Source organism: Rutidosis leptorrhynchoides, chromosome 1 (assembly GCF_046630445.1).
Source record: "Rutidosis leptorrhynchoides isolate AG116_Rl617_1_P2 chromosome 1, CSIRO_AGI_Rlap_v1, whole genome shotgun sequence".
NCBI lineage: Eukaryota > Viridiplantae > Streptophyta > Magnoliopsida > Asterales > Asteraceae > Rutidosis > Rutidosis leptorrhynchoides.
The window spans coordinates 459,421,320-459,493,408 of NC_092333.1; the positions used below are offsets into that span (position 1 = coordinate 459,421,320).

Here is a 72,089-nt window from a genome sequence, read left to right on the forward strand (position 1 = left end):
ATTCATTTTATGTAGTTTAAATGAAATCTTATATATCTATTAATCATACTTTTACTCTTTCATATATATATATATATATATATATATATATATATATATATATATATATTCTATTGTTTGCTATAATTAAAGGTTTGTTGTGGGTCTTACCAGGGTTGCAGCAAAAGTTGTAGCAGCATCAGTTAACTGCAGGTTGTTAGAATGATGTTTGGTGGTTCAATGGGTCGTTTGTAGCAGAAGTCAGAATTAGCAGCAGCAATCAAATGATGAAAGTGGTTTGAGGTATTTTGATAGTGGTGAAAGGAGGTGGTGATGGCCTATGTGGTGACGGTTTAAAGGTGCTGGTATTTTGGGTTTTTGTATAGCTGTAGCAAACATAAATAGGCTATGAGTAGCAGCAGAAAATATGAGAGAAATGATCGAGTGAAGCAGTGGTTTAGAGATGGTGTACGTGTAAGGTTTTGATTGAAAATGATAGTGGTGGTTCTCCGTGGTGATTTAGGTGGTGAAAAGTGGCTAGAATTCTCGGTGGCTGATTGTTGAAAATGAAGCTGATATGTTTAATTTTGAATGTGTGGATATATATATGTATATATGTATGTAATATATATATCTACATATGGTTATGTATGTATATATATGTAAAGAGAGTTTACATTCGGTAGATGAGAGAAGAAGGAAGAAATTGATGTTTTGACAATCATAATAGAATTCAAAAGCATAAAAACAAAATGGGTTATTTGGATGTCGATAGAAAAGAAAGAAAGGAATGCAAGTGGGGGTGGTGGGTTTGTTTGTTATATCATGTATATGTATATCTAATGTATCTATAGAAAATGATATCATGAAATAAATTAAGATATAAAGGTTCGGTGGATGATAACATACAAACACAGAGTAGCTCACTAATACTAATTATCAAACACAGTATAAATCTTGATCTCAATCTTTTAACATACAATGATTGAATAATATTATTAATATTTAAATCCATTGCCTCTATGATTGTAAGAAAGGTGTTTGTAACAATCTCCTACTCTTTTCATTATTTTTATAATTTTCATAATTATTATTATTAATTAATTAAACACACTAGTAATATTAACATTGATTAATTACAATTAAAAATACTGATTTGTATTAATAGGAATACAAATTTTATTGATGATATTAATAATAGATTGTATTATTTTCTAATAATAATAACCATAATGATATTAATAATACTAATATTGATTAATATAATAATAATAATCATGAAAGTAATAATAATATTACTATATCAACTATATTCTACATATTTAATTCAAATGATTAAATTATATTTTATCAATTCAAATTATTATATACTTATATTTATAGTTATATATATATATATATATATATATATATATATATACACACACACACACATTTTTATTTACAGTTAATTGTTCGTGAATCATCGAGAACAGTCGAAGGTCAAATGAATTTATTAAACACATTTCAAAGTTTTTAAGATTTCAACATTGCAGACTCTGCTTATCGTATCAGAAACATATAAAGATTAAGTTTAAATTTGGTCGGAAATTTCCGGTCGTCACAGCATGCTGAAAAAGCTCAAGAATTTTGATACTGAAAAACGGATTGAGCAAACCATGAAGGAGACTCTGAAAAAATCACAAGGACTAAACTTATATATAAAGAATCCAGATGATCCTGTTTCTGATGAAATCATTAACAAATACCCTGCTCCTTACTTGTTCCAAATCATTGTGAATGAATTTCTTCATCACATTTTGATTGCAGAATTATAAGATATTATAGTATCTTTCATTATAAATATCCTCGATATTTCTAAAGATATTTTCATAACTATTCTTATCTGAAATCATTTATCTCTTCGCGATATCAGTGTTACATCAGAAAGGAAACTGTTTTAGCTTCTAAATTCTGAAAAATTCAAATTTAAAATATGAATGTTTTTGAAGTAGTGTTGGGAACTGAAGCATGAGTTAGTATAATATAATGACACTTGATCAACGTGATTATATTACAGTAAGTCATGCTGAGTTTCTAATGGAACGTGATGATTCACAGACCCTACTGTTATCATGTGCCGTGTTACACGACTCTTACATTCTACTAAATCTCTAAACAAAATCAAGAATATATTTTCTTGATAATTCTATCTTTTCCAGTGACTTCTGATAATATGTAAAATGTTTCGGAAATATGAATTGAAGTATAAAAGATGAGAGTTGTGGAAATAATGGGACGAAAGAAGTTCATTTATAGTGAAATATCTGACAGAGTAATCAAAACAGGTTATTGCATTTAATCAAAGAAGATTCTAATTACCTTAATTACCGGAGGATCAAATCTTATTACGAAGATTTTCTCTAAATCCCGTAAATTCCGAAAATTAACTGTGACTACGCCACCTATTAAGACAAACCTGCATTTACTCATTTCACTCTTTTATGATAGCTTTACTCGTACATTTCACAAAATCAAATTATTTTATCTATATTGCTCACTGATGATAAAACTCAAATTTCTAACTCGTATGCGTCATGAAAACATACTTATTGTCAGCCATGATGATCCCACTCAAATTTCGGGACAAAATTTCTTAACGGGTAGGTACTGTGACGACCCGGGAATTTCTGACTAAATTTAAACTTAATCTTTATACGATTTCGATACGATAAGAAAAGTATGTAATGTTGAGTCTAGAAAATTTTGAAATGATGTTCATATATTCAATTGACCTTCGACTACTCTCAACGATTCACGAACAATTAATTGTAAATAGATATGTGTGTATGTATATATAAATAATAATTCAAAATATAATTTGAAGCATTACATGTTGTTGTTATTAAAAAAAATTAATAAATTAAAAATAAGATATTATAATAATTATATTTTAAAATATATCTCTATATATAAATAAAGTATATTAAAAATAAATATTAAATGATTATAATACTCGTTTGATGTTTCGATGGATATTAAGCAAGTTAAATTCAAACTTATGTAATTTTAAAATAAACAGTGATCCGGAAATGAGTTATATAAATTATAGGGTTATTAAATATATATTTACGAGCTATTTGTTAAATTTAAACAATTAGTATTTTTGCTTGGGATTTTTCTGAAGACTTTTGTCCACCACTGATTATTCAACGGAGCACGATATAGCACCCCGCTAAAACTGTCGGCAATTAGAATAAAACATAGACATATAATTATTGTAGTATCACACGTTTTTACTACTGTTTTATATTATAATCATTACTTTATTTGTATTATTACCAACTTTTATGATCAAAAGCTTGCACCCTACTGCACCAACTTGCAACAAATTTTTTTTTGAGATTTTAGTGTATCCATTTTCTTAATTATATTACATTACATGACATCTAATTGATCTCTTTATATGTAATTTAACATACAATGAACCAACACTTTAGTCTTCTTTTCTTTTTCTCTATTGCCTTTCTTCTTTCGTGATAGAAAGCAACAGACCCCAACTACTATTGTTGTTATTAAACTATTTCTAATTGCTCCCTATCTTATTTTGCAAATCAAACAATAATAGTAACTCAGTGTATGCGTGATTCAATTTTCATATTGCTCAAATTATATTTGTGAGTTGGTAGGGACTGTGTTCCAACAAATTTCCTATACTTTATGAGAGAGACGTTTTTCTTAATTAAATAATGAATACTTTTAACAAGTGAGAGTAATTCATTTGATATAAACTGTTTTTGATTTCAATCAAATCTAAATAAATATAGACATACTCACAGCCTAATGTATGAAATCTATCATATTCACCACTTCATTGATCAACCCCATTACAACCGGGGAAACTCAACCTGAAATCACCAATCTTTCTTTTATTCCCATTTCTTGATCACCACAATACCAAACCACTTTAAGGTTGCTGCTACTTAATTGATTCGGTATGATAGAACACCGCCACTTAACATCCACGAACCACCATCCCCACCACTAAAACCACACCCTTCAACTTTCGGCTGCTGCTATATTCTTTTAATTCGAGCAACCCTTCTTGTGTTATTTGCTACGGTTAGAGAACAATCAATGAACCTCCTTCAAACACTTCTTTCTACTATTGCCTTTCGACATCTAAACCCATGAAAAACCAGTCTTTACATGTTCACCATTACAAACTGAGACTATAGTCGAGTTAGCTACTACTTTGTTTTCGTATACTTTTGTTCTGATCTCCATCACCACCTGTGTCTCACTACCACTACAAACCATCTCTTCTCTCCTCTACTACTCGACTTCCCTTCCCAACCAACCCATCATCGAACCATCATAAGTCTGTGTTCACTTCTTTTTACTGCTGCAGCCTGCAGTTTCTATTTTCTGTTTACAGCCGATACAATAAACCACCTTCAACTCTATTTTGTTGGACAACCATCACCATGATCACCACCAAATCACCACCATCGGACAACCAAAGCAACCACTACAAACTATTCTTATTCGGTTGAAATTCTCAAAATTTACAAACCGCCTTCATTCTTTTTTTCTGATTGAAACCACCATCGTGAACCACCCAAATAGCCACCCTAAACTGCACAATACTCGATCACTCCTTGTTGTTGCTGCTATTTGAAGATTAACAATACCAACTCATCATGAGCAGATGCTATCTTTGCTTCCTGTCCTAAAAACCAAAACTCAGTTGCAGTATTACATAAACTACTATCAACACAAACCTGATAGACTTGTAACTGTTACCTGAATTGTTGTTATATGAGATCAATTAACACCATTCGAACACTGCTAACTCTCATCATTTTTTTTATTCCCATCATCAAACCCACCAAAAATATCTTCAATTACTACTCTTGATCGAAAAAATAAGAATACAGAAAATTAGAGGGATTAAAGAAATTCAGGGAATTTCAATGAATTGATTTCTTACCTGATCAATTGGTGAACCGATTACTTAATCGATTAAAGAAGGATGGTGATTAACGATGAGGAAGAAGGCCGATGATGAAGTTGAGCGGGGATGATGACAATCGATTGACCGCTATGCATCGATGATTGCCGTTTGATTAATCTGTGGATGATGATGATGATGATGATGATGATTGTTGATCAATGATTAGGGATGATACTTTTTCCCTCTGCATTTTTTGTTTGTTTGTTACCTCGATCTATTTTTGGGGAGCCGCCATTCGTATACATATGAGGTATAAAGATAATAATAATAATAATAATTATTATTATTATTATTATTATTATTATTATTATTATTATTATTATTATTATTATTATTATTATTATTATTATTTTTATTATTATTATTAGTATTAGTATTATAATTATAATTAAATATTATTAGTATTATTATTACTAATAATATCATTATTAGTATTATCATTATTAGTATTATCCTTATTATTAATATGATTATCGTTATTAGTATTATTATTTTAAAAATTATTATCATAAGTATTAGTATTATTATTAGTAAAATCATTATTTTTATAGTTATTATTATTAGTATTCGTTATTATTAAAATTATCATTTTCAGTAAAGTTATTATTATTATTATTATTATTATTATTATTATTATTATTATTATTATTATTATTATTATTATTATTATTATTATTATTATTATTATTATTATTATTATTTTACTATTAATTTTATGAATATTACTATTATCATTAAATTTAGGAATACTATAATTATTATTTTCATTATTTTAAACATTAATATTATTATTTAAACATTATTATTATTATTATTATCATTTTTATTATTACTATTACCATTTTATTATTATTATTATTATTATTATTATTATTATTATTATTATTATTATTATTATTATTATTATTATTATTATTATTATTATTATTATTATTATTATTATTATTATTATTATTATAACTATATTATTATTATCAACATTACTATAAGTATTATTATCATTATTACCATAAAAATTAGTTATATAAAAATATATTTAACAACACTAAATTAAAATTTTAATATTAAATATTTATTAAGTTATTAACGAAACATATAATTTATTAAGATAACATTTAAATCACTAATAATAAATAAATCTGTTCGATTAAAATTATACGTGTTAATATTTATACTTGATATAGGTTCGTGAATCCGAGGCCAACCCTGTACTTGTTCAGTTCCGTCGTATGCATATTTTTACTACAAAATATCGTATTGTGAGTTTCATTTGCTCCCTTTTTAAATGCTTTTGCAATATATATTTTGGGACTGAGAATACATGTGCTGCTTTTATAAATGTTTTACGAAATAGACACAAGTAATCGAAACTACATTCTATGGTTGGATTATCGAATCGAATATGCCCCTTTTTAGTCTGGTAATCTAAGAATTAGGGAACAGACACCCTAATTGATGCGAATCCTAAAGATAGATCTATGGGCACTAACAAGCCCCAGTCAGAGAATTTGAACTGCTTTAGTACTTCGATTTTATCATGTCCGAAGGGAGTCCCGGAATGATGGGGATATTCTATATGCATCTTGTTAAGGTCGATTACCAGGTGTTCAATCCATATGAATGATTTTTGTCTCTATGTATGGGACGTATATTTATGAAATGAAAATGAAAATCTTGTGGTATATTAAAAATATGGAATTGATGGATTATGATAAACTAATGAACTCACCAACCTTTTGGTTGACACTTTTAATCATGTTTATTCTCAGGTATGAGTGAAATCTTCTGCTGTGCATTTGCTCATTTTAGATATATTACTTGGAGTCATTCATGACATATTTCAAAAGACGTTGCATTCGAGTCGTTGAGTTCAACAAGATTATTATTAAGTCATTGATAGTTGGTAAAATATGAAATGGTATGCATGCCTGTTAACTTTCGATGTAATGAAAGTTTGTCTTTTAAAAACGAATGCAATGTTTGTAAAAATGTATCATATAGAGGTCAAGTACCTCGCGATGTAACCAAATGTAATGTATTCATCTAGATAGATTAGGACGGGTCGTTAAACGTTATCCAACCGAATACGCGAAATAAAAAAAAATTATTCAGTAGGGGTGCGCGGTGCGCAGGCCCGTAGGTGCGCGGCGCACACAAGCCATTTCAGGTTCCATTTTCATTTAAAGATCTCCTACTTCCAGTCACTTTTAGACTAAACGCTTTTCACAACATATTATAATATGTAAAACTAACACGTTTCAATAATAAAACAAGTTTTACAACACCGGGCCCACATCGACCGTTGTATGACTTTCGTACAAAATACAAGTTTTCGACTACATGATTTTAAGTTCCAAACAAAAGTACGAGCATGATGTTTGGGGATAAACTACCCAATCCTAAGTCAAAACCAAAAGTAATCCAAGCAAGCATCAAAAGGGGAAATCATCAAATCCCGAGCATACCCTTGCCACGTTCGCCTTCGAACCTAAAAATGTAAACGACGAGAGGGTAAGCTAATGCTTAGTGAATGCAATACTTATACGCATACTACATAATTCAATCACTTGCATACACCTACACGAACAACGCACTATCATTAGGAAACCACAATAAACGTATAAACGTACGTACAACAAGTCAACACCATTAGCATAGAGATCTCAACAATAATACGTGCCAACAAAAAAATACGTACAATGCTAGTGAAAATTACACACCCCAACATACACAATGTCGACATTCGACTCGATGGTGGCTGACGAAGAGCGGTAGGTCAAATACGTTAACCACTCACCACCCATCGCAATGCGTACGTGGCCGACGAAGAGCGGTAGGTCAAATACGCTAACATCGGAACCACTCTTCTTCAAGACAAGCGTCTCAAAACCCTTCGCCATGTCAAACAACTCGTCAAAAGTTTTCACCAAGTTCCTACTAATCTTTTCTTGGTAACGATCATTCAAAGTTCGGTAAAAGTCTTCCTTCAACATGTGGTCATTCCCGACATACTCCAGGAAAAATTAGGTCTTCGATAAGAAAATGGATTTGAGAGTGTTTAAATCCATTGACCCTTGCCTCAAAGCACGCAACTCGTCCTTAAGCTTAGAAACATCGGCCGAAGTTCGGTATTCCTTGAAAAATTCCGCTTTGAACTCGTCCCATGTGAACTCCATACATTGTTCCTCACCATAGAGTAGAATTTTTGCATCCCTCTACAACTTGGCGTCACCCCTTAGCATACTACTACCATATCTCATCTTCTTATCGAGAGGGCACTCACTAGTACGAAAGGCCTCCACCATATCGGAGATCCATCGAGCACTCTTGAGTGGGTCTCGTTCGCCCTCAAAAGTCGGAGGTTGAGCATCCTTGAAGTTTTTGTAGTAGAAGTCTCGCCTTCCCATATTATCTTCGTGAAGGACAATCTTAACTTGTTCCTTAACTAGACCGACTACTTCCTTGTTAATCGAATCTAGGAACATCTTCCTAACATCCTCTAGAAAGGCCGCATGTTGCCTTTGTATAATGGCCTCAACCTTGGCCGTGAACTCGGAGTCATCGCCTTGATCTTCATTATCATGTCCGTTCCTCGTCTTCATTCTAAGAAATGAACTCGGTTAGGAACGCAACTCAAGTAAATTATATACACCACCATGATCAATATTCACAATCATATAAATATGCCAACGGTCGTACATCCCATCTAGTCCAATACTTGTTGTACATCACTTGCATGACTTGGCTTGCAACCGTAATAATGGTCGCGAAGCATTATTACGCTCACACGCCATGCCGAGCTCATGAATACAACAACCATCTCGCTAGATATTCAACACAAAATAACATAATTAGTAACAACATAATCAATTCATAGCTAGTTCACATATACTCTAAGGCACTAACTAAAACCCGAACTGACCCGTAATCCTACAAGTCCTGCAACAAATAAGCACACACAAAAAGTCTAAGTCTAGGCGCCTATCTCAACTCACCTAAATCCCTTAGACCATGCTCTGATACCACTTGTAACGACCCAACCCGTTATCCAACCGAATACGCGAAATAAATTTTTTTTTATTCAGTAAGGGTGCGCGGCGCGCACAAGCCATTTCAGGTTCTGTCCGAATTTTCCCATTTTCGTTTAAAGATCTCCCACTTCCCGACACTTTTAGACTAAATGCTTTTCACAACATATTATAATATGTAAAACTAACACGTTTCAATAATAAAACAAGTTTTACGACACCGGGCCCACATCGGCCGTTTTACGACTTTCGTACAAAATACAAGTTTTCGACTACATGAGTTTAAGTTCCAAACAAAACTACGAGCATGATGTTTGGGGATAAACTACCCAACCCTAAGTCGAAACCAAAAGTAATCCAAGCAAGCATCAAAAGGGGAAATCATCTAATCCCGAGCATACCCTTGCCACGTCCGCCTCTGAACCTAAAAATGTAAACAACGAGAGGGTAGCTAATGCTTAGTGAATGCAATACTTATACGTATACATACATAATACACCTACACAAACAACGCAATATCATTAGCAAACTGCAATAAACGTATAAACGTATGTACAACAAGTCAACACCATTAGCATAGAGATCTCAACAATAATACGTGCCAACAACAAAATACGTACAATGCTAGTGAAAATTACACACCCCAACATACACAATGTGGACATTCGACTCAATGGTGGCCGACGAAGAGCGGTAGGTCAAATACATTAACCACTCACCACCCATCGCAACGCGTACGTGGCCGACGAAGAGCGGTAGGTCAAATACGTTAACCACTCACCACTACGCACCACGAGGCCGACAAAAAGTGCAACTGAAATGTTAACACTTACCTCAATCATAAGGATGGCCGACGAAAAGCGTAACCGCTTACCATCCTACGATAAGTGGCCAACGAAGGGCAGATCCCTAAACGGATAACACTCACCACTTAGACCAACACACATATGTGGCCGACGAAGAGCGATAGATCAAACATTAATCACTCGCCACATAACCAAACAAACACATGTGACCGACGAAGAGTGATAGGTCAAGCATTAATCACTCGTCACATAACCAAACGCACACATGTAGCCGACGAAGAGTGATAGGTCAACCATTAATCACTCGCTGCATAACCAAACACACACATGTGACCAACGAAGAGCGATAGGTCAAACATTAATCACTCGTCACATGCCACACCTCCAATCGTGGTCGATAAAGAGTTATTCCTTCCGGATATCACTCACTACATATCGCAACCAAATATAGCCAACGAAGAGCTATCCATACGGATATCACTCACTATATTTTCCAACCCAATTGTGCTCCCCGAAAAGTAAATCCTAACGGATGTCACTTACCACGCCACACACAAGCAACCAAATTATATACATAAACGTATAAATATTCCACTCACCTCGATTACTTAAAAAGCAATCCCGTTTGAGCTCCTAATCGTCCAAAAGCAAATCACCTAAGTAATTCACAAACAAATAAGCTAAACACTCAAGCTTATGCCCAAAACACCATAAGTGCAATTTCGACCCATTAGCACTTACTCCCACTTTGACTAAGTCAAATCTCACTCGAAACCCCCATAATCACAATCGACTAGTGATTATGTTCCAAAAACTCATTTTACTCAAGGTTTCATCATCAAAACATATTACTTGCATCAATTTACACAAAACCCATTTTGACCTAATCTCAAGTCAAAACACCCCTTTTGCAAGCTTACACAATTAATCACTTATAACCTAAGTTAACTAGTAATATTAACACCCGAACATGATTATCAACTAATCAATTTCATCATCCAACCTAAAACCCACCAACAATGGTTATCAACAACATTTACTAGCTCAATCACCCAATAATCAACTAGTGGGTTTACTCAAGAACAACCAAATCAAAACCCCAATTATGAACACTAATCAAACTATGAAAACTCGGAGTTAGAACTTACCAATACTAACACAACTTGCTAGGAGCGAGATGAACAACTTTAACACTCGAGCTTTTGATCGATTCAAGCTCCTTCTTCCCCAAATCTCTAAATCTCTCTCTAGAAATCTCTCTCTCTAGATGGAATGGTAGTGTTAGTGGATGTGAAATATGATCCAAAATTGGAACTGTGACGACCTGAAAATTTCCGACCAAATTTAAACTTAATCTTTATATGGTTTCGACACGATAAGTAAAGTCTGTAATGTTGAGTCTCAAAAATTTTGAACTATTTTGTATATTCAATTGACCTTCGACCATTCCCGATGATTCACGAACAACTAATTTGTGAATAGATATATATAATTTTATTTGAAATATTATTTGAAATAATATATGATTTAATTGTGGGAAATAAATATATAAAATAATATCAGTATATTTGATATTATTAATTTAATATATAATATATAGATATGCATATAATTAAATATATGTATATAAATATATATGCATATTATAAAATGAAATATTATATATTGTAATTATTACAATCAATGTTGAAAAATAATAATATATAATAATAATTATTTAAAGAGTATAAATATATATAAATAAAGTATATATAATATATATTTTGTGATTTTGAAGTTATTTAATAAACGACAGTAACACTCAATTGTCATTCAATAGATAGTAAACGAGTTAAAAAGGAACGTATGTGATTTTCAAATAAATGGTGATCCGATAATGAGTTCTATAAATTTTAGGCTTACTAAAAATGTATTTAGGAGTTAATTGTTAAATTTGAACACTTTTCATATTTTACCTGGAATCGAGCGTGGACAGTGAGGTAATTTTTATTTAGTAATTAATAATCAAATTTTATACCATAATGACTAAAATAAATAAATATAATTATTGTAAAAATTTAAGAATTTTTCGAAGACTTTTAATCATCACTAATTTATCAACTGACCACGAAATAATATCCTAATAAAACTGTCAGCATATATTAACAAATCATGATTTCTGTTTAGTTTGGTGAAACACGTTTTAGTTTATTTTATTATATTATAATTATTATTATATTATTAATATTATTATTATATTATATATTTATGTTTTCAAATGATTTAACGTACACCCGTGAATTGAAAAGGAACATGACATTTGTTGAATGGAGATTACTATTTATTTCACTGTATAAATGATTGAACCTGTGAGTACTGCGCGTTCCCTTTCTCTTTCTATCTAATCTATCTAAATGATCTCTATATTATATATCATATACCTATCCTATATATATATATATTCATATAGAGATTTATATAGACATTAGGATATACTAAACCCACTTCTAATACAACCATCTTCCACTATCTACATGTCACCAAGCACTATAGTGAGCCAACCAAAATCATTGTCGGTTACAACCATAACACCACACACACAACCGTCGGTCACATGTCGCCACCATCGAACTTACACCATAATCACCATCGATGGTTATGGACACTCGGGAATCATCATCACCACTTTCTAACCACCACTCTCTCTCATCTATCTATCTCTCTCTCTCCTATGCTAGTCCAATAAACACCACCATTTTTTTGAAACCTTCCATCAAACAAAACCCATCGTGTTCATCTTTGTTACTGCGATACCCATTTTCTATTTCAAGCTATTGTTTCGATTAAAACCAAACCCACTTGGGTTTTCTACCGATCGTTTTTCTAGAAAACGACCTAAACCAAGAACCCTATTACGGCTACTGCTATGCGTGTTCTACTTCTTCTGCGATAACTTTCTGTTTTCAGGATCAACTCACATAAATTCCCCCCATCTTGAAGCCCCCATTACATAACCACAACAATCACCAAACCATTATCATGGTTTACTGTTACTACCACCAATATTTTCTATTTTTATTTTTCTCTTATTTGGAACCCAACCTCACCATCTTCATCGCTCTTAAACTACCACAAACCATTATACTTATGACTGTATTGTTGCTGCTATTTGTTCCTTGTTTCTGTTCGACAGGCCACAAACCCGACCCAAATATCAACTAAATTACAGCTTCACCTGCTGCTACTATACTGTGCGGCTATTTTGTTCATGTTTTCATCGTAAACCATCACTAAAAACCACACCTACAAACATCAATCAATTGATGAGTATGTCTTCTGTTTATGCTCCTACTGTAACTAATAAACGATGATGATAATTATAAGTTAAAGATGAGGATTATGAATTTGTGATTATGATTTTATGTGAATCACGATGATGAAGGAAAGATGATGAGTGCTCGACGATAATGATGAGATGCAAACATAGTTGCACGCCTAATTCTTTTTTATTGTTTCTGTCCTCAATCGAATTACTGAACCCCACCACCAATATTACATCTTGCAATTTAAATTAATCTCAGTTGGGCTTATTCTTTGGTTTATTTAATTGGGCTTCAAAAAGAAAATCCAACCGGTAATTTGTTCGTGGACTAGCTGTTGTTGCTGCTCGATTTTTTTTACAGTAACTATAAAAAATAATCATGATAATACGAGAAGATGATAATATCATGATGATGTTAAAGCTGAATGATGAAATAAACGTGAAATGAATGTAGATGATGATAATTAAGAATAAAAAAAAAGATAATGATTATGATAATAATTTGAATAATAATGTTTAGGATCACGATAACATGGTTAAGAAAATGATGATGATAATTAAAATGATATATGATAATAATGATGGTGACGATGAATATGATAGTGAGATGATGATAAGAATGATGATGATGGATATTAGGATTATGGTGATGATGGAAGAATGATGATGATGATCATGGAGTGATAATTGTATGATGATGATGATGATGTTATGATAGAAATGATGATCATGACATGAAAATGACGATGTAGAGATGATAACATAATAATGGTATAAATTCTTATTTATTATTATTATTATTATTATTATTATTATTATTATTATTATTATTATTATTATTATTATTATTATTATTATTATTATTATTATTATTATTATTATTATTATTATTATTATTATTACTTTTCATATTAACAATACTATTATAATAAATAAATAAAATCTATAAAAGAATATAATTATTTCAAAAACCATAATATTACAATATAAAATATATATAAACTTAGTTAATTAATATATTATATGTTAATATATATACACTTGTTATAGGTTCGTGAATCCGAGGCCAATCCTGCATTGTTGAGTTGTTCAATGCCGTCATATGTATTTTTACTACAAAATACAGTATTGTGAGTTTCATTTGCCTTTTTACCCTTTATATTTTTAGGCCGAGAATACATGCGAATTTTTATAAATGTTTTACAAAATAGACACAAGTAATCGAAACTACATTATATGGTTGAATGATCGAAGCCGAATATGCCCCTTTTGCTTGGTAGCCTAAGAATTAGTAAACCGATCTACTAATTGACGCGAATCCTAAAGATAGATCTATTGGGCCTAACAAACCCCATCCAAAGTACCGGATGCTTTAGTACTTCGATGTTGTTTTATCATGTCTGATGGATGTCCCGGAATGATAGGGGATATTCTTATATGCATCTTGTTAATGTCGGTTACCAGGTATTCAATCCATATGAATGATTTTTGTCTCTATGCATGGGACGTATATTTATGAGAAATGGAAATGAAAATCTTGTGGTCTATTAAAATGATGATATTGATCGATTATGATAAACTAATGAACTCACCAACCTTTTGGTTGACACTTTAAAGCATGTTTATTCACAGGTATTAAAGAAATCTTCCGCTGTGCATTTGCTCATTTTAGAGACATTACTTGGAGTCATTCATGACATATTTCAAAAGACGTTGCATTCGAGTCGATGAGTTCATCAAGATTATTATTAAGTCAATTATAGTGGGATATATTATGAAATGGTATGCATGCCTATCAACTTTCGATGTAATGAAAGTTTGTCTTTTAAAACGAATGCAATGTTTGTAAAATGTATCATATAGAGGTCAAATACCTCGCGATGTAATCATATGTTATTGTATTCGTTCTTATTGATTAGGACGGGTCTTTACAGGATCCCAAACTGATAATATGGCTACACATCTGGCCTCAAGTTAAAAGACCAAAATGCCCTTCATTTAACTCAAAATAGCAAAAAGCAGAATTCTGTCGAAGGATAGGTGCGCGGCGCGCACCAATGCTTGTGCGCGGCGCGCACAAGCTCAAACTCAGCCTGTCAGTTTCTGTTTAATTCAGTTTAAATATCCAACGTTTATGTACACCTGTACACTTGGGTTTAGGGTCTTACATAGATTTTCAATAAGTTTCTTTCTTGGTACCTTAGCATAACGTTCGTTATATATTAAGCGGTTACCCCTCATATGTGAAAAGCATGTGAGGGTACTTTCGTCTATGCACATTAACAGACCAAAAACCAATCTTTTACATCATATAAAGCACAAGGACATTGCCACGTGTCCATCTACTAATCACCCTCTAATTCCTTAATCCACATGTTAATCTCGGATTAGTGGAATAAATCAGGCTTAATACTCCTGAAATCACACCACGTGTCACATATCTATTCGGCAATTAAAAGAAAATTAACAAACAACACCAAACAATCTTCTTCTTCACCCTCTCTTTCACCCTCTGCCTCTTCACCGAAGAATATGTCCTCAGGTCGCCTTAATAGAGAACGACGGTACCACCAATTAATTAGTAACGATTTACTCTTCATAACGGTATAAAATTTATATATTTTTGGATTCTATGCGAAAATCATCTACAATTCAGTTACGGTTCATAATTTCCGTTTCTATTAATGTTACGAAATAGAAACCGATAAAGTTGTTAATCTACCAATGTATCATGATGGAGTGGCATGTATACGTTCATCTATTTAGGGATAATATGATTTAGGGTTCATGCTAAATCAGTTTCGTGTAACTTCCATCAACGGTTACGGTACAAATCGATCAATCATTCAATTCAAACAACCATTTATTGCATCTGTGATTTTAGGGTTTGTAATATGTTCAATTTACATTACCTGATAAATTTGTTAGGGTTTGAGAACTGATTTTCACAAAAGTTGGTTCCTGATCATGCTGATGTAATTTGTTGATTCAAGATTCATCATTTCATCCGTAAGTGTTGTTTGATTGAGTATTGGTCCTGTATATATTTGTTAAATTTGTGTAATTTCAGTATATATTTGTCATTTTTAGGAATTCCAATATACGTTTGTAGATTTTGTACAATTTTATTGGTTAAGATTGTGCTCTCATTGTGTTTCAATTTTAAAGGTTGATCATCAATTGATCATGAAATTTTGTTGTTCAATTTATTATTGTTGTTGAACTTTTCCTTAGGTGATTGAAGCTGTGGGTTAGTATTTTGTGTTTTTGGATGTTGTTGTTGCTGAAAGAGTTATGAAAAAGAAAACATATGATAGATAATAGAATGGTAGGTTTTTTTTTGTGTTGAAATATAGTTTATGGTTGTAACACCCATTTTCTAGTTACATCGCATGGAACGTCTTACGTAGTCTAAAGGTATGTAATTTAATCTTCAAAACGCATCTACCTAGTCCAACTTGTTATGTGTATTAATTGGGCATTAATTGTATTAGGTGACTTGCTTTGAAGGTTTACAAGTTTGTTGTTGGGAATCTCACAAAGACGATAAGGTGAGTGGAATATTTATGTATGTATGTATGTATGTATATGATTTATTTGCTCGTATTAATTATGCACATAGCCATTTTGTGCACATGGTTGTGAGTAATAGCCGTTATTAAGTGATGCCATAGTCGTTTTGGAACACTTGGGGATGATACCATAGCCGTTTTGGGACACCTCGGGGTTAGCATACCATAGCCATTTTTGGGCGCTAACGGTTGTTATGAACACCGATGACTTGTTCGCGAGGTCATTCCCTTGTGACTTTGGTTAACCATGGTTTATACCTCTTGATGTTTAGCATTTCATTATTATTATGATTATTATGCTAATGATGTTGCTAGTTGTACGATTTGACGATACTAGTTTTTGTTATGAGATGATATGCGATTATATGCATTATATGATGTCGTGGATGCGAGTAGGTAAATTGTATATGCATGTATATATTTATTCTACTCACTAAGCTTTAGCTTACCCTCTCGTTGTTTATATTTTTAGATGCGGGCGCGGATCGTGGCAAGGGTAAAGTTGTGGACTGGGCTTTTCCCCTTTAGTGCCTTGTGGATTGCTTTTGGAAGTTTGACCTAATGTTTGGGTAGTTTAACCCCAAATCCATGCTCTAGTGATGTTTGGAACTTAAACTAATTGGTCGAAACTTATATTTTTGGGAATTGTAAAATGGGTCATCGAACCCGAAGTTGATGTAAACATTTAATTATGTTGTATGCGCCTTTTGAACATGTAACAATTAATTGTGATGTGATTATTTGTTGGTTATGACGACATGTTATAATTTAAAAAAAAAGTGTACATTTTTCTTAATATAACGGGTTGGGTCGTTACAAGTGGTATCAGAGCATGGTATAAGGGATTTAGGTGACTTGAGATAGGCGCCTAGACTTAGACTTTTGCATTGCTATATTATATGCGGGACTTGTAGGATTATAGGTCGGTACGGGTTTTGTTCAGTGACTCGGTGAATAGGTGGACTAATGATGATAATGTTATGATGTTACTAATCGTGCTCTATTGTTTAGAACATCGAGCAAGATGGTTGTGGTACGTTTGAGCGTGGCACGGCATGCGAACGTAATAGTGATTCGCGACCACTATTACGGTTGCAAGTCAAGTCAAGCAAGGACGTGCGACAAGTATTGAGCTAGGTGTGATGTGCGTGCGAAAATATGTGTGTATATATATATATATATATATATATATATATATATATATATATATATATATATATATATATAATGTTTTTGTTGGTAATATCTAATCCGTTTCGATCCTTAGAATGAAGATGAGAAATGGAACGGAGACAAACAACGGTGGTGGTACTCAACATGTGGAAGAAGATGAGATGGCCACCAATATAGAGGCCGCTCTAGAAAACTACATCTCGGTTTTCTCCCGAAAAGTTAAACAAATACTCGAAGAGTCGGTTTCAGAACATGTGATCGATTTAATTCGAGAACAAATGGCCGATGCCGTGAAAGAATAAGTTGAAAGGAGGTTTCCTAGACCTCAAAATGGGGGAGATATGGTGTTTAGCTATAAAAACTTTATGGAGACTAAGCCTCCTCATTTTTCCGGGGATCCCGACCCCATGAAAAGTATGGCTTGGATCTCCGATGTTGAAGGTTGTTTTCGCACTAGCGAGTGCCCACCTGAAAAGAAGACAAGGCTTGCTACTAGTTTGTTAAGGGGCCATGCTAAGGATTGGCTTGATGGTAAAATTGACATGGTGGGTGACGCGGCTTTTGTAGGGTTTTCTTGGGAAGAGTTCAAGAAAGAGTTTTTCCTTGAGTATCGTACGCAAGCGGATCTTTCTAAATTGTGCAACGAGTTAAGAAACATGCGTCACGGGTCTTTGGACCTAAACACTCTTAAACCTAACTTTCTCGCCAAAGCGCGTTTTTGCCCCTAGTATGTAGGTAATGACCAATTGTTGATGGAAGATTTTCATGCGACTCTTAGAGAAGATTTGAAGGGTAAGATTAGTATTGGTCATGTTGAGACTTTTGCTAAGCTATTGGCGGTTGCAAAAGGGTTTAAAGCGCAAGCTCCGAGTCCGGTTGGTTATGTGTCGAGTAAGAGAAAATTTGAAGCATCTAGTTACTCCAACAAGAAAAGCAAAGGTGTGTCCGAAAGCATCGAAAGTGTGAAAAGTAGTGGCCCGAGTACTTTTGCACCTACACGTTATAGTTGCGGGAAGAAGGGTCATTTCGCCCGTGATTGTTTGAGTAAGACGGTCACATGCTTTAATTGTCAAAAAGCGGGGCACCGGAAGTCGGAATGTCCCGAATTATTCGGTGACCAAGTAAAGAAGCTAGAGAAGGTGGCGGGTACGGCTAGGGGACAAAATTATTTGATGACTAATGATGAAGCCAAACAATCCAATGAAGTTGTCTCAGGTACTTTCATGGTTAATTCTAATCCGGCAAGGACACTATTTGATAGTGGTGCTAACTTATCATTTGTGTCTCCACGATTTGTGTCTAAGCTTAATAAACAGCTAGCTAAGTTAAGTCATCCTATAGAAGTTGAAATAGCAGATGGTAAGATGGTGCTAGGGGTTGATGTGTGTAAAGATTGTAATGTTGTGTTTGGTGCCGAAACCTTTAAAATCGATCTTATCCCGATGACTTTGGGTCAGTTTATATTGTTGTGGATATGGATTGGCTTGATCGTTATAGAGCCAATATTGCATGCCATGAAAAGTTTATTCGTGTAAAGGCCCCAAGTGGGGGAGAGTTAATTATTCATGGCGATAAGCGAAGGAGACTCGTACCATTATGCACTTATGCACGGGCGCGTTGTTTCCTTAATAGTGGTGGCATGGTTTTTCTTGGCCATGTAGTTGATACTTGCGAAGAGCCACCATCTATTCGTGAAATTCTGGTGGTTAGCGAATTTGAAGATGTGTTTCCGGATGAGTTACCAGGTGTTCCGGAGGAAAGACAAGCTGAATTTCGCATCGAGTTGATTCTGGGAGCTAATCCCATTGCTAAAACGCCTTATCATTTAGCACCAACAGAAATGCAAGAATTGATGAACCAAACCCAAGAGTTTCTAGAAAAGGGTTTTATTCGACCGAGTGCGTCGCCATGGGGTGCTCCGGTTTTATTCGTGAAGAAGAAAGATGGTAGTATGCGGATGTGCATTGACTATCGGGAGTTGAACAAAGTGACGATCAAAAATCGTTATCCATTGCCTAGGATCAACGATTTGTTTGACCAACTCCATGGCGCGACTTACTTTTCTAAAATTGACTTACGGTCCGGTTATCACCAAATGCGAATTCGTGAAGAAGATATTGAGAAAACGGCCTTTCGAACTCGTTACGGGCATTTTGAATTTGTAGTTATGCCCTTTGGTCTTACGAATGCACCTGCGGCATTCATGGATCTTATAAACCGAGTGTGCCATCCTATGTTAGACAAGTCGGTAATTGTGTTCATTGACGACATACTTGTCTATTTCCAGAGTATGAAGGAACATGAACACCATTTGCGTGAGGTGTTGAAGACGTTGAGAAAGGAGAAGTTGTATGCTAAATTCTCTAAGTGTGAATTTTGGCTAAGGAAAGTGCAATTCATTGGCCATATTGTGAATAAAGAAGGCATTCATGTAGATCTGGGGAAGATAGAGACGGTAAAGAGTTGGGGACAAACGACTACACCTATGGAAATCCGAAGTTTTCTCGGATTGGCCGGTTATTATCGTCCTTTTATCCAAGACTTTTCTAAGATCACCTCTCCATTGACAAAGTTGACAAGGAAGAATGCGAGGTTTAGTTGGGAAAATGAGCAAGAGATTGCTTTCCAATTACTGAAATAAAAATTGTGTCAAGCTCCGGTTTTGGTGTTGCCGGAAGGTGTAGAGGATATGACGATTTTTTGTGATGCCTCATTAAATGGGATCGGGTGTATTCTAATGCAATGGGATAAAGTTATCGCTTACGCCTCTAGGCAATTAAAGGAACACGAAAAGAATTACCCAACGCATGATCTCGAATTGGCGGCGGTGGTCCATGCTTTGAAAATTTGGCGCCATTACTTGTATGGTGTTAAGTGTACGATTTATTCAGATCACAAGAGTTTGAAACATCTTTTTGATCAACGAGATTTGAACTATCGTCAACGTAGGTGGATAGATGCGGTAAAGGATTATGATTACGAGATGCTTTACCATCCGGGTAAGGCGAACGTAGTCGCGGATGCGTTGAGTCGAAAGAGTCAACATCCGGCGATACGAGTAGGATCATTACGCATGACTATTACTAACGATTTTCTTGTAAAGCATGGTGAGATACAAATTGAAGCTTTTGTTAATAACAAGCATGAGGAAAGAATCAAGGGACAAATGAAGTCTATTCAATTGGGCCCTCACGGGTTGTTGTCCTTTCAAAATAGAGTGTGGGTGCCAAAGATGGGGGATTACCGAAAGGTGCTTCTTGATGAAGCGTACAAGTCAAAGTATTCCATTCATCCGGGTGCAACGAAAATGTACCTTGATTTAAAGAAAGAGTATTAGTGGCCCGGAATGAAACGCGATATGGTTAAGTATGTTGAACAATGCGTTACATGTTTGCAAGTAAAAGCCGAACATCAAAAACCTTATGGTAAGTTGCAACCTTTAGAAATCCCGAAGTGGAAGTGGGAGCATATTACCATGGACTTTATTACAAAGTTGCCAAAGACAGTGAGGACCCAATATGATACTATTTGGGTGATTGTCGATCGATTGACGAAGAGCGCCTTGTTCCTTCCGATTCGTGAAGCGATTATGTCAGAGGTACTTTCAAATTTGTTCCTTAGGGAAGTGGTAGTGAGACATGGAGTTCCCGTGTCTATTGTTTTAGATCGAGACACCCGTTTTACATCTCGGTTTTGGAAAACGTTTCATGAAGACATGGGTACAAGGTTGAACATGAGCACGGCGTATCTTCCTCAAACGGATAGTCAAACCGAACGTACTAATCAAACCTTGGAAGACATGTTACGGGCGTGCGTGATTGATTTTGGAGGTAGTTGGGACGAACATTTACCATTGGTGGAATTCTTGTACAATAATAGTTTTCATACTAGTATTGGAATGCCACCATATGAGATGTTTTATGGTAGAAGGTGTCGAACCCCGATTTGTTGGGGTGAAATGGGTCAAAGGGAAGTCGGGATCACCGACTTGGTATTAGAGACTAATAGTAAGATCGAAATGATTCGGGCTCGTTTGAAAGTGGCGCAAGATAGACAAAAGTCTTATCCGGATAAACGTAGGCGACCGATCGAATTTGAAGAAGGTGATATGGTGATGCTTAAGGTTTCACCATGGAAGGGTATTTTACGGTTCCGAAAACGAGGGAAACTTTCTCCTCGGTTTATTAGACCTTTTCGAGTTTTAGCTCGAGTTGGTGAAGTGGTTTATCATTTAGAGTTTCCCAAAGAACTTGCGGGGATCCATAACACATTTCATGTTTCCCATCTTTGTAAGTGTCTAGCGGATGACTCGGCGTGGGTTCCTTTAGACGAGATTGTGTTGAACAACAAGTTGGAGTATGTTGAAGATTCGATTGCAATACTAGATGAGAAAGTGAAGATGTTGCGAAACAAGGAAGTTAGAACTTACAAAGTGCAATGGCGACATCGAAAGGGATCTGATTTTACATGGGAACCCGAAGAGTTTGTTTTGGTGTATCTTCCGGCTTGTCATGCGGCTTGGATCGCGAGGACGCACTCCGATTCAAGTGGGGGAGAGTTGTAACACCCGTTTTCTAGTTACATCGCATGGAACGTCTCACGTTGTCCAAAGGTATGTAATTTAATCTTTAAAACGCATCTACATAGTCCAACTTGTTATGTGTATTAATTGGGCATTAATTGTATTAGGTGACTTGCTTTAAAGGTTTGCAAGTTTGTTGTTGGGAATCTCACAAAGACGATAAAGTGAGTGGAATATTTATATATGTATGTTTATGATTTATTTACCCGTATTAATTGTGCACATAGCCGTTTTGTGCACATGGTTGTGAGTAATAGCCGTTATTAAGTGATGCCATAGCCGTTTTGGAACACTTGGGGGTGATACCATAGCCGTTTTGGGACACCTCGGGGTTAGCATACCATAGCCATTTTTGGACGCTAACCGAATAGCCAGTTCTTACTCACACGTTGATCAAGTGATGCCATAGCCGTTTTGGAACACTTGGGGGGTGATATGTCACGACCCTACTTTTTCCGTTATCTTTTACCGTTTATTATTTAAGGTTCGTTAATTTTTATTCATGCCATGTCATTTCTATGACTTATATTATTATTTTAGTAGTAATATATTATTTACTATGTGTTATATGAATATTTGTATTCGTATTTAAAATTGTGCGTTTCTACGTGTCGTGGATTTCTATCCGGCGAATCATTTCGGTTTTCAAACCAATGGTCAGACTTTTGAGATTTTTAAATCTAAATTATTTTATTTATGATATTTTTATATCATATGAGTATATATAGTATTTCTATATTTTATTTTCCACGCGTGCGTATTTTCTTTGAAGATTTAATCGCGTAACCGTGTTTTCGCGAATCGGGCTTTGTTAGGACTTTCGGCCACAAACTTTTTATCAAATAATAAATTTGGGTTTTGAGGCCCACTCCCCATGTCAAATTCGTCCAAGTACCCCCACATAGCCCATCTATTTCATATTTGGTACATAAACTTCATTTTACACTCATTTGATCACTTTTCCTTTTCCAAACCCTAGCAAAAACTCTCTCCTTCTTCCCTCCCCACTTGTGGCCAACTTTATACTCTTCCACCTTAAAAATACAGCCAACAACAATCATCATACAATTATTCTTCATCTCTCAAAATTAATTGCATAAACGGATTCTCCTTTTCGCGATCTACAAGCTTCATCTTCTTGATTCTTGATTAGGGTATAATCACAAACCCTAGCTTTTTCATTTTAATCTATTTTTACTGATTTTGATGTTTAATATGATTGTATAGTGCTTGTATGTTGTTGGATTATTGATTGTATGCATAGAATCACTCGTTATTACATGGTTTCGGTTTGATTGATTGTGGACAGCAGACTATTCGACCATTTCAGTAACTTTAACTGATGTTTTCGATAAAATAAAGTATTTAGATGAGTTCCTCTCATCAAGACATTGATTTTAGACTCCGGATTCATGTTATTTCGATTCCCGGAACATAAGATATGATTAAAATGGTGTTTTCATGAAATTAAAATGTAAAAACGAATGTGTTCAGTTTTGGTCCGACTTTGTGACCATTTTTGGAGTCTCTAGGGTGTACTAGTGTGTTAGGATTGATGATTGGATAAACATTCATGTTCGAGTCATCGAAATCCGGGCTACGGATCACCCGTTATGACTAAAACATGTTTTTGAACGGATTAAAGCTCCAAGTTGAATGGTGGCTGTTGGTCATGACTTGGTGGCTGTTCTTGGGGTGTTCTTGAGTACACTAATGTGTCGGGTGGTTAGGTTATGGTAAGATATATATAAGACTCGCCGAAAACTGATTCCCGGGGCTCAAGTTATGACCTGATGAACTTTTAATTAAAACTTATTGTTATTTAATAAGACTTGTGATATAAATAATGAATTTCTTTATTAATAAATTACTTATGATATAAAAAGTAATTATTTTACTTTAATACTTATGATATACATATTTATTATATCATTTAGTAATTAATTATGATTAATTAAACTTTAATCAAACTTATGATTAATAATACTTTTATTATTAATGAAAAATACTTATGGTAAGTATTAAACTTATATTATGAGATTATTTTAATAAGACTTATAATAAGGATTAATTAATTATTTAATTGTTATAAGGCTTAGTTATTATTTAATTATAATTTAATTATTAAATACTTATGATTTAATGATTATAATTAGAAACTTATTGTAACATCCCGCGTTTTTCCGTTAAATTTAATTTTAAAACCGTTTTTTTATAATATCTTTCGTTATTTAAATTCGTATTTTCCGATGACTAACGTTCTTAATATTCCCGTTATTTAATTATAACATCACTCGTTTACTCGAGCGTTTTAAGAAATATTTGTTTGGTTAACTCCCGCACCCGACAACAAACTTGAGGGACTAATCTTGGCATTTGTCCAAATGTTTGGTGACTAGTCACCACCTCCCCATCTCATCCATTCATTTTTCCTCTTCTCCTTCTACCTCATTTCTCTCTTCCATTTTTGAACCATAAACACCCAACTCACAAATTCATCATCTAAATCCGATTGGAGAAGCAAACATCAAAACAAATTACATATTTGGAATCCTCTCTTCATCCTCTTCGATTTGGTACCAATTTCATAGCTTGGGGTAAAGTTTCTAAAAACTCTAGATTTCTCTAAATTCATGTTTTTGACTTGAAATGGTGTTAGTTAGTGTCTATGGCTCGTGTATAACATGAATATATGTTTTGTTTGCTCGATTCGTTGTTTTGAGTAACTAGTTTGAACATTTGAAATGGGTGTGCTTAATCCTTAATTTTGGGTGAGTTAATGTTGTTAAATTGTTAAAGTTTATGTTTTAAAAATGTTACTAGCATCTTTAGCATCAATTTGATGTGTAGGTTGATTTGGAAAACATCATTAACATGATTATTGGTTTTGTGATTCTTGATTAGGGTTTGATGAACTCTAAAAGGAAATTTTGATGCTTTGAATGCCATGAAATGTTATTAGTTAGTGATTAGTTGTATTGTATGTTTCATTACCTTCAAAACGGCATATCATATGTGTGAATTGCATTCCCGAATCTTAAAATGCGTTTTGTAAACTTGAAACGATGGTTTTGAACATTTAATGACCACTTGACGAGATTTCGCTATTGTAAATGATGTTTTTGCTTGATGAAAAGTGGTTAGTTGTATTCCTTGTCAAAATACCTTTCCAACGATATAAGATACTTGTTTTGGATGTTTACGGTTTAGGATTTATGGGTATTTGAAGTTGGATTCGTGCTTGAGTGTGAAAACTGCCAGAATTCTCTGCACAGGTAATGGCGCGGCGCGCCATATACCCGCGCGGCGCGCCAAAGTGGTCTGTCCAACTTTGTCGATTTTTGAATAATGTTTGCTATGCTACGCACCTCCGATTCACATGTAACTTGTTTTAACATGCTCATATATGATTAAAAACCTCAGAAAAATAGTTCGGGACCCGACCCGAACGTGTTGACTTTTCGTTGACTTTGACCGACCGAAGTTCGACTTTTTTGTCAAACTTAACCAAATGATTGTGCAATCTTCCTAACTTGTTTCTATACTTGTATCTTGCATGAAACTTGACAAATTGATTCACATGCTATATTTAATCGAGTCGTAACGAGCCATAGGACTAATTGAACACATTTCGCCCGACCTTGTGACGTAACCGGTTAATTAATACAACTTACTTGTTTAGGTCAAGGCTAAGCAACTATCATGCACACGTTTACTTTGTGAAGTAATTTTATACTCGTGCACTCGAGGTGAGATCATAGTCCCATCTTTCAAACAACTTTTATGCTTTAAACTATGGGATGAGAAACATATACGTATCATACTTTTATACATTGAACACAAGTACAAAAACGAACATTCCACGTACGGGTTTGAACAAAAAGCCTCAATTCAATTATCATTAGTTACACTTGCAGGGTGTAAACGTGAACTTATATTATGTGATCACATGGGCTTGACGAGCCTCATTCGGACGGTTCGCTACCGTTAGCGGATGAAATATATTTTCGGGTCTAGTGTATGTTCTAACACTACGCAAAGGGTGCAAAACAGTTAAGTTTGATAATTGGGTGCCCGGGATACAAATAACAACTTTGGAATGCAAATGATTTTGATAATCATCTTATACTAAATCTTGTGGTTCAAATACAACGTTTACTAAAACACCTATGATTTCACCAACGTTTTTCGTTGACAGTTTTCTATATGTTTCTTACGTTCATACTTGGCTATTTGATACATGCTTCCGCGTACACTCATATTTGCTTGGAGTCAAGCATGCATGCATACACTCTGATTTCTTGCTTGGGGTCAAGCATACATACATACATACGCTAGTGATAGCACCTTTGGATTCAAACATATTGTTTACATACTTACGCTATTTATAGCAACCGCGATTTTAAACTAATTATGTCGCAAGTTACCTCATTTATAATTTATACTTTTGCAAACTTAAAATTGTTGTCGAACGGTTTTGTAAACTAAACTTTGCAAGCATGATACGTTTCAAAAGAATGCGACATAATTTTGGTCAAACGAGTCTCATATAGGGACTACGACCACGTTTCGGGACCTCAGTTAGCGACGCCGTCAATGACGATTTTGTTCGGGTCGCCACACTTATGATATGATTAATAATTCATTAATAATTAATAATACTTATGATATGATTAAAATTTATTATTAATTAATAATACCTATATTATGATTAATATTTAATTAATTAATTAAATACTTATGCTATATTAATTATATCATTTAAACTTATGTTAACTTTAATAATTCATTTTAATTTAATTAAACTTATGTTATGACATAATTATACATATATGACTTTAAATAACATTATAACTTATATTATTATTATGACTTACACTTTTAAAATTAATGTTGACTATGTTTGACCAAGGTTGACTTTTGAGTTGACTTTCGGTTGACTTTGACTTTCAGTTGACTTTTGTTGACTTTCTAATTAAGGAAACTTTCCTAACTTATAAACTTTCCAAAAATAGCAACTTTCTAAATATGAAAACTTTCTAAAAATAGAAACTTTCCTAAAATAAAAACTTTCCTAAAATAGAAACTTTCCAAAAATAGAAACTTTCCAAAAATGGAAACCTGCTAAAAATAGAAACTTTCTAAAAATAGAAAGTGTGTGTCCGTACGCTATTTCGATCAAACCGATGCATGTTGAGTGTTGTTCTATGTCTACTTGCAACATGTACAATAGCTATCATACTAAGACTTGACCTAAGTTAGTTATTTATATCGACTTGCTTTATTTATAGGTCGGCGTTGTGATCATTCCTGATCACTTTACTCTATTTGCTGTTCGCATATTTGTGTGGTTACTTCTTTGCTATTAAGGTGAGTTATAGTCCCATTTTTATATTTTACATCTTTTGGGATGAGAATACATGCAATTTATTTTATATTTTGGACACAAGTGGAAGTTAGTTTAAATTATTCATTGTGAGTCGAACAAAAATATTCCCTAATCTAGTAATTGTAATCACTGGTTTCTACTGGTGAACGCGAATCCTATGGATAGATCTATTGGGTTTGACAACCCCATTTCGAGCTAGTCGCGCTAGCAATTTATAATCGGAATGTTTAGTACTTCGTATTTAGTTGAAGATACACTTGTTCGGTGTATATTATTTATTGTATTTGACAAGGCTAAATAAAGGGTTAAGTGGTTTCCAGGTGGCTCACGGAAAATGGAATAATATTTTTATATGTTTTCGAGCATATAATTTTGTGGTCCAAAAAGGGGTTTTTATGTTTTCAAACATAAATTTTTATGGTTTAAATTAAATATTGTTTGCAATATTAAACCTATAATTCACTCAACATTTTTGTTGACAGTTACTCGCATGTTTTATTCTCAGGTTCTTGATTGATTGCTTCCGCTGTACTTAGAGAGTCTGCATATTTATGATGGCAGCTTTTGTTATACATTAACTTGCATTCTATTTTGATACATTTAATAGTGGGTGTTGTTGACTTTGTTTTGGTCAACTTTTGATTAAGTAATAATGTATGGTTTTTCTAAACTTACATATTTTGGTAGGTTTCCTTTATAGGAAATCATTTTTAAATAAAGAATGCAAGGTTATTTATCAAATTCATATAGAGTTATGATCAAGCCGTGGAACCAAGATAACGATGGTCGTCAAGTGTACTTTGACGGGTCGTTAAATGATACCATAGCCGTTTTGGGACACCTCGGGGTTAGTATACCATAGCCGTTTTTGGGCGCTAACGGTTGTTATGAACACCGATGACTTGTTCGCGAGGTCATTCCCTTGTGACTTTGGTTAACCATGGTTTATACCTGTTGATGTTTAATATTTCATTATTATTATGATTATTATGCTAATGATGTTGCTAGTTGTACGATTTGACGATACTAGTTTTTGTTATTAGATGATATGCGATTATATGCATTATATGATGTCGTGGATGCGAGTAGGTAAATTGTATATGCATGTATATATTTATTCTACTCACTAAGCTTTAGCTTACCCTCTCATTGTTTATATTTTTAGATGCGGGCACGGATCGTGGCAAGGGTAAAGTTGTGGACTAGGCTTTTCCCCTATAGTGCCTTGTGGATTGCTTTTGGAAGTTTAACCTAATGTTTAGATAGTTTAACCCCAAACCCTATTTTCTAGTGATGTTTGGAACTTAAACTAAATGGTCGAAACTTATATTTTTGGGAATTGTAAAATGGGTCATCGAACCCGATGTTGATGTAAACTTTTAATTATGTCGTATACACCTTTTGAACATGTAACAATTAATTGTGATGTGATGGTTTGTTGGTTATAACGACATGTTAAAATTAAAAAAAAAAAAGGTGTACGTTTTTCTTAATATAACGGGTTGGGTCGTTACAATGGTATAATCTTTGTTTATTAATAATATTTGTTAATAGTGGACTAATTATCAACCTACTTAAGCATGACATTTTTATGATTTCGATCATAATGTGTGTACCAAATGTATGATCGCCTACTGCAATAAAATCGGTGGTCAATGTTTATAGTTTTTGTATGAATAAATTTTGTAGACTTATAGCTTAAGGAGCTAATTACTTGAAAGTTTTAAGAACTTCACACTGATTTTGTCTTATCTATGTTTTTAAATCTTCAGTTAATATTTAAGAAATGGAACACCAACACCCATCTACGTATGAATGGGCCAACTTCCATTATGTTTTACCCTTTCAACAAGTAGGCTGCAAATCAGTGATTAAGACTGCAGGGTAGCTGTCATAAGGGGCAACATCATATGTGTCATCTGATTACGTTTAGGCTACAATTGGAGCTGCGCAGGGGCTTTTATTACAACTACCTCAACAGTTCAAAATGGTAATGAATTATTTATTTATGTGTTTATTTTGTGATGGAATCTGTTTCAAATCAGGATGATCATGATGTTGTTGAAAAATTAGCAATGAACTTAGCAGATGTTGCAGACAAATTTGACATTGGGAAGATCCAACTTTTTATTTAGATCGATTTTGAAGAAGAATCCGTGAATTTAATGTTATAAACAGGTATTTGATTCGCAAGATCCAATTTTTTATTTAAATCGATTTTGAATATCTTTGATTACTGTATATCTTTTATCATAAACACTTTTGTAAATACAACTCATTAAAGGGTTTACTTTGATTTAGAATCGATTCAATTTTGTAAGTTCACGGTCATCGTAACAGCCGTGAGATCCGAGATTCGCAGAATATCCGTTTTCTTCTCAAAGTAGGTGAATCATTGATTGATGGTCGTTTATCATCATCCAATTCCAGGTAGTTTATTGTATTATTCTAATCAGTTGTTACTATTATTTACGTTTTTATATTATTAAAGTTTTCTGTGTTCCATTATTGATCGAGTAATCAATAATTTATTTCATGGCAAATTGATTAAGATTAGGCTGGTGAATGTGCCAGGATTGTTGGTGCTTCAAGGATTGTTGGTGTTGATCTTAATGCCAAAAATAAAAGATTTTTGTAGCTAAACATTAAAACATAAACAAATTGGCATACTTTTTTTTTATGGGAGGTGTTGATGAGAGCGTTAAATGCGCTGGTCATCGGGGAATTTATCGTTATCTCATTTTTTGTCTCTAGATCCAGTTTCAACTGGTCATCGAAAACGAGTGAAGGTAGTTTCTAAAGGTTCTCCTTGTAGGACAACTTAACCCTGAGCTTCTACGGGTTAGGATTATTGGTATGCTTGGGTTATTTCTGACCTCTAACGGGTCAAAAGTTAAGAGTTATTGCTATATCAGTGATGAAAAAGTTTTTTTATCATACTGAAACCAAAACATAGACATAAACAAATCCGTTGGCACTGGAATCAAAACGGGCCGCTAGATCCTTTCTCTTCAGCTTCCAAGAACAAGGATGCTTGCGGTAAGTTTATTAGTACAGTTCTACACTCACATTATGTTTCGATTACATAAAACTTGTGTGTATCCTATTTTGATAGTTGAAGTGATGTTTGTTGAATTCAAAGCCAATATTATATATGTATCATGTTTTATCGTTTGTTTGAAGATCAATAATTTTATATTTGATAGGTTAAATGATGTTTGAAGGTTAACACTGATCATATATTGGAATTATCTATGTTCACTATATTTTTGTTTTGTTATGTTGCAGTGCGATGAGCTAAAGTTTAGATTCTTGAGGAAAAATGCCCTCGAAAAAGTTACATCGACATCTCAACACTGTTTCTTAAACCATGTTCCAAAAATAGCGTGGTTAAAGTATATTCTTTTCGTGAATTTTTTTAAAATATATAAAATTACTAACGCTAAATTTTAGAATGGCTATATGCACATCCAGTACCATATTTTTAATGATACTATGTATTCTCAATTAATGTTCATTCTCCCTTTAAGCACATCAAATCTCCAACCTCTTATGCTCTTGGGAATATTGATGTGGAAATCTTCCCAAATATTTCTCCTTTAACTTGAACGAGATCGATAATATTTCAAAATCAGAATAATGAGCGGAATCTTTTGCTTCATTCTTTTTTGTCTTCAGTTTTAGATATAATATATAGTGTAAGTAATGATTTTAGGTGAAAAATACATGCGCTATTTGAAAGGTCAAAAAGGTATTGCTGTTACATGTAGAAACACATCAGTTTCCTGTTACTGTTTTCTTAGATTTTTAATATAATGGATGTAATAATATAAGGTGGAAAATGGGCGGGTCTTATGAAGGGTCAAAAAGGCATTAGTGTAACATGTTGAAATGGGTCAGGTGGGATTAGTTTTCTCACTCTTTTCTTATTTAGCTGCAATTCCCTTTACATTAGATTTGATGGTGTCTCATTTGCTATTCTTATATATTTGTTTTTGATGCATAAGGTTATTTCTTTGACTTTTTATTGATAATCGAGCTTAAGTTTAAAACCATTATTTGACTTTCTATAAATAGGTTTCTTTAGCTTTTGGTGGCTCTAAAAGTACGGTATCCTCAACGAATTACAATACTAAGGGGGAATCATGTAAGTCGACATGTATGTTACTCATTTGACTTGTCAACGCACTATTCAAGTTTTATAAACATCTTATATTTTCTTTTTATACAAGTTACAACAATAATTATTGTATTTAATTTCTTTTTTGTATATATTTAACGGTTGACTAACAGGTATGGAAATGCTAACGTTTTGAAGACTTTTACCGATATGTTTGATTATTTTTCATTGAATAGCATTGGTTGAGCGAATCTAGGAGTATTGGTGTGGGGTCATATGACCCCACTACTTTAGAATTTTTTTTTATTATTTACTCTTCAAATTTTACAGGACACCACTAAATTTAACTGTAAGACCTCATATAATTTTATAATTTATAGTTTTTCTTGAAGTAAACAACCACTAAAGCACCTTCCAAATATGAATAGCTTTAAAAGAATTTTAGGACCCCATTGTGTTTTCATTCTGGATTCGCCACTGATGTGATAAAACCGACCTTTAAATTTTACAACTAAACTAGCTTAATAAATATTATCACACAACGGGCAACTGGTCCCGATCGTGCAACAATAGATACTGGCAAGTCAAGTTCGTTCCACAGGGAGAAGCGTATTCAAGAATCTAACAACAATTAATTATACTTTTAAGTGGGTTTTAATTGGTTTTTGGTTTTGGATATAATTAACTAAAATAATAATAAAAATTACAAGAAATAAAAATATAAGAAAGTGTATTTACTTAGATTTCGTCCCCCTCATTGATATGAATCATAGACAATTCATAATCAATTTACTATGGATTGTTGTTAAGTCCGGTTACAATATTATATAGTATATAACTTCGTGATAACCTTTCGATTTCATAAAGTCCTGATTTACTAAAATTCAACTTAACTTTCGATAATCTCATTTTAACAAATCAATTATATCTGATCATTCGAATTGTGATTCAACCTAGTTTTAACTTTCATTAAAACCTAAACTAAAATGGTTTCCCTTCTTATAATTTCATGACTATATAAATCTTAATACCACCAAATCACCAAATCCGTGTTCTTATATTTTTGTCAGGAATATAATCCTACGTTTTGTCTAGATCACAAATAGTGTTGAACCATATTTTATATATCACCAATTTAACTTTCGCTAAACGATTCAATAAATTATGTGACGGGAATAAAGGATTAAATTTACATAATAATGGATCTTTTGATTGAACACAATATCTAAAATTGATCTAAATAACAATTATAATTTTTCTAAAATGTTTTTATATATAACTTTATATTTTATTTCTTTCGAATTTATATAAAATCTTAACCAACTAAAATTCAATCAAACTTTCATTAGATCTTATTTTAGTGAGTCAAACTATACCCCGATTATTTAAATTGTGACCTAGCCTAGTTTTGACTTTTGCCAAAACTTAAATCGTAACGGTTTCTCTTTTTACAATTTCACGATTATATGAACTATAATATTACCCAAACCACCGAATCTTATTTCTAAATTGGTGTTAATAATTTATTCATAAGTTCGTCTAAACCACTTTTAGTGTTAAAGCATAATCTATATCAATATAAATAACTTTCGCTATTTTTATCTAATAAATTAAGTGATAGGGTTAAATATCTAATTATATAACAATGGTTCTTTCAACTAGACACAATATTAAAATAATCAAAGTTACATTTTAGTGTTCTAAATGATAACAATCCATAATCGAGGGGTTCTACATCTAAGCAAACACACGGGAGTAAACTAGCTAATCATAATAATGGTATGGGAGTAAATATATAAACATAACATAATAAACATGACAATAATAACAATAATAATAATTCTAACAAAATGATAGTAATAAAAATTGCTACAACAACAATAATAATAATAATAATAATAATAATAATAATAATAATAATAATAATAATAATAATAATAATAATAATAATAATAATAATAATAATAATAATAATAGCGATAATGAAAAATTAAATAGAACAACTTACAAACAAAGATTCAATTTATTGATTGCAAAATGGTAAGAAAAGGGAAATGACAGCACCCGTGCACATGAACAATAATACCCGTACAATATTGAAACTATCCTAATTGAGTTTGAAAGTAAATACAATACGGAATACTGATACAGAGTAAATTTGGAGATAAAATTGGACAGTATGTTGAGCTTGGTTGTTGATTACTATTCTATACCTACACTACTACTGTCTACTACAGAGTATGTAACTGACTAGCTACTTCCTTCCTTCCTCTCAGTCTCCAATATATATATGATTAAATAGCAAAAACTCCATCCTCTTGATCTGTTTGTTGATATTAAAAATTGATATATTGCTAATCTTCAGTGTAAAGAGTTGATAAAGAAGTATTAATATATAAATGCTTGTGTTGGTGTAAAGAAATATATTTAACATAAAGCAGCCTTCTCATGTGCTGTTAAATCTGGTTCTGGTCGTTATTCCTACGCGTTTCGCGTAGACTCATACGTGTCCTGCGTATCATTTTTTGCCTTTAATATATATCCGTATATTGTAGCATCCGTAGTAGTAGTAGTAGTAGTATTTGTAATTATGATCTATTATTTTTTTTCATTGTTTAGAATTTCTTTGTTGCTGTAAAGGACTGATCATAGCTTTGTTTTCGCCATTTTCCTGTTTTGTTCTCGGTTGATCGTTTCTTCATGTATATGGATATGAAACTTTCGTTTTATCTTTTTTTTCTTCGATCTTCTTCAACTTGTATATATTTTTTCCTTTTTGTTCTTGAATTCGGATAAACGTTTTCTTGATATATATTTGGTTTAAATCGCCGTTTATCATTTTTTTTTCTTCAAACTATAACATGTGCATTACTTTCGTCGTTTTTCTCTTGAAATATGCATCTAATATCCTCGTAAAAGGTAAAAGTATATGAATTATAAATGATATTGAGTAGAAATATATGTATGTTTATAGCAATATCAAAATACCCCACACTTGAACGTTGCTTGTTCTCAAGCAATAACAGCTTTTTAATAGACCCGGAATACTACATAATCTTCCATATCAATCATTAAATCACACACACGCCACACGAATTGAAAACACACGCTTTATGAATTGAAAACACCACACGATATTTATTCGATCACACACACACCACACGAAATAAAATTCTGGCAACAGAAACAAAGATGAAATTTCGTGATTTAAGTCTCACGAATAATTAAAAATTTGGATCCTTAGGGAAAATTGGACCTTGTGAAAAAGTTTTATGATTTTTTAAAATGTCATGCTAGTTTTTACACTAGACACGTTTTCCGATTTTAACCACAAATTTCGGCTGAGGGTAACTAAAAACCGAAGTCGCAGTCAGCGATTAGTAAACTATTCGCCCCCATGATTGTAGTATCATGGAACTCTTAACCGGGCGCCCCCTGACCCGATATTTCTATCGGTCTTTTACGACAATTTGTACATTTCAATTCAAGGGTTAAAACTGCGAAGACTGAGCTATCGTGTGGGATAGATCCTGCTCCAGCTTATGTACCGTAATCGGTCTTACACTGGATAGCAACTCGGATTTACCCTACCAAGTTTATTTCGGGTTGAAAGTTCAAGACTTTTCCTTCTCACGGTACCTTTATATCGTGAAATGATATTAGTATGAAATGATATAGTATAAGAAGTATGCTATACCAAGTGAAACGACATTCGGAAGACTTTACTTCCTTTAAGGATGGACTTGATTCATCCTTTATTACTCGCATCAATGAGATAAACAGGTTTATACATTCCAAAGCAATGACATCTGCAATAAACTTCATAGAAACACGTGATAGATGGTTCTAAACATATGGGTTTATAAATTCCCTTATACTTGGTTTTCTTTTAAACAAATAACTGATGTATATTTGTTTAAAATTTTTCAAAATTTTTCGTAAAAATGACCAAGTTATAAGTTCCCGAGAATTTATATATCCCCACCCCACACTTAAGATTTTGTAATGCCCTCATTACATAAAATTAGATAAAATATATAAATTTGAGAGGGCAAAAAGTGTAAAGGTTGTTAGAACTTCCTTAGTTAAAAATTGGAGATTGTAAACTTTCTTATCGTATCAACATATCCACTCCTTTTATCATAATTTAGTATTGGTTTGGTGTTTCGTTAAGTCGAATGCATCATCGTAAGTACCTGTCAATAAACATGTTAATCACACAAAAGATGGGGCTGTACTTTAATAGTACCAAAATTTTTACCCCACACTTAAAATTTTTGTACATATATAAACAAACAAAAATATAATAAACTAAAAACACAAATATTTTTTTTTTTTCAACTTAGTAACTTTTTAAAATTTTAAAATATCATTTATAAAATTTATATTTCTCATAACGGAAAGTTCGGTTGTAAAACCTAGTCTTTATCCGTTTATAAATTTTAAAATTCAGTTTTTAAAATTTAATGTATTAAAAAATTAAATATTTTTTTAGATTTTTAAAAATCACACAAATTTAATAAGAATTAAATGCATTCTATATTATTTTTGTACTTTTATTTTATAAAGCACATAATGAATAAAAGGCACATAAAAAATGATTTTTTTTTGTTTTAAAAAATCGTTTTCTCGACTCGACCCCACACTTTATTGCCTAGCGAGGTCAAATTTCTCTATTTTTATCGGACAACATGTAAAATAGTGGAGAAAGTTCCACGAATTAGAAGAGTGAGCCATTCATTTACCTCTCGAGTGGTATATAATATATCAGATAAATCCTTTTTCAGATTCCTGAAAAAGGAATACCCAACCCGAGAGTCAACACACGACTCTTCTCTAAGTGTGGCTTGCAATAAAAATTTTATTCTCCTAGGTGGATCCTGCCCAAATGGATCATCTTTCAAGGTATTCCAAGTGTTAACCTCGTGAGGATATACGAATTCAACATGAGAAGGTGACTCCTCAAGTGATTTTAATATATTAAACTCCTCATCCTCAATGATCCCTGATGATTTCATCAACTCGACCTCCTCATTATCACAATTATACCGGAGTGAATTATTATAAATTGAAAAGTTCTCGGGTGTATGAATAACCGGTTCTTCCACTTCGACCTCGAAATTAGAATCCTCATCATTATTTTTTCCATTCACTATATATTCATTTCGACTTATCCTATTTATATATTTCATAGAGGTTTCATATTCTTTTAATTCAAGAGGTTCCTGTGAATTTATTTTTACAATTTCAATTTGCACCTTGTCCTCAACTGTTTGTTCATTTGGAACCTGTAAAATAGGGTTAGGATAACAATATGAAGACTCAAACGATGAATCATCTGATTGTCTTTTCGAAAGAATAGTAAACAAACGCTCCATTTCTCTTTCTAGATTTTGAATAGATGTTTGATTTTGTTGCCATTGTTGATTTAGTAATTCCCTAGTTTCGGTTTTACTTTCAATAAAACTCATCATAATATTTTGAAAATCATACGAGTAATTTTCTTCATTTTGAGTTTGTTGAAAATTTTGTGACATTTGGTTAGAAAATTGGTATTGTTGAAAATTTTGTGAGGAATCGTAATAAGGTTGGTTTGGATAATAAAAATCTGGATTCGAGTTATTCTCTTGATATTCATTCCATATATAGTTCATGTCGCTATCCAGTGCACTCTCCATTTGATCCATGGAAATATGATAATCACATTCCCAAGTCAAATGGTAACCTCCATAATTTTCACAAATATATGTAGTTTCAACCCTATTAAACATAGATGAATCGCACCAATTATCATCAAAACTTGTTTGTGAGTATTGATTAAATTGTTGGGCATAAAAAAGATTTTCCATGGTCATATTCTCAAAATCATCCATATTATAGTATGACTGGAACCTAGTTGAAATTTAAAAAGAATAAAGAGAAAAATAAAATAGAACTTTTGTAGGAAAATAAATCCCGACGAAAGGATCAAATAACTAAAAGTAATTAAATTCCTGAATGAACAATTTCTCCCCGGCAGCGGCGCCAAAAAGTTGATGTGATAAAACCGACCTTTAAATTTTACAACTAAACTAGCTTAATAAATATTATCACACTACGGGCAACTGGTCCCGATCGTGCAGCCATAGATATTGGCAAGTCAAATTCGTTCCACAGGGAGAAGCGTATTCAAGAATCTAACAACAATTAATTATACTTTTAAGTGGGTTTTAATTGGTTTTTGGTTTTGGATATAATTAACTAAAATAATAATAAAAATTACAAGAAATAAAAATATAAGAAAGTGTATTTACTTAGATTTCGTCCCCCTCGTTGATATGAATCATAGACAATTCATAATCAATTTACTATGGATTGTTGTTAAGTCCAGTTACAATATTATATAGTATATAACTTCGTGATAACCTTTCGATTTCATAAAGTCCTGATTTACTAAAATTCAACTTAATTTTCGCTAATCTCATTTCAACAAATCAACGATACTTGATCATTCGAATTGTGATTCAACCTAGTTTTAACTTTCATTAAAACCTAAACTAAAATGGTTTCCCTTCTTATAATTTCATAACTATATGTATCTTAATACCACCAAATCACCAAATCCGTGTTCTTATATTTTTGTCAGGAATATAATCCTATGTTTTGTCTAGATCACAAATAGTGTTGAAGCATATTTTATATATCACCAATTTAACTTTCATTAAACGATTCAATAAATTATGTAACGGGGATAAAGGATTAAATCTACATAATAATGGATCTTTTGATTGAACACAATATCTAAAATTGATCTAAATAACATTTATAATTTTTCTAAAATGTTTTTATATATAACTTTATATTTTATTTCTTTCGAATTTATATAAAATCTTAACCAAATAAAATTCAATCTAACTTTCATTAGATCTTATTTTAGTGAGTCAAACTATACCCCGATTATTTAAATTGTGGCCTAGCCTAGTTTTGACTTCCGCCAAAACTTAAATCGTAACGATTTCCCTTTTTACAATTTCACGATTATATGAACTATAATATTACCCAAACCACCGAATCTTATTTCTAAATTGGTGTTAATAATTTATCCATAAGTTCGTCTAAACCACTTTTAGTGTTAAAGCATAATCTATATCAATATAAATAACTTTCACTATTTTTATCTAATAAATTAAGTGATAGGGTTAAATATCTAATTATATAACAATGGTTCTTTCAACTAGACACAATATTAAAATAATCAAAGTTACATTTTAGTGTTCTAAATGATAACAATCCATAATCGAGGGGTTCTATATATCTAAGCAAACACACGGGAGTAAACTCGCTAATCATAATAATGGTATGGGAGTAAATACATAAACATAACATAATAAACATGACAATAATAACAATAATAATAATTCTAACAAAATGATAGTAATAAAAATTGCTACAACAATAATAATAATAATGATAATAGCGATAATGAAAAATTAAATAGAACAACTTACAAACAAAGCTTCAATTTATTGATTGCGAAATGGTAAGAAAAGGGAAATGACAGCACCCGTGCACACGAACAATAATATCCGTACAATATTGAAACTATCCTAATTGAGTTTGAAAGTAAATACAATACGGAATACTAATACGGAGTAAATTTGGAGATAAAATTGGACAGTATGTTGAATTTGGTTGTTGATTACTATTCTATACCTACACTACTACTGTCTACTACGGAGTATGTAACTGACTAGCTACTTCCTTCCTTCCTCTCAGTCTCCAATATATATATGATTAAATAGCAAAAACTCCCTCCTCTTGATCTGTTTGTTGATATTAAAAATTGATATATTGCTAATCTTCAGTGTAAAGAGTTGATAAAGAAGTATTAATATATAAATGCTTGTATTGGTGTGTGTGATCCTGCCACCGTCCCATGTTCATTGAAACTTGGCAAAAGTTGTCATATATATATTAAATAGCATGACACTTGAATCCTCTTGATCTCAATCTTCATTTTAAATTGAAGGATGTGGCTTTTATACTGTAAAGGAGCTGCGCATGTGATAAAGAAATATATTTAACATAAAGCAGCCTTCTCATGTGTTGTTAAATCTAGTTCTGGTCGTTATTCCTACGCGTTTTGCGTAGACTCATACGCGTTCCGCGTATCACTTTTTGCCTTTAATATATATCCGTATAATGTAGCATCCGTAGTAGTAGTAGTATTTGTAATTATGATCTATTATTTTTTTCATTGTTTAGAATTTCTTTGTTGCTGTAAAGGACTGATCATAGCTTTGTTTTCGCCATTTTCTGTTTTGTTCTCGGTTGATCGTTTCTTCATGTATATGGATATGAAACTTTCGTTTTATCTTTTTTTTCTTCGATCTTCTTCAACTTGTATATATTTTTTTTCCTTTTTGTTCTTGAATTCGGATAAACGTTTTTTTGATATATATTTGGTTTAAATCGCCGTTTATCGTTTTTTTTCTTCAAACTATAACATGTGCATTACTTTCGTCATTTTTCTCTTGAAATATGCATCTAATATCCTCGTAAACGGTAAAAGTATATGAAATATAAATGATATTGAGTAGAAATATATGTATGTTTATAGCAATATCAGCCACTGGTTAGTATGCTTATGCATGTGTCTACTAAACTAACAACTTACAATGTAACATCTTTATTGACATTATCATGCATGTTTTTTCTCTTTTTGGTTCCATTATAGGTTGAATCTGAAATATTTTGTCTCCATGGTGGATTGTCACCTTCAATCGAAACCTTTGATAATATCATAAATTTTGATCGTGTTCAAGAGGTCCCACACGAAGGTCCTATGTCTGATCTGTTATGGTCTGACCCAGATGACAGTTGTGGTTGGGGTATTTCGCCCCGTGGAGCTGGCTACACCTTTGGCCAAGTATTACATTCTTTTAAATTTTCATAATTTTAAATTCTACACTGAGATTATGTTTACATGATCATTGATAATTTGATAATAATATGTATTTACAGGATATTTCAGAGCAATTTAATCATACCAAGAGCATAAAGCTTATCGCTAGAGCTCATCAGCTTGTCATGGAAGGATTCAACTGGGTACATGTATACTTTAATTGTTTATTATTTTTTTTTATTATTATATTGTTTTTAATGGTTCCCTTCAAGTCATGATGTTGTTGATGACGTGACTCAACGAACGCCCGATTATTTCCTGTAAACTTGAGTAGCTTGTGCTATTATTGGAGGCCCTTGATTCAAGAGATGATTCTTTTGTAATGAATGCTTGCAAGGTAGTTAGGTTTTTTGGTAGCTAAGTGTAGTCCAGGGTTAATTTTGACATGATTCGCTGCATAGATCTCTTAAGTTGTGTTGTTGATCTATATGTCATGCCTAAATATGAAACTTTGAGAAGATATTGTTATTTTGTTTGCAGCCCGGAAATCATTTGAAATATTATAGATAATAGGACATCTGAAAGTTGCATGCATACAGTAGGAATTACTTTAACCGTACTTGATTTACTTTGGTGTTAATACAGAATACTCACTCTACTTGTGATATCATCCCTGAAGATCTGGATTTAGGGGTTTCTTCATATTTAGTGTTCTTTTCAAAAATAATTTAACCGACGATGTGGTCCTCGTATGGCAAGAAGAAAGACAATACATCTGCAGGTTCCTATTCCTTATACATTCCATAATTTAGGTTCATTTAATTTACTGTATGAATTGTCAATTTCCGAGTTCCCAAATTATACCAGGTTATCCTATCTTTCGAATTCGTATGTACGTTATATGGCTATTTGTTTCCATATTTGATTATTTCACTACTAGTAAATTCACTAGTTTTGTTGATTGAATACCGAAAGTAATGTTACTCTAAGTGTGTAACTAACGGGTTTAGGTTAAACATGCAAATGAAATGATTCAGAAAGTACTGAAGGCACACCAAATTGACGGTTTATGTTATTTTACTGTATGTGTGTTACTGATGGTTCCTGTATGTGTGTACCTAATATTGTCATTTGTTTCCATATTTGATTATTTTACCACTAGTCATATCATGAGCTATATTGAGTAATTTTACTGCAAGTGTGTAACTAACGGGTTTAGGTTGAACTTGCAAATGATTCAAAAATTGCTGAATACACAACAGTTTGTCCAAGCTGACTAGCGACCCACCAAACTAAAGTAAAAATTGTCTGTTAGCTTGTTGTCTTTTGCTGTTTGCTGTTTATATCAATTACTATTTTTTGAAATCTTTTTTAATCAATTTTGTGGTTGCAATAATATTTTAAGTTACACAGTGATACTGCAAGAGAAGCAGGCACAGATTGATAACACTATAAAAGAATTAGAGAAGGAGAGGCAAGGTTTGCAAGGCACGGAGAAGAAACTCCTTGAAAATATCAACGGATGGAAAAGAAAGGTGATTAATGTGCAGAGACGAAATTACCCTCACATGTCACATGTGAGGGGTAACCGTTTAATATATAACGAACGTTATGCTAAGGTACCAGCAAAAAACTTGTTGAAAAATTAGGTACTAACTATGCAAAAAATAAAGTTTAGGTTTTGTTATGAAAAAGTATAAAAACCACAGGTACCAATGATGTAATTTTTTCTAAGAGATACGTACCAAGACTTCGTCGTACAGATTTATTAGTGTTTTATGGACGGCGCATGATAGTTTTGCTTTACAAGAAGAAATTTTTATTGAAACATTTCAACAACATGTGGCCACGAGGAGCATTTGAAATGTCCCGTTCTTATTGATTAAAAACGTTCCATATTAATTGATTTCGTTGCGAGGTTTTGACCTCTATATGAGACGTTTTTCAAAGACTGCATTCATTTTAAAACAAACCATAACCTTTATTTCATCAATAAAGGTTTAAAAAGCTTTACGTAGATTATCAAATAATGATAATCTAAAATATCCTGTTTACACACGACCATTACATAATGGTTTACAATACAAATATGTTACAACAAAATAAGTTTCTTGAATGCAGTTTTTACACAATATCATACAAGCATGGACTCCAAATCTCGTCCTTATTTAAGTATGCGACAGCGGAAGCTCTTAATAATCACCTGAGAATAAACATGCTTAAAACGTCAACAAAAATGTTGGTGAGTTATAGGTTTAACCTATATATATCAAATCATAATAATAGACCACAAGATTTCATATTTCAATACACATCCCATACATAGAGATAAAAATCATTCATATGGTGAACACCTGGTAACCGACATTAACAAGATGCATATATAAGAATATCCCCATCATTCCGGGACACCCTTCGGATATGATATAAATTTCGAAGTACTAAAGCATCCGGTACTTTGGATGGGGTTTGTTAGGCCCAATAGATCTATCTTTAGGATTCGCGTCAATTAGGGTGTCTGTTCCCTAATTCTTAGATTACCAGACTTAATAAAAAGGGGCATATTCGATTCCGATAATTCAACCATAGAATGTAGTTTCACGTACTTGTCTCTATTTTGTAAATCATTTATAAAACCTGCATGTATTCTCATCCCAAAAATATTAGATTTTAAAAGTGGGACTATAACTCACTTTCACAGATTTTTACTTCGTCGGGAAGTAAGACTTGGCCACTGGTTGATTCACGAACCTATAACAATATATACATATATATCAAAGTGTGTTCAAAATATATTTACAACACTTTTAATATATTTTAATGTTTTAAGTTTATTAAGTCAGCTGTCCTCGTTAATAACCTACAACTAGTTGTCCACAGTTAGATGTACAGAAATAAATCGATAAATATTATCTTGAATCAATCCACGACCCAGTGTATACGTATCTCAGTATTGATCACAACTCAAACTATATATATTTTGGAATCAACCTCAACCCTGTATAGCTAACTCCAACATTCACATATAGAGTGTCTATGGTTGTTCCGAAATATATATAGATGTGTCGACATGATAGGTCGAAACATTGTATACGTGTCTATGGTATCTCAAGATTACATAATATACAATACAAGTTGATTAAGTTATGGTTGGAATAGATTTGTTACCAATTTTCACGTAGCTAAAATGAGAAAAATTATCCAATCTTGTTTTACCCATAACTTCTTCATTTTAAATCCGTTTTGAGTGAATTAAATTGCTATGGTTTCATATTGAACTCTATTTTATGAATCTAAATAGAAAAAGTATAGGTTTATAGTCGGAAAAATAAGTTACAAGTTATTTTTGTAAAGGTAGTCATTTCAGTCGAAAGAACGACGTCTAGATGACCATTTTAGAAAACATACTTCCACTTTGAGTTTAACCATAATTTTTGGATATAGTTTCATGTTCATAATAAAAATCATTTTCTCAGAATAACAACTTTTAAATCAAAGTTTATCATAGTTTTTAATTAACTAACCCAAAACAGCCCGCGGTGTTACTACGACGGCGTAAATCCGGTTTTACGGTGTTTTTCGTGTTTCCAGGTTTTAAATCATTAAGTTAGCATATCATATAGATATAGAACATGTGTTTAGTTAATTTTAAATGTCAAGTTAGAAGGATTAACTTTTGTTTGCGAACAAGTTTAGAATTAACTAAACTATGTTCTAGTGATTACGAGTTTAAACCTTCGAATAAGATAGTTTTATTTATATGAATCGAATGATGTTATGAACATCATTACTACCTCAAGTTTAGTAGGTAAACCTACTGGAAGTGACAAGAAATGATCTAGCTTCAAAGGATCTTGGATGGCTTGAAAGTTCTTGAAGTAGGATCATGACACAAAAACAAGTTCAAGTAAGATTTTTACTCGAATTAAGATAATTTATAGTTATAGAAATTGAATCAAAGTTTGAATATGAATATTACCTTGAATAATAAAGATAACCTACTGTATATAACAAAGGTTTCTTGATCTTAGATGATTACTTGGAATAGATTAGAAAGCTTGGAAGTAAATTAGTAAACTTGAAGGGATTTTTGAAGTGTTCTTGAAGTGTTCTTCCTATGATGATTATAGCTTGATTCTTGAAGTGATTTTTGATGAAGATGATGATTAACTACTGGAAAAATACGTTCATAATAGTGTGGGTGTGTTGAGAGAGAATTAGGAAGAGAATTGGAAGTGAAATGGAGTGAATGATGAGTGGTAATTGGTGAGTGGTGAGTGGGGTTAAAAGGAGTTCTAGTTAGTTGACTAGCTCATGGTAGAAGTTAAAATTGATTAGTCATACATGACATAATCAAGAGTGGAATCCCATGCTAGTTCCTATTGGTATATACCCATAGTAAGTACGTTTTGAAGCTGTGTATAATACGGGTAAGAATACGACTAGAATTCTTGATGAAAGAAAAGAATGGGAAAGTAACTGTAACCATTTTCGTTAAGTATAAGTGTTTTGATATATGTCTTGAAGTCTCCCAAAAGTATTTTTAATACATCTAAATACACTACATGTATATACATTTTAACTGAGTCGTTAAGTCATCGTTAGTCGTTACATGTAAGTGTTGTTTTGAAACCTTTAAGTTAACGATCTCAATTAATGTTGTTAACCCATTGTTTATTATATCTAATGAGATGTTAAATTATTATATTATCATGATATTATGATATATTAATATATCTTAATATGATATATATACATTTAAATGTCGTTACAACGATAATCGTTACATATATGTCTCGTTTCGAAATCCTTAAGTTAGTAGTCTTGTTCATATGTATGTAACTCATTGTTAATATACTTATGGAGATACTTACTTATCATAATCTCATGTTAACCATATGTATATCCATATATATATATCGTCATGTCGTTTTTACAAGTTTTAACGTTCGTGAATCGCCGGTCAACTTGGGTGGTCAATTGTCTATATGAAATATATTTCAATTAATCAAGTCTTAACAAGTTTGATTGCTTAACATGTTGGAAACATTTAATCATGTAAATATCAATCTCAATTAATATATATAAACATGGAAAAGTTCGGGTCACTACAGTACCTACCCGTTAAATAAATTTCGTCCCGAAATTTTAAGCTGTTGAAGGTGTTGACGAATCTTCTGGAAATAGATGCGGGTATTTCTTCTTCATCTGATCTTCACGCTCCCAGGTGAACTCGGGTCCTCTATGAGCATTTCATTGAACCTTAACAATTGGTATCTTGTTTTGCTTAAGTCTTTTAACCTCACGATCCATTATTTCGACGGGTTCTTTATGAATTGAAGTTTTTCGTTGATTTGGATTTCATCTAACGGAATAGTGAGATCTTCTTTAGCAAAACATTTCTTCAAATTCGAGACGTGGAAAGTGTTATGTACAGCCGCGATTTGTTGAGGTAACTCAAGTCGGTAAGCTACTGGTCCGACACGATCAATAATCTTGAATGGTCCAATATACCTTGGATTTAATTTCCCTCGTTTACCAAATCGAACAACGCCTTTCCAAGGTGCAACTTTAAGCATGACCATCTCTCCAATTTCAAATTCTATATCTTTTCTTTTAATGTCATCGTAGCTCTTTTGTCGACTTTGGGCGGTTTTCAACCGTTGTTGAATTTGGATGATCTTCTCGGTAGTTTCATGTATAATCTCCGGTCCCGTAATTTGTCTATCCCCCACTTCACTCCAACAAATCAGAGACCTGCACTTTCTACCATAAAGTGCTTCAAACGGCGCCATCTCAATGCTTGAATGGTAGCTGTTGTTGTAGAAAAATTCTGCTAACGGTAGATGTCGATCCCAACTGTTTCCGAAATCAATAACACATGCTCGTAGCATGTCTTCAAGCGTTTGTATCGTCCTTTCGCTCTGCCCATCAGTTTGTGGATGATATGCAGTACTCATGTCTAGACGAGTTCCTAATGCTTGCTGTAATGTCTGCCAGAACCTTGAAATAAATCTGCCATCCCTATCAGAGATAATAGAGATTGGTATTCCATATCTGGAGACGACTTCCTTCAAATACAGTCGTGCTAACTTCTCCATCTTATCATCTTCTCTTATTGGCAGGAAGTGTGCTGATTTGGTGAGACGATCAACTATTACCCAAATAGTATCAAAACCACTTGCAGTTCTTGGCAATTTAGTGATGAAATTCATGGTAATGTTTTCCCATTTCCATTCTGGGATTTCGGGTTGTTGAAGTAGACCTGATGGTTTCTGATGCTCAGCTTTGACCTTAGAACACGTCAAACATTCTCCTATGTATTTAGCAATATCGGCTTTCATACCCGGCCACCAAAAATATTTCTTGAGATCCTTGTACATCTTCCCCATTCCCGGATGTATTGAGTATCTGGTTTTATGAGCTTCTCTAAGTACCATTTCTCTCATATCTCCAAATTTTGGTACCCAAATCCTTTCAGCCCAATACCGGGTTCCGTCTTCCCGAATATTAAGATGCTGCTCCGATCCTTTGGGTATTTCATCCTTTAAATTTCCTTCTTTTAAAACTCCTTGTTGCGCCTCCTTTATTTGAGTAGTAAGGTTATTACGAATCATTATATTCATAGATTTTACTCGAATGGGTTCTCTGTCCTTCCTGCTCAAGGCATCGGCTACCACATTTGCCTTCCCCGGGTGGTAACGAATCTCAAAGTCGTAATCATTCAACAATTCAATCCACCTACGCTGCCTCATATTCAGTTGTTTCTGATTAAATATGTGTTGAAGACTTTTGTGGTCGGTATATATAATACTTTTGACCCCATATAAGTAGTGCCTCCAAGTCTTTAATGCAAAAACAACCGCGCCTAATTCCAAATCATGCGTCGTATAATTTTGTTCGTGAATCTTCAATTGTCTAGACGCATAAGCAATCACCTTCGTTCGTTGCATTAATACACAACCGAGACCTTGCTTTGATGCGTCACAATAAATCACAAAATCATCATTCCCTTCAGGCAATGACAATATAGGTGCCGTAGTTAGCTTTTTCTTCAATAACTGAAACGCTTTCTCTTGTTCATCATTCCATTCAAATTTCTTCCCTTTATGCGTTAATGCAGTCAAGGGTTTTGCTATTCTGGAAAAGTCTTGGATGAACCTTCTGTAGTAACCAGCTAGTCCTAAAAACTGGCGTATGTGTTTCGGAGTTTTCGGGGTTTCCCACTTTTCAACAGTTTCTATCTTTGCCGGATCCACCTTAATACCTTTTTTGTTAACTATGTGACCGAGGAATTGAACTTCTTCCAACCAAAATGCACACTTTGAAAACTTAGCTTACAATTCTTCCTTCCTCAATACTTCTAACACCTTTCTTAAATGTTCACCGTGTTCTTGGTCATTCTTTGAGTAAATAAGTATGTCATCAATGAAAACAATGACAAACTTGTCAAGGTATGGTCCACACACTCGGTTCATAAGGTCCATGAACACAGCTGGTGCATTAGTTAAACCAAATGGCATGACCATAAACTCGTAATGACCGTAACGTGTTCTGAAAGCAGTCTTTGGAATATCATCTTCTTTCACCCGCATTTGATGATACCCGGAACGTAAGTCAATCTTTGAATAAACAGACGAGCCTTGTAGTTGATCAAATAAGTCGTCGATTCTCGGTAGTGGGTAGCGGTTCTTGATGGTAAGTTTGTTCAACTCTCGGTAGTCGATACACAACCTGAATGTACCATCTTTCTTATTGACAAACAAAACAGGAGCTCCCTACGGTGATGTGCTTGGTCGAATGAAACCACGCTCTAAAAGTTCTTGTAATTAGCTTTGCAGTTCTTTCATCTCGCTGGGTGCGAGTCTGTAAGGAGCACGAGCTATTGGTGTAGCTCCTGGTACAAGATCTATTTGAAATTCAACGGATCGATGTGGGGGTAATCCCGGTAATTCTTTCGGAAATACATCGGGAAATTCTTTTGCAATGGGAACATCATTGATGCTCTTTTCTTCAGTTTGTACTTTTTCGACGTGTGCTAGAACAGCATAGCAACATTTTCTTATTAGTTTTTGTGCCTTCAAATTACTAATAAGATGTAGCTTCGTGTTGCCCTTTTCTCCGTACACCATTAAGGGTTTTCCTTTTTCTCGTATAATGCGAATTGCATTTTTGTAACAAACGATCTCTGCTTTCACTTCTTTCAACCAGTCCATACCGATTATCACATCAAAACTCCCTAACTCTACAGGTATCAAATCAATCTTAAATGTTTCGCTAACCAGTTTAATTTCTCGATTCCGACATATATTATCTGCTAAAATTAATTTACCGTTTGCTAATTCGAGTAAAAATTTACTATCCAAAGGCGTCAATGGACAACTTAATTTAGCACAAAAATCTCTACTCATATAGCTTCTATCCGCACCCGAATCAAATAAAACGTAAGCAGATTTATTGTCAATAAGAAACGTACCCGTAACAAGCTCTGGGTCTTCCTGTGCCTCTGCCGTATTAATATTGAAAACTCTTTCGCGGCCTTGTCCATTCGTGTTCTCCTGGTTCGGGCAATTTCTAATAATGTGGCCCGGTTTTCCACATTTATAACAAACTACATTGGCATAACTTGCTCCGACACTACTTGCTCCGCCATTACTCGTTCCGACACCATTTGTTCCTTTCGTTCTATTAACCCCTGGTCCGTAGACCTCACACTTCACCGCGCTATGACCATTTCTTTTACATTTGTTGCAAAATTTGGTGCAGAACCCCGAGTGATACTTTTCACACCTTTGACATAGCTGCTTCTGATTGTTGTTGTTGTTGTTGTTGTTGTTGTTGCGGTTATTATTGTTGTTGGGATGATTGTTGTAGTTGCTGTTGTTGTTGTTGTTGTTGTTGTTGGGCCGTTTGTTGTAGTTGCGATTGATGTTGCGATTGTTGGGATAATTGTTGCGATTATTGTTGTAATTGCTGTTGTTGTTGTATTGGTGATTCTTATCACCGTTTTCCTCCCACTTTCTTTTGACTTGCTTCACATTGGCCTCTTCAGCAGTATGTTCTTTAATTCTTTCTTCAATCTGGTTCACTAGTTTGTGAGCCATTCTACATGCCTGTTGTATGGAGGCGGGCTCGTGTGAACTTATATCTTCTTGGATCCTTTCCGGTAATCCTTTCACAAACGCGTCGATCTTCTCTTCCTCATCTTCGAATGCTCCCGGACACAATAGGCACAATTCTGTGAATCGTCTTTCGTACGTGGTAATATCAAATCCTTGGGTTCGTAACCCTCTAAGTTCTGTCTTGAGCTTATTGTCCTCGGTTCTGGGACGGTACTTCTCGTTCATCAAGTGCTTGAATACTGACCACGGTAGTGCGTACACATCGTCTTGTCCCACTTGCTCTAGATAGGTATTCCACCATGTTAACGCAGAACCTGTGAAGGTATGCGTAGCGTACTTCACTTTGTCCTCTTCAGTACACTTACTTATGGCAAACACCGATTCAACCTTCTCGGTCCACCGTTTCAATCCGATCGGTCCTTCGATTCCATCAAATTCCAAAGGTTTGCAGGCAGTGAATTCTTTGTAGGTGCATCCTACACGATTTCCTGTACTGCTAGATCCAAGGTTATTGTTGGTATGTAGCGCAGCCTGTACTGCGGCTATGTTTGAAGCTAGAAAAGTACGGAATTCCTCTTCATTCATATTCACGGTGTGTCGAGTAGTCGGTGCCATTTCCTTCAAAATAGTCAAATGGAACAAGTTAATCATACAGAATATTAAGAGTAGTTAATAGTATTTCGTAGCATAATATGAACTCATTTATAAAAGCTTTTTCTTCATATTAGCGTTTTATAAGTTTAAATTCGGGTAGTACCTACCCGTTAAGTTCATACTTAGTAGCTAATATACAATTCAACTACTACAATTCTATATGAAAAACTGATTATAATAATATTTCGCGTTCAAACTTTTATACAATATTTTACAAACTTACAATACCGCTTATTTTACATATAGCATGAAATATAGCACACAATAAATTTGATACAAGATGGTTGTGAAGATAATTCTAGCTAGTACACAAGTCGTTCAGCAAAGGCAATAAAGACACGTAATTCATACGTCCAGAAACAAGTCATGCATTCTGGTTTTACTAGGATTACTTCCCATCCTTGGTCTTGTGGAACATAACCGTTATGGCCGTTGATAAGACAACGTGTTGTAACGTCGTCAAAGGGACGAGGGTTACGTAATGTCCAACAGTCCCGTAACAATCTAAAAACCTCATTTCTTACCCCAATTACCGACTCCGTCACTTGTGGAAACGTTTTGTTTAATAGTTGTAGCCCGATGTTCTTGTTCTCACTTTGGTGAGAAGCGAACATTACTAATCCGTAAGCATAACATGCTTCTTTATGTTGCATGTTAGCCGCTTTTTCTAAATCACGAAGTCCAATATTCGGATATATTGAGTCAAAATAATTTCTTAACCCATTGTGTAAAATAGCATTTGGGTTCCCCGCAATATATGCGTCAAAGTAAACACATCGTAACTTATGGATTTCCCAATGTGATATCCCCCATCTTTCGAACGAAAGCCTTTTATAAACCAAGGCATTCTTGGAACGTTCTTCGAATGTCTTACAAACTGATCTCGCCTTAAATAGTTGTGCCGAAGAATTCTGACCGACTCTAGACAAGATTTCATCAATCATGTCTCCGGGTAGGTCTCTTAAAATATTGGGTTGTCTATCCATTTTGTGTTTTTATACTGTAAAATAGACAAGAGTTAGATTCATAAAAAAAAATACTTATTAATACAAGCAATTTTTACATATATCATAAAGCATAAGCACACTATATTACATATATTACACCACACGAATACAACTATCTTATTCCGACTCGCTTGTTTCTTCTTCTTCGGTTTTGGTTCGTTTTGACAAGTTTCTAGGGATATATGATGTTTCCCTAATACGAGCCGTCGCTTTCCACATTGGTTTAGAAAAACCTGGTGGTTTAGAGGTTCCCGGGTCATTGTTACAACTTAAGGACTTCGGGGGTTGACGATACATATAAAGTTCATCGGGGTTGGAATTAGATTTCTCTATTTTTATGCCCTTTCCCTTATTATTTTCTTTTGCCTTTTTAAATTCAGTTGGGGTAATTTCTATAACATCATCGGAATTCTCGTCGGAATCCGATTCATCGGAGAATTGGTAATCCTCCCAATATTTTGCTTCCTTGGCGGAAACACCATTGATCATAATTAACCTTGGTCGGTTGGTTGAGGATTTTCTTTTACTTAACCGTTTTATTATTTCCCCCACCGGTTCTATTTCTTCATCCGGTTCCGATTCTTCTTCCGGTTCCGATTCTTCTTCTGGTTCCGACTCTTCTTCCAGTTCCTCTTCGGGAACTTGTGAATCAGTCCACGATGTAGTGACCCGAACTTTTCCATGTTTATATATATTAATTGAGATTGATATTTACATGATTAAATGTTTCCAACATGTTAAGCAATCAAACTTGTTAAGACTTGATTAATTAGAATATGTTTCATATAGACAATTGACCACCCAAGTTGACCGGTGATTCACGAACGTTAAAACTTGTAAAAACTATATGATGACATATATATGGATATATATATAGTTAACATGATACTATGATAAGTAAACATATCATTAAGTATATTAACAATGAACTACATATGTAAAAACAAGACTACTAACTTAATGATTTTTAAACGAGACATATATGTAACGATTATCGTTGTAAAGACATTTAATGTATATATATCATATTAAGAGATATTCATACATGATAATATCATGATAATATAATAATTTAAAATCTCATTTGATATTATAAACATTGGGTTAACAACATTTAACAAGATCGTTAACCTAAAGGTTTCAAAACAACACTTACATGTAACGACTAACGATGACTTAACGACTCAGTTAAAATGTATATACATGTAGTGTTTTAATATGTATTTATAAACTTTTGAAAGACTTCAATACACTTATCAAAATACTTCTACTTAACAAAAATGCTTACAATTACATCCTCGTTCAGTTTCATCAACAATTCTACTCGCATGCACCCGTATTCGTACTCGTACAATACACAGCTTTTAGATGTATGTACTATTGGTATATACACTCCAATGATCAGCTCTTAGCAGCCCATGTGAGTCACCTAACACATGTGGGAACCATCATTTGGCAACTAGCAAGAAATATCTCATAAAATTACAAAAATATGAGTAATCATTCATGACTTATTTACATGAAAACAAAATTACATATCCTTTATATCTAATCCATACACCAACGACCAAAAACACCTACAAACACTTTCATTCTTCAATTTTCTTCATCTAATTGATCTCTCTCAAGTTCTATCTTCAAGTTCTAAGTGTTCTTCATAAATTCCAAAAGTTCTAGTTTCATAAAATCAAGAATACTTTCAAGTTTGCTAGCTCACTTCCAATCTTGTAAGGTGATCATCCAACCTCAAGAAATCTTTGTTTCTTACAGTAGGTTATCATTCTAATACAAGGTAATAATCATATTCAAACTTTGGTTCAATTTCTATAACTATAACAATCTTATTTTAAGTGATGATCTTACTTGAACTTGTTTTCGTGTCATGATTCTGCTTCAAGAACTTCGAGCCATCCAAGGATCCATTGAAGCTAGATCCATTTTTCTATTTTCCAATAGGTTTATCCAAGGAACTTAAGGTAGTAATGATGTTCATAACATCATTCGATTCATACATATAAAGCTATCTTATTCGAAGGTTTAAACTTGTAATCACTAGAACATAGTTTAGTTAATTCAAAACTTGTTCGCAAACAAAAGTTAATCCTTCTAACTTGACTTTTAAAATAAACTAAACACATGTTCTATATCTATATGATATGCTAACTTAATGATTTAAAACCTGGAAACACGAAAAACACCGTAAAACCGGATTTACGCCGTCATAGTAACACCGCAGGCTGTTTTGGGTTAGTTAATTAAAAACTATGATAAACTTTGATTTAAAAGTTGTTATTCTGAGAAAATGATTTTTATTATGAACATGAAACTATATCCAAAAATTATGGTTAAACTCAAAGTGGAAGTATGTTTTCTAAAATGGTTATCTAGACGTCGTTCTTTCGACTGAAATGACTACCTTTACAAAAATGACTTGTAACTTATTTTTCTGACTATAAACCTATACTTTTTCTCTTTAGATTCATAAAATAGGGTTCAATATGAAACCATAGCAATTTGATTCACTCCAAACGGATTTAAAATGAAGAAGTTATGGGTAAAACAAGATTGGATAATTTTTCTCATTTTAGCTACGTGAAAATTGGTAACAAATCTATTCCAACCATAACTTAATCAACTTGTATTGTATATTATGTAATCTTGAGATACCATAGACACGTATACAATGTTTCGACCTATCATGTCGACACATCTATATATATTTCGGAACAACCATAGACACTCTATATGTGAATGTTGGAGTTAGCTATACAGGGTTGAGGTTGATTCCAATATATATATAGTTTGAGTTGTGATCAATACTGAGATATGTATACACTGGGTCGTGGATTGATTCAAGATAATATTTATCGATTTATTTCTGTACATCTAACTGTGGACAACTAGTTGTAGGTTACTAACGAGGACAGCTGACTTAATAAACTTAAAACATCAAAATATATTAAAAGTGTTGTAAATATATTTTGAACATACTTTGATATATATGTATATATTGTTATAGGTTCGTGAATCAACCAGTGGCCAAGTCTTACTTCCCGATGAAGTAAAAATCCGTGAAAGTGAGTTATAGTCCCACTTTTAAAATCTAATATTTTTGGGATGAGAATACATGCAGGTTTTATAAATGATTTACAAAATAGACACAAGTACGTGAAACTACATTCTATGATTGAATTATAGAAATCTAATATGCCCCTTTTTATTAAGTCTGGTAATCTAAGAATTAGGGAACAGACACCCTAATTGACGCGAATCCTAAAGATAGATCTATTGGGCTTAACAAACCCCATCCAAAGTACCGGATGCTTTAGTACTTCGAAATTTATATCATATCCGAAGGGTGTCCCGGAATGATGGAGATATTCTTATATATGCATCTTGTTAATGTCGGTTACCAGGTGTTCACCATATGAATGATTTTTATCTCTATGTATGGGATGTGTATTGAAATATGAAATCTTGTGGTCTATTGTTACGATTTGATATATATAGGTTAAACCTATAACTCACCAACATTTTTGTTGACGTTTAAAGCATGTTTATTCTCAGGTGAATATTAAGAGCTTCCGCTGTTGCATACTAAAATAAGGACAAGATTTGGAGTCCATGTTTGTATGATATTGTGTAAAAACTGCATTCAAGAAACTGATTTCGATGTAACATATATGTATTGTAACCATTATGTAATGGTCGTGTGTAAACAGGATATTTTAGATTATCATTATTTGATAATCTACGTAAAGCTTTTTAAACCTTTATTTATGAAATAAAAGTTATGGTTTGTTTTAAAAATGAATGCAGTCTTTGAAAAACGTCTCATATAGAGGTCAAAACCTCGCAACGAAATCAATTAATATGGAACGTTTTTAATCAATAAGAACGGGACATTTCAGTTGGTATCCGAGCGTTGGTCTTAGAGAACCAGAATTTTGCATTAGTGTGTCTTATCGAGTTTGTTAGGATGCATTAGTGAGTCTGGACTTCGACCGTGTTTACTTGAAAAATGATTGCTTAACAAATTTTGTTGGAAACTATATATTTTTAACATGTGAATATTATGTGATATATTAATCTCTTAACGCGTTTGATATTATGTGATAGATGTCTACCTCTAGAACAAGTCCCATTGACTCACCTAATAATAATGAAGAGTCAAATGTAAATTGGAATGATTCGTGGACAGATTCACAAGTTCCCGAAGAGGAACCGGAAGAAGAGTCGGAACCGGAAGAAGAATCGAAACCGGAAGAAGAATCGGAACCGGATGAAGAAATAGAACCGGTGGGGGAAATAATAAAACGGTTAAGTAAAAGAAAATCCTCAACCAACCGACCAAGGTTAATTATGGTCAATGGTGTTTCCGCCAAGGAAGCAAAATATTGGGAGGATTACCAATTCTCCGATGAATCGGATTCCGACGAGAATTCCGATGATGTTATAGAAATTACCCCAACTGAATTTAAAAAGGCAAAAGAAAATAATAAGGGAAAGGGCATAAAAATAGAGAAATCTAATTCCAACCCCGATGAACTTTATATGTATCGTCAACCCCCGAAGTCCTTAAGTTGTAACAATGACCCGGGAACCTCTAAACCACCAGGTTTTTCTAAACCAATGTGGATTACGACGGCTCGTATTAGGGGAACATCATATATCCCTAGAAACTTGGCAAAACGAACCAAAACCGAAGAAGAAGAAACAAGCGAGTCGGAATAAGATAGTTGTATTCGTGTGGTGTAATATATGTAATATAGTGTGCTTATGCTTTATGATATATGTAAAAAATGCTTGTATTAATAAGTATATTTTTTTTATGAATCTAACTCTTGTCTATTTTACAGTATAAAAACACAAAATGGATAGACAACCCAATATTTTAAGAGACCTACCCGGAGACATGATTGATGAAATCTTGTCTAGAGTCGGTCAGAATTCTTCGGCACAACTATTTAAGGCGAGATCAGTTTGTAAGACATTTGAAGAACGTTCCAAGAATGCCTTGGTTTATAAAAGGCTTTCGTTCGAAAGATGGGGGATATCACATTGGGAAATCCATAAGTTACGATGTGTTTACTTTGACGCATATATTGCGGGGAACCCAAATGCTATTTTACGCAATGGGTTAAGAAATTATTTTGACTCAATATATCCGAATATTGGACTTCGTGATTTAGAAAAAGCGGCTAACATGCAACATAAAGAAGCATGTTATGCTTACGGATTAGTAATGTTCGCTTCTCACCAAAGTGAGAACAAGAACATCGGGCTACAACTATTAAACAAAACGTTCCCACAAGTGACGGAGTCGGTAATTGGGGTAAGAAATGAGGTTTTTAGATTGTTACGGGACTGTTGGACATTACGTAACCCTCGCCCCTTTGACGACGTTACAACACGCTGTCTTATCAACGGCCATAACGGTTATGTTCCACAAGACCAAGGATGGGAAGTAATCCTAGTAAAACCAGAATGCATGACTTGTTTCTGGACGTATGAATTACGTATCTTTATTGCCTTTGCTGAACGACTTGTGTACTAGCTAGAATTATCTTCACAACCATCTTGTATCAAATTTATTGTGTGCTATATTTCATGCTATATGTAAAATAAGCGGTATTGTAAGTTTGTAAAATATTGTGTAAAAGTTTGAACGCGAAATATTATTATAATCAGTTTTTCATATAGAATTGTAGTAGTTGAATTGTATATTAGCTACTAAGTATGAACTTAACGGGTAGGTACTACCCGAATTTAAACTTATAAAACGCTAATATGAATAAAAAGCTTTTATAAATGAGTTCATATTATGCTACGAAATACTATTAACTACTCTTAATATTCTGTATGATTAACTTATTCCATTTAACTATTTTGAAGGAAATGGCACCGACTACTCGACACACCGTGAATATGAATGAAGAGGAATTCCGTACTTTTCTAGCTTCAAACATAGCCGCAGTACAGGCTGCGCTACATACCAACAATAACCTTGGATCTAGCAGTACAGGAAATCGTGTAGGATGCACCTACAAAGAATTCACTGCCTGCAAACCTTTGGAATTTGATGGAACCGAAGGACCGATCGGATTGAAACGGTGAACCGAGAAGGTCGAATCGGTGTTTGCCATAAGTAAGTGTACTGAAGAGGACAAAGTAAAGTACGCTACGCATACCTTCACAGGTTCTGCGTTAACATGGTGGAATACCTATCTAGAGCAAGTGGGACAAGACGATGCGTACGCACTACCGTGGTCAGCATTCAAGCACTTGATGAACGAGAAGTACCGTCCCAGAACCGAGGTCAATAAGCTCAAGACAGAACTTAGAGGGTTACGAACCCAAGGATTTGATATTACCACGTACGAAAGACGATTCACAGAATTGTGCCTATTGTGTCCGGGAGCATTCGAAGATGAGGAAGAGAAGATCGACGCGTTTGTGAAAGGATTACCGGAAAGAATCCAAGAAGATATAAGTTCAAACGAGCCCGCCTCCATACAACAGGCATGTAGAATGGCTCACAAACTAGTGAACCAGATTGAAGAAAGAATTAAAGAACAGACTGCTGAAGAGGCCAATGTGAAGCAAGTCAAAAGAAAGTGGGAGGAAAACGGTGATAAGAATCACCAATACAACAACAACAGCAATTACAACAATAATCGCAGCAATTATCCCAACAATCGCAACATCAATCGCAACTACAACAAACGGCCCAACAACAACAACAACAACAACAACAGCAACTACAACAATCATCCCAACAATAATAATAACCGCAATAACAACAACAATCAGAAGCAGCTATGCCAAAGGTGTGAAAAGTATCACTCGGGGTTCTGCACCAAATTTTGCAACAAGTGTAAAAGAAATGGTCATAGCGCGGCGAAGTGTGAGGTCTACGGACCAGGGGTTAATAGAACGAAAGGAAAAAATGGTGTCGGAACGAGTAATGGCGGAGCAAGTAGTTTCGGAGCAAGTTATGCCAATGTATTTTGTTATAAATGTGGAAAACCGGGCCACATTATTAGAAATTTCCCGAACCAGGAGAACACGAATGGACAAGGCAGCGGAAGAGTTTTCAATATTAATGCGGCAGAGGCACAGGAAGACCCGGAGCTTGTTACGGGTACGTTTCTTATTGACAATAAATCTGCTTATGTTTTATTTGATTCGGGTGCGGATAGAAGCTATATGAGTAGAGATTTTTGTGCTAAATTAAGTTGTCCATTGGCGCCTTTGGATAGTAAATTTTTACTCGAATTAGCAAATGGTAAATTAATTTCAGCAGATAATATATGTCGGAATCGAGAAATTAAACTGGTTAGCGAAACATTTAAGATTGATTTGATACCAGTAGAGTTAGGGAGTTTTGATGTGATAATCGGTATGGACTGGTTGAAAGAAATGAAAGCAGAGATCGTTTGTTACAAAAATGCAATTCGCATTATACGAGAAAAAGGAAAACCCTTAATGGTGTACGGAGAAAAGGGCAACACGAAGCTACATCTTATTAGTAATTTGAAGGCACAAAAACTAATAAGAAAAGGTTGCTATGCTGTTCTAGCACACGTCGAGAAAGTACAAACTGAAGAAAAGAGCATCAATGATGTTCCCATTGCAAAAGAATTTCCCGATGTATTTCCGAAAGAATTACCGGGATTACCCCCACATCGATCCGTTGAATTTCAAATAGATCTTGTACCAGGAGCTGCACCAATAGCTCGTGCTCCTTACAGACTCGCACCCAGCGAGATGAAAGAACTGCAAAGCCAATTACAAGAACTTTTAGAGCGTGGTTTCATTCGACCAAGCACATCACCGTGGGGAGCTCCTATTTTGTTTGTCAAGAAGAAAGATGGTACATTCAGGTTGTGTATCGACTACCGAGAGTTGAACAAACTTACCATCAAGAACCGCTACCCACTACCGAGAATCGACGACTTATTTGATCAACTACAAGGCTCGTCTGTTTATTCAAAGATTGACTTACGTTCCGGGTATCATCAAATGCGGGTGAAAGAAGATGATATTCCAAAGACTGCTTTCAGAACACGTTACGGTCATTACGAGTTTATGGTCATGCCATTTGGTTTAACTAATGCACCAGCTGTGTTCATGGACCTTATGAACCGAGTGTGTGGACCATACCTTGACAAGTTTGTCATTGTTTTCATTGATGACATACTTATTTACTCAAAGAATGACCAAGAACACGGTGAACATTTGAGAAAGGTGTTAGAAGTATTGAGGAAGGAAGAATTGTACGCTAAGTTTTCAAAGTGTGCATTTTGGTTGGAAGAAGTTCAATTCCTCGGTCACATAGTGAACAAAGAAGGTATTAAGGTGGATCCGGCAAAGATAGAAACTGTTGAAAAGTGGGAAACCCCGAAAACTCCGAAACACATACGCCAGTTTTTAGGACTAGCTGGTTACTACAGAAGGTTCATCCAAGACTTTTCCAGAATAGCAAAACCCTTGACTGCATTAACGCATAAAGGGAAGAAATTTGAATGGAATGATGAACACGAGAAAGCGTTTCAGTTATTGAAGAAAAAGCTAACTACGGCACCTATATTGTCATTGCCTGAAGGGAATGATGATTTTGTGATTTATTGTGACGCATCAAAGCAAGGTCTCGGTTGTGTATTAATGCAACGAACGAAGGTGATTGCTTATGCGTCTAGACAATTGAAGATTCACGAACAAAATTATACGACGCATGATTTGGAATTAGGCGCAGTTGTTTTTGCATTAAAGAATTGGAGGCACTATTTATATGGGGTTAAAAGTATTATATATACCGACCACAAAAGTCTTCAACACATATTTAATCAGAAACAACTGAATATGAGGCAGCGTAGGTGGATTGAATTATTGAATGATTACGACTTTGAGATTCGTTACCACCCGGGGAAGGCAAATGTGGTAGCCGATGCCTTGAGCAGGAAGGACAGAGAACCCATTCGAGTAAAATCTATGAATATAATGATTCATAATAACCTTACTACTCAAATAAAGGAGGCGCAACAAGGAGTTTTAAAAGAGGGAAATTTAAAGGATGAAATACCCAAAGGATCGGAGAAGCATCTTAATATTCGGGAAGACGGAACCCGGTATTGGGCTGAAAGGATTTGGGTACCAAAATTTGGAGATATGAGAGAAATGGTACTTAGAGAAGCTCATAAAACCAGATACTCAATACATCCTGGAACGGGGAAGATGTACAAGGATCTCAAGAAACATTTTTGGTGGCCGGGTATGAAAGCCGATGTTGCTAAATACGTAGGAGAATGTTTGACGTGTTCTAAGGTCAAAGCTGAGCATCAGAAACCATCAGGTCTACTTCAACAACCCGAAATCCCGGAATGGAAATGGGAAAACATTACCATGGATTTCATCACTAAATTGCCAAGGACTGCAAGTGGTTTTGATACTATTTGGGTAATAGTTGATCGTCTCACCAAATCAGCACACTTCCTGCCAATAAGAGAAGGTGACAAGATGGAGAAGTTAGCACGACTGTATTTGAAGGAAGTCGTCTCCAGACATGGAATACCAATCTCTATTATCTCTGATAGGGATGGTAGATTTATTTCAAGATTCTGGCAGACATTACAGCAAGCATTAGGAACTCGTCTAGACATGAGTACTTCCTATCATCCACAAACTGATGGGCAGAGCGAAAGGACGATACAAACGCTTGAAGACATGCTACGCGCATATGTTATTGATTTCGGAAACAGTTGGGATCGACATCTACCGTTAGCAGAATTTTCCTACAACAACAGCTACCATTCAAGCATTGAGATGGCGCCGTTTGAAGCACTTTATGGTAGAAAGTGCAGGTCTCCGATTTGTTGGAGTGAAGTGGGGGATAGACAGATTACGGGTCCGGAGATTATACAAGAAACTACCGAGAAGATCATCCAAATTCAACAACGGTTGAAAACCGCCCAAAGTCGACAAAAGAGCTACGCTGACATTAAAAGAAAAGATATAGAATTTGAAATTGGAGAGATGGTCATGCTTAAAGTTGCACCTTGGAAAGGCGTTGTTCGATTTGGTAAACGAGGGAAATTAAATCCAAGGTATATTGGACCATTCAAGATTATTGATCGTGTCGGACCAGTAGCTTACCGACTAGAGTTACCTCAACAACTCGCGACTGTACATAACACTTTCCACGTCTCGAATTTGAAGAAATGTTTTGCTAAAGAAGATCTCACTATTCTGTTAGATGAAATCCAAATCAACGAAAAACTTCAATTCATCGAAGAACCCGTCGAAATAATGGATCGTGAGGTTAAAAGACTTAAGCAAAACAAGATAACAATTGTTAAGGTTCGATGGAATGCTCGTAGAGGACCCGAGTTCACCTGGGAGCGTGAAGATCAGATGAAGAATAAATACCCGCATCTATTTCCAGAAGATTCGTCAACACCTTCAACAGCTTAAAATTTCGGGACGAAATTTATTTAACGGGTAGGTACTGTAATGACCCGAACTTTTCCATGTTTATATATATTAATTGAGATTGATATTTACATGATTAAATGTTTCCAACATGTTAAGCAATCAAACTTGTTAAGACTTGATTAATTAGAATATGTTTCATATAGACAATTGACCACCCAAGTTGACCGGTGATTCACGAACGTTAAAACTTGTAAAAACTATATGATGACATATATATGGATATATATATATATATAGTTAACATGATACTATGATAAGTAAACATATCATTAAGTATATTAACAATGAACTACATATGTAAAAACAAGACTACTAACTTAATGATTTTTAAACGAGACATATATGTAACGATTATCGTTGTAAAGACATTTAATGTATATATATCATATTAAGAGATATTCATACATGATAATATCATGATAATATAATAATTTAAAATCTCATTTGATATTATAAACATTGGGTTAACAACATTTAACAAGATCGTTAACCTAAAGGTTTCAAAACAACACTTACATGTAACGACTAACGATGACTTAACGACTCAGTTAAAATGTATATACATGTAGTATTTTAATATGTATTTATACACTTTTGAAAGACTTCAATACACTTATCAAAATACTTCTACTTAACAAAAATTCTTACAATTACATCCTCGTTCAGTTTCATCAACAATTCTACTCGCATGCACCCGTATTCGTACTCGTACAATACACAGCTTTTAGATGTATGTACTATTGGTATATACACTCCAATGATCAGCTCTTAGCAGCCCATGTGAGTCACCTAACACATGTGGGAACCATCATTTGGCAACTAGCAAGAAATATCTCATAAAATTACAAAAATATGAGTAATCATTCATGACTTATTTACATGAAAACAAAATTACATATCCTTTATATCTAATCCATACACCAACGACCAAAAACACCTACAAACACTTTCATTCTTCAATTTTCTTCATCTAATTGATCTCTCTCAAGTTCTATCTTCAAGTTCTAAGTGTTCTTCATAAATTCCAAAAGTTCTAGTTTCATAAAATCAAGAATACTTTCAAGTTTGCTAGCTCACTTCCAATCTTGTAAGGTGATCATCCAACCTCAATAAATCTTTGTTTCTTACAGTAGGTTATCATTCTAATACAAGGTAATAATCATATTCAAACTTTGGTTCAATTTCTATAACTATAACAATCTTATTTTAAGTGATGATCTTACTTGAACTTGTTTTCGTGTCATGATTCTGCTTCAAGAACTTTGAGCCATCCAAGGATCCATTGAAGCTAGATCCATTTTTCTATTTTCCAGTAGGTTTATCCAAGGAACTTAAGGTAGTAATGATGTTCATAACATCATTCGATTCATACATATAAAGCTATCTTATTCGAAGGTTTAAACTTGTAATCACTAGAACATAGTTTAGTTAATTCTAAACTTGTTCGCAAACAAAAGTTAATCCTTCTAACTTGACTTTGAAAATAAACTAAACACATGTTCTATATCTATATGATATGCTAACTTAATGATTTAAAACCTGGAAACACGAAAAACACCGTAAAACCGGATTTACGCCGTCATAGTAACACCGCGGGCTGTTTTGGGTTAGTTAATTAAAAACTATGATAAACTTTGATTTAAAAGTTGTTATTCTGAGAAAATGATTTTTATTATGAACATGAAACTATATCCAAAAATTATGGTTAAACTCAAAGTGGAAGTATGTTTTCTAAAATGGTCATCTAGACGTCGTTCTTTCGACTGAAATGACTACCTTTACAAAAATGACTTGTAACTTATTTTTCTGACTATAAACCTATACTTTTTCTGTTTAGATTCATAAAATAGGGTTCAAAATGAAACCATAGCAATTTGATTCACTCCAAACGGATTTAAAATGAAGAAGTTATGGGTAAAACAAGATTGGATAATTTTTCTCATTTTAGCTACGTGAAAATTGGTAACAAATCTATTCCAACCATAACTTAATCAAGTTGTATTGTATATTATGTAATCTTGAGATACCATAGACACGTATACAATGTTTCGACCTATCATGTCGACACATCTATATATATTTCGGAACAACCATAGACACTCTATATGTGAATGTTGGAGTTAGCTATACAGGGTTGAGGTTGATTCCAATATATATATAGTTTGAGTTGTGATCAATACTGAGATACGTATACACTGGGTCGTGGATTGATTCAAGATAATATTTATCGATTTATTTCTGTACATCTAACTGTGGACAACTAGTTGTAGGTTACTAACGAGGACAGCTGACTTAATAAACTTAAAACATCAAAATATATTAAAAGTGTTGTAAATATATTTTGAACATACTTTGATATATATGTATATATTGTTATAGGTTCGTGAATCAACCAGTGGCCAAGTCTTACTTCCCGACGAAGTAAAAATCCGTGAAAGTGAGTTATAGTCCCACTTTTAAAATCTAATATTTTTGGGATGAGAATACATGCAGGTTTTATAAATGATTTACAAAATAGACACAAGTACGTGAAACTACATTCTATGGTTGAATTATCGAAATCTAATATGCCCCTTTTTATTAAGTCTGGTAATCTAAGAATTAGGGAACAGACACCCTAATTGACGCGAATCCTAAAGTTAGATCTATTGGGCTTAACAAACCCCATCCAAAGTACCGGATGCTTTAGTACTTCGAAATTTATATCATATCCGAAGGGTGTCCCGGAATGATGGGGATATTCTTATATATGCATCTTGTTAATGTCGGTTACCAGGTGTTCACCATATGAATGATTTTTATCTCTATGTATGGGATGTGTATTGAAATATGAAATCTTGTGGTCTATTGTTACGATTTGATATATATAGGTTAAACCTATAACTCACCAACATTTTTGTTGACGTTTAAAGCATGTTTATTCTCAGGTGAATATTAAGAGCTTCCGCTGTTGCATACTAAAATAAGGACAAGATTTGGAGTCCATGTTTGTATGATATTGTGTAAAAACTGCATTCAAGAAACTGATTTCGATGTAACATATATGTATTGTAACCATTATGTAATGGTCGTGTGTAAACAGGATATTTTAGATTATCATTATTTGATAATCTACGTAAAGCTTTTTAAACCTTTATTTATGAAATAAAGGTTATGGTTTGTTTTAAAAATGAATGCAGTCTTTGAAAAACGTCTCATATAGAGGTCAAAACCTCGCAACGAAATCAATTAATATGGAACGTTTTTAATCAATAAGAACGGGACATTTCACACGAATCATTCCAATTTACATTTGACTCTTCATTATTATTAGGTGAGTCAATGGGACTTGTTCTAGAGGTAGACATCTATCACATAATATCAAACGAGTTAAGAGATTAATATATCACATAATATTCACATGTTAAAAATATATAGTTTCCAACAAAATTTGTTAAGCAATCATTTTTCAAGTAAACACGGTCGAAGTCCAGACTCACTAATGCATCCTAACAAACTCAATAAGACACACTAATGCAAAATTCTGGTTCTCTAAGACCAACGCTCTGATACCAACTGAAATGTCCCGTTCTTATTGATTAAAAACGTTTCATATTAATTGATTTCGTTGCGAGGTTTTGACCTCTATATGAGACGTTTTTCAAAGACTGCATTCATTTTAAAACAAACTATAACCTTTATTTCATCAATAAAGGTTTAAAAAGCTTTACGTAGATTATCAAATAATGATAATCTAAAATATCCTGTTTACACACGACCATTACATAATGGTTTACAATACAAATATGTTACAACAAAATAAGTTTCTTGAATGCAGTTTTTACACAATATCATACAAGCATGGACTCCAAATCTCGTCCTTATTTAAGTATGCGACAGCGGAAGCTCTTAATAATCACCTGAGAATAAACATGCTTAAAACGTCAACAAAAATGTTGGTGAGTTATAGGTTTAACGTATATATATCAAATCATAATAATAGACCACAAGATTTCATATTTCAATACACATCCCATACATAGAGATAAAAATCATTCATATGGTGAACACCTGGTAACCGACATTAACAAGATGCATATATAAGAATATCCCCATCATTCCGGGACACCCTTCGGATATGATATAAATTTCGAAGTACTAAAGCATCCGGTACTTTGGATGGGGTTTGTTAGGCCCAATAGATCTATCTTTAGGATTCGCGTCAATTAGGGTGTCTGTTCCCTAATTCTTAGATTACCAGACTTAATAAAAAGGGGCATATTCGATTTCGATAATTCAACCATAGAATGTAGTTTCACGTACTTGTGTCTATTTTGTAAATCATTTATAAAACCTGCATGTATTCTCATCCCAAAAATATTAGATTTTAAAAGTGGGACTATAACTCACTTTCACAGATTTTTACTTCGTCGGGAAGTAAGACTTGGCCACTGGTTGATTCACGAACCTATAACAATATATACATATATATCAAAGTATGTTCAAAATATATTTACAACACTTTTAATATATTTTAATGTTTTAAGTTTATTAAGTCAGCTGTCCTCGTTAATAACCTACAACTAGTTGTCCACAGTTAGATGTACATAAATAAATCGATAAATATTATCTTGAATCAATCCACGACCCAGTGTATACGTATCTCAGTATTGATCACAACTCAAACTACATATATTTTGGAATCAACCTCAACCCTGTATAGCTAACTCCAACATTCACATATAGAGTGTCTATGGTTGTTCTGAAATATATATAGATGTGTCGACATGATAGGTCGAAACATTGTATACGTGTCTATGGTATCTCAAGATTACATAATATACAATACAAGTTGATTAAGTTATGGTTGGAATAGATTTGTTACCAATTTTCACGTAGCTAAAATGAGAAAAATTATTCAATCTTGTTTTACCCATAACTTCTTCATTTTAAATCCGTTTTGAGTGAATCAAATTGCTATGGTTTCATATTGAACTCTATTTTATGAATCTAAATAGAAAAATTATAGGTTTATAGTCGGAAAAATAAGTTACAAGTCATTTTTGTAAAGGTAGTCATTTCAGTCGAAAGAACGACGTCTAGATGACCATTTTAGAAAACATACTTCCACTTTGAGTTTAACCATAATTTTTGGATATAGTTTCATGTTCATAATAAAAATCATTTTCTCAGAATAACAACTTTTAAATCAAAGTTTATCATAGTTTTTAATTAACTAACCCAAAATAGCCCGCGGTGTTACTATGACGGCGTAAATCCGGTTTTACGGTGTTTTTCGTGTTTCCAGGTTTTAAATCATTAAGTTAGCATATAATATAGATATAGAACATGTGTTTAGTTAATTTTAAAAGTCAAGTTAGAAGGTTTAACTTTTGTTTGCGAACAAGTTTAGGATTAACTAAACTATGTTCTAGTGATTACGAGTTTAAACCTTCGAATAAGATAGTTTTATATATATGAATCGAATGATGTTATGAACATCATTACTACCTCAAGTTTAGTAGGTAAACCTACTGGAAGTGACAAGAAATGATCTAGCTTCAAAGGATCTTGGATGGCTTGAAAGTTCTTGAAGTAGGATCATGACACAAAAACAAGTTCAAGTAAGATTTTTACTCGAATTAAGATAATTTATAGTTATAGAAATTGAATCAAAGTTTGAATATGAATATTACCTTGAATAAGAAAGATAACCTACTGTATATAACAAAGGTTTCTTGATCTTAGATGATTACTTGGAATGGATTAGAAAGCTTGGAAGTAAATTAGTAAACTTGAAGGGATTTTTGAAGTGTTCTTGAAGTGTTCTTCCTATGATGATTATAGCTTGATTCTTGAAGTGATTTTTGATGAAGATGATGATTAAATACTGGAAAAATACGTTCATAATAGTGTGGGTGTGTTGAGAGAGAATTAGGAAGAGAATTGGAAGTGAAATGGAGTGAATGATGAGTGGTAATTGGTGAGTGGTGAGTGGGGTTAAAAGGAGTTCTAGTTAGTTAACTAGCTCATGGTAGAAGTTAAAATTGATTAGTCATACATGACATAATCAAGAGTGGAATCCCATGCTAGTTCCTATTGGTATATACCCATAGTAAGTACGTTTTGAAGCTGTGTATAATACGGGTAAGAATACGACTAGAATTCTTGATGAAAGAAAAGAATGGGAAAGTAACTGTAACCATTTTCGTTAAGTATAAGTGTTTTGATATATGTCTTGAAGTCTTCCAAAAGTATTTTTAATACATCTAAATACACTACATGTATATACATTTTAACTGAGTCGTTAAGTCATCGTTAGTCGTTACATGTAAGTGTTGTTGTGAAACCTTTAAGTTAACGATCTCAATTAATGTTGTTAACCCATTGTTTATTATATCTAATGAGATGTTAAATTATTATATTATCATGATATTATGATATATTAATATATCTTAATATGATATATATACATTTAAATGTCGTTACAACGATAATCGTTACATATATGTCTCGTTTCGAAATCCTTAAGTTAGTAGTCTTGTTCATATGTATATAACTCATTGTTAATATACTTATGGAGATACTTACTTATCATAATCTCATGTTAACCATATGTATATCCATATATATATCGTCATGTCTTTTTTACAAGTTTTAACGTTCGTGAATCGCCGGTCAACTTGGGTGGTCAATTGTCTATATGAAACATATTTCAATTAATCAAGTCTTAACAAGTTTGATTGCTTAACATGTTGGAAAAATTTAATCATGTAAATATCAATCTCAATTAATATATATAAACATGGAAAAGTTCGGGTCACTACAGCATTAGCACATATTTGCGCCAATTGTAAGAACAAAATTGTCAGAACAGTGTGTTGGAGTGTGAAGATTTTGATCAAAAGAGGAAGAAATACAAATGTTGAAGAGGCTCCCTATAGGGATAAAGTTTCTCGTATAGGGAGGTGGATCCCATATAGGGAGAATTGAGCCCACTGAGGGAAAATTTGTCAGAATTGTTTCTCGTGTAAGGAGAAAAGTCTCCCGTATCGGGAGAATGGGGTGGTGCTGAGACTTTGAATGTGCTTTGGTTTTCTTTTGTGTACTCTCCAATATAATGTAACCTTATTATACCTATAAGCCTAAGCAATAATTACAATAAGAATTCTCTTTGATTGTTCGTGGATTAACCAATAGCGATATTGGATGTAACCACGTTATATTCTCATGTTATTTACGATTTTTTGTACTCGTTCTTCGTGTTCACTTAGATTTTTCTGTATATTGTACGTGGTTTTGATAATCAAGTATTATCCAGTCTTGTTAGGACTCACTAATCGTTCCGAACAAGTTGTATCATAGCTTAGGCTACGTATTTGCGAGAATAGTAGCAGATAAAAGTGATGTGAAAATTCATCGGTTTGATGGAACTAATTTCAGTTTCTGGAAGATGTAAATTGAAGATGTACTCTGTCAAAAGAAGCTTTATCATTCGTTATTAGGGTTTAACTATAAGATATGTAGCAGTGTGCGTGAGATTTGTTAGATAGGAAAGCACTATGAGTTGTTCGACTTTCTATGGCCAAGAATGTTGCTTACAATATTTTGGCCGAAGCCACAACTGCGAGATTGATTGCGGATTTTTGTAACATATATGAAAATCCTTATGCTTTGAATAAGGTTTTTCTGATACGGCAGTTGGTGAATGCTAGGATGATGGAGGGTTCCTCGGCAGCGGATCTTGTTAACGAGTTTAACTTGATTTTAACTCGGTTATAATCGATTTAGGAACAAATTCGAGGATGGGCTGGAGGTGTTATTTTTGCTATCTTCATTATGAGACAACCCATCCTAATCCATAAGGATGAATACAATAACATATGATTACATCGCGAGGTATTTGACCTCTATATGATACATTTTACAAACATTGCATTCATTTTTAAAAAACAACATTTCATTACATCGAAAGTTGACATGCATGTATACCATTTCATAATATCCAACTTATAAATGACCTAATCTGTCAGTTACTTAATAATAATCTCTATTGAACTCAACGACTTGAATGCAACGTCTTTTGAAATATGCCATGAATGATTCCAAGTAATATCTTTAAAATGAGCAAATGCACAACAGAAGATTTCCTTAATACCTGAGAATAAACATGCTTTAAAGTGTCAACCAAAAGGTTGGTGAGTTCATTAGTTTATCGTAATCAATCATTTCCATAATTTTAATAGACCACAAGATTTTCTTTATTCAATAATCATACACTCGCAAGTATTTAAAAATCATTCATATGGATTGAACATCTGGTAACCGACATTAACATAATGCATATAGAATATCTCCAAACAGAAACTTGTCTGTATAATATAAACTCGAAGTACTAAAGCGTACCATTTTCCAGTATGGGGGGTGTTAGTGCCCGTAGATCTACCTTTAGGATTCGCGTCAATTAGGGTGTCTGTTCCCTAATTCATAGGCTACCAAGCTAAAATGGGTGATATTCGATTCGATAATCCAACCATAGAATGTAGTTTCGATTACTTGTGTCTATTTCATAAAACATTTATAAAAGCAGCGCATGTATTCTAAGTGCCAAAAATATATATTGCAAAAGCAATTAAAAAAGAAACAAATGAAACTCACAATACTGTATGTCACGACCCGGAAAATTTCGACTAATTTTGAACCGAACTCTCGATCCGATGTAATAATTTCGACACGATAAGAAATGTCTATTAGGTTGAGTCTTAAAAAGTTTGACTGTTTCATATATTCAATTGATCTTCGACTGTTCTCGACGATTCACGAACAACTAATTGTAAATAGCTACATGTATATTTAAATATATATATATATATATATATATATATATATATATATATATATATATATATATATATATATATATATATATATATATATATATATATATATATATATATATATATATATATATATATATATATGTAAATATTTCTTGTAAATATATATAATTATATTAAAAATATATAATATATTTATTTTAGTAGTTAAAAATTCTATTTAAAACTGTTTGTATATAGAAAGAGAATACATTAAAAATAACTGTTTTCAAGACTAATTAGTAAACGTCAGTGACACTCGGTTGACGTTTTGTTAGTTTTAATATAGATGTAATACATGTTCATGAATGATTAAGATAAAAATTTGACTGTAAATTGATTACGAAGATTTTAGATTTGTTAAAAAAAAATTTACATTTTTAAGTTTAAATATTAGTACTTCGTATAGATAAATTGAAACAGAAAATAAATAATTATCTAACCTTTTTGATCAGGTTTCAAACAGTTAATGAGTGAAATAATTAAATATATTTAATCTAAAAATTTGGGATTTTTAGGAACACTTTTATACATTAATTGTTTAGCAGTGGACACGATATTATACTGTGAGTTAAAAGTGTCGGTAGATTTAAATATTTGAGGCTGCTATGTGATTACTCACATGTTTCTTCTTATTATTAAATTATTATTATTAATTATTATATTATAATTATTATTAACTTTATGAATTATAATACTGAAGTATATGTTATATATAAACATATGGTACATTACATTTACTCATATCTCTTCTTCAACCATCTCTCATAACTTATACCAAAACTTTTGTTATTGAATCTTTGTATTCTCTTCCTCACTTTTACTCCACGAACCAACAACGCTCCTAAATTGCCTCAAAATCTCTGTAAAAGTCACAATTCCAACCAAACCATAATCTTCTCTAACAACCCAAGCATAACTAACACGATGAGCAATCATTTGCACCATAACCGCCATCAATGTGTTCCACGGGCCATAACCGGCAACCACCAAGATCACCCTTAAACCACCACCTCATCCATCAAGAACCACCTTGAATCACCGTCTTCTATCTCTCTTTTCTTGATTTAACTCGTGAAACCACCGGTGATCATTAACCCGTTTGAACCACACCCGCCACTACCATC

General features: G+C 33.4%; 1 long non-coding RNA gene across 1 annotated transcript; it reads left to right on the forward strand.

Annotated features, from left to right (window-relative positions):
* The first annotated feature begins 29,786 nt into the window (after positions 1-29,786).
* LOC139874107 (uncharacterized) lies at positions 29,787-32,276 on the forward strand. Its single transcript, XR_011767817.1, has 3 exons — positions 29,787-30,865; positions 31,115-31,985; positions 32,120-32,276. It is a non-coding gene; the product is annotated as an uncharacterized lncRNA (long non-coding RNA).
* The last annotated feature ends 39,813 nt before the right edge of the window (positions 32,277-72,089 follow it).